Source organism: Eupeodes corollae, chromosome 1 (genome assembly GCF_945859685.1).
Source record: "Eupeodes corollae chromosome 1, idEupCoro1.1, whole genome shotgun sequence".
Taxonomy (NCBI): domain Eukaryota; kingdom Metazoa; phylum Arthropoda; class Insecta; order Diptera; family Syrphidae; genus Eupeodes; species Eupeodes corollae.
In genome coordinates, this window is record NC_079147.1 from 26094872 (window position 1) to 26156675 (window position 61804).

Sequence of the window (61804 nt, forward strand, 5' to 3'; positions counted from 1 at the left end):
GATAGCCAAGCTGCGTTAAAGTCCCTAGAATCTGTCTCCACTAAATCACTAACAGCCCTAAATTGTCGATCATCTCTTACAAAGATGGCTATACAGTTCAACATTCATCTTTTCTGGGTACCGGGCTATAGAGACATTCCAGGAAATTGCAAAGCTTACGAACTTGCAAAAAGCGGAACAACTTTGCCTCTGCTGGCTCACAATGCTAGCATAGGTATCCCCTTAGCTACATGTAAACTCATGCTAAAGCAAGATGCCATAGAGAAAACAAACTTCAGGTGGAATAACACCACCACCTGTTTAGCGACTAAACAAATTTGGCCTAATCTTAGCGCAAGGCGCTCAAAACAATTAATCTCTCAGAGTAGATTGCACATTAGCTACAATATTGGTGTCCTGACTGGGCACTGTTTGATAGGAAGGCATGCTATTCGACTTGGAACCCCTGCAAATGATTTTTGTAGGAGTTGCATGGACGAGGAGGAGACAATCTCTCATCTTCTGTGCACATGCCCTGCCTTGGAGACTACTACTTCAACGATACCAGCGATCTAAAAAATTCTGACATAATTTTTCTCCTACGCTTCATTCGGAGCCTCAATTAGTTTGACGAGCTAAGCTGATTGATCCATGTGGTATCACAACGGACCATACTTTGGTCTAAGTGTGTTGGACCTCCCAACCAACAGCCACTTTAACCTAACCTAACCTAACCAGGCTGGAGATTTATGTGTGTGTATTTTACATTTATTGATCAGTTCCGGGACATCAAGTTTCTTTGAGTTGTGTTTTACTTGGTCTCTGTTTTATTAATTTAACTCTGGGTTTGTTTGTATAATAAAATTGTAAGTGCATGTGGCAATGGCACCTACACAAAAAGCGCTTTGGTTTTTGTCTATAAGAGATAAGTGTCAAAATTTACATGATTTACATGGTCAACGGGTCAACAACTACGGGAATAAAATTTTATTCCAAAAAGCTACTGGACTATTGCAAATAAACTAAATCAGGACCAGGTAAGAGAAAGACGCTTAGAAAATCAAACCATAGTCAAGGTTGGGTACACATATTAAGGCAAAGGCATGATGTTCGAACATTACAAATATGCAACAATACGAGAAATGTCTCTTACTCCACAACAAATTTATTATGCGAATGAAACCGGCTTATCCTGGAAGATTCTTTCTAGTAAAGCTCTCGTTTTGTCTACTGAATATAGAGCACCGGGAAGAAAAACTAGCAAAGAAACGATAACGTTTTTGGCCTGTACGAAAGCAACTGGAACACATAAGCTTACTCCATTAGTTACCAGGAAGTCCAAATGACCCATAGCGTTTTCCGGTTTCAAGGCTCCGTTGATTTATAGATCCAACAAAAATGCTTTGATGACCAATGAAATCTTTCAAAATTGGTTTAACGACAATTTTGTCCAACATGTAAGCACTTTATTTAAATTTAATCTTTGTCTTAAGCAAATCATTTCTATGTTCACTTTTCACCTACAATTTTTTTGTTTTTTTTTTAACGCTTTCCAGGTTAAACTCTATCTGAGAAAAAATAATTTGCCAAAAAGGGAACTGTTGCTCCTTGACTATGCAACTTATCACTCCAAAAGAAAAGGTACCTAGTTCTGATGGAGACATAACAGTTATGTTTCTTCCCCCAAACGTTACCGGTTTGATTCAATCTATGACCGAAATGTTGTGCTTAGTGAAAGTGAACTCATTACTGCTGTGGTACAAGAAAATTATCCTTGACACATGCTGTAATATACCTGAAATTGTGTCGCTAAGTGCTTTAAATGTATTCTTCCACGTGAAGAAAAATGAGAGGAAGAAGATTTAATTCCACTTTTACAATTACGAAGGACACTGCCCGAAACTCTGCTTCAAAGAAAGTTGCAGGAAATTAATTATCTTCTTGCAATTACAGATAGAGAACAAAATATTTCGATACAAGAAGTTAGAGACTGGGTAGTCGTAGAAGAAACTGCACCTGAACCAACTCAGGATATTTCGCAGAGTTAAACCGACGAAGTCACTACAGCTCCTAAAATAACAAGCTCCCAAGGAATACAATGCACAAATACGCTGCTTGAGAGTACTCAGATCAAAATGAACTGGACGCAGACACAATTTTCAGTTTGCTGAAACTAAAAACAGTGGTAATGGAAAGGTCAAGCCAAGTTGTTCGACAATCAAAAATTGCAGGTTTTTTTTATGAAGAATTGATTTAACCGATTCTAATTATTTATTTTTAGTTTTTTAAATGAAATGTGCTCGCAGTTACTTGTATTTTTTTATTCAATAAATGTTAAAACTGTGAATTGAAAAAGTTCCAATAATGTGAATCCCTCTAAAATCCTTGTTTTAATTAGTTCACAATATCGAGGAACTACTGTATTTGGGGGAGGGGGCTCAATTTCTTGGGGAATTATTTTACAGACCCGTTTTTAACTCCTGGGGAAGTCCCCCTAGTTTTATTTGGCGTTTTATAGAAACGAATATCTAAGAAACAAGGCAGTGAAGGCGAAAGCAAGGCCTTCTGCTTTCTTTGCTTTTCACGTAGTAAAAATTATTTTATTGAAACTATCGCCTCCAGTGCCTGTGCCATGTTGCTTTTCGATCTGCTTATTAAACCTCCAAATATTGTAATAAGGGTACATTTGTTTCATTATTAAATGTGTTTTTCAATATTACTTAAAATTTGATTTTTGTATATTTTATGAGATCAAAGTTCTAGAAATTGTGACTACCACCAAATTTAAAGGTTGTTACAAGTTTAGGTTATGGTTACGGTCTTGTAGACTTCATTTTGTCTCTAATTCAGACAAACAAAAATATATTTATTGTTTACTTTTAAAGTTAACGTATTGAATCCGTAGAAATGACGACTCTTTAAGAATTTAAAATAATTGACAGAGATTATACTATAATATTATTTAATTCATAATTTTTACCATTGTTTTGTATTTTGCTTTCAAAATAAAGTTCTTGTTGTGGTCTTCCTTTGTCCTTTCTTTGTTCCTTGAACAACAAAAAATCTAGGAATTCGAACAAAAACTGCCGTTGTGGATTCAACAATTGAATCCTCCATCAATTGACAATAACAAAAAACTTGGCATAAAGTTGCTAATATTATTTTATACGAACTAAAAGATCTTTTATAAAACTTAGATTACAAACTAAATATTTAAATTGGGTGCACTTTAATTTGTATTTAGTTAATTATGTCTTTTTTATTTAAAATAAAACTAAAAACTGGAAAACTGAAAATTTAATACAAAATAAAATTAAAAAGAACTGCAATATTTTATCCGCCTCTATGCTTTTTTTGGCGACATAGATTTTCGTTCTCTTGTCATATTTTTATCGTAATTCTTTGGTGGGGTATGTGGGGATGAGCTGTTAGCCGAAAAGTTTTAGCGATGAGGTGAAAAATGGAAGTCATATGGCAGAACGGGTGAATCAAATGGGAACAAAAAGGCGGTTGACAGATGACCCCATTTGCAATTTGCACTAATTTGTCAGGTTGCACTCATGAAAACAGTGCTGCCTAAAAGTATTCTGACTTTTCTTTTTGGCTCAACTCTCCATTGAACCAGCAAGAATTTCCTCAAATGGTTTTTTGTATTTGATATATTTGTAAATGGAATTAAAAAAAAATAATTTATCGCATTTTAAAGCGAATCAATTTTAAAAGTTAACTTGTTCTCATAAATCACAATCCAAAATCAATTTAAAAAAAAAACTTGTCCGGTTAAAACTATCATTAAAATGCATCAGTAAAACCTTTTTTTAGTTTTCGAACATGTTACTGATTAATGTATAGCAAAAGATTGATGCAATAAGATGAATCCTATGTTGAAGTAGGGTAAAGTCAGGAGGATTTGACAGGTTAACAGTATTTTTTAAATATTTTGAGATGCAAGTATAATTTCAAATTTAAATGTTTTGCATAAGTTTAACTGTTATTTAAGCCAGAAAGAACCATCATTAATTTGTCTTTATAAATAAAGTTGCAATCTTTTATCTAATGCCAGTTTGACAGCTTCGCAAGGAGGTTTTGTCATTATTTAAAAAAAAAAAAAACAAAACAACAAAATATTAGGTAGTAATAATACGAAGAATTAATTTTTTTTATTTAAAAGGCAAGAAATTCAGTCTTAATTTTTGCTTTTTTTAATCTACTTTGATTCAAATAAAAGTCTTATATCTAAAAAAGCTTAGCAGCAAAACAAATTAATTATTAAAAATAAAATAGACTTTGTAAACATTTACATAATTAAAATAACGCAGTAACAAGGTGATGAAATAAATAAACAAAACACAAATATTATTATAAAATTAATATGAACGTAACGTTTTAGCGAACATCAAATTGCTCAAAGTTAACGTTAAAAAATATTTTTGGTCTTGATCTAGAGCTACTTGGAAGATAAATTGGCATCGGCAGTTTCGCTGAAATGTCAGCCCTCAAGGCCATGCCTATATCCTCTACAACTGGGTCATAAAAAAAGTTTTGGAACATTTGGCGACGATAATATTTAACTGTGTAGGGCAAGGATCTTGTCTTGTCCACACTTTTAATGATACCTACATAATAAAAAATAAATTTTGTATACATACATATGTTCATAAAACCAGCAAGCCAAACCCGTCCAGCTTGCTCATTTGTGTTCAAACTATTTGGGTATGGGATTTTGTTTATTTTGACATATTGAAAAACAAACTGTTTTGTTAGCTTATAAACGGTGATTTTTTAAAGGCTTGAGAACTTTTTTTTAAAAAAAAACCCATAAAATTTGCAAAATCTCATCGATTCTTTATTTGAAACGTTAGTTTGGTCATTTAAATGTTGACCGCGGCTGCGTCTTAGGTGGTCCATTCGGAAAGTCCAATTTTGGGTAACTTTTTCGAGCATTTCGGCCGGAATAGCCCGAATTTCTTCGGAAATGTTGTCTTCCAAAGCTGGAATAGTTGCTGGCTTATTTGTGTAGACTTTAGACTTGACGTAGCCCCACAAAAAATAGTCTAAAGGCGTCATATCGCATGATCTTGGTGGCCAACTTACCGGTCCATTCCTTGAGATGAATTGTTCTCCGAAGTTTTCCCTCAAAATGGCCATAGAATCGCGAGCTGTGTGGCATGTAGCGCCATCTTGTTGAAACCACATGTCAACCAAGTTCAGTTCTTCCATTTTTGGCAACAAAAAGTTTGTTAGCATTGAACGATAGCGATAGCCATTCACCGTAACGTTGCGTCCAACAGCATCTTTGAAAAAATACGGTCCAATGATTCCACCAGCCTACAAACCACACCAAACAGTGCATTTTTCGGGATGCATGGGCAGTTCTTGAACGGCTTCTGGTTGCTCTTTACTCCAAATGCGGCAATTTTGCTTATTTACGTAGCCATTCAACCAGAAATGAGCCTCATCGCTGAACAAAATTTGTCGATAAAAAAGCGGATTTTCTGCCAACTTTTCTAGGGCCCATTCACTAAAAATTCGACGTTGTTGCAGATCGTTCGGCTTCAGTTCTTGCACGAGCTGTATTTTATACGGTTTTACACCAAGATCTTTTGCGTAAAATCTTCCATGTGGTCGAATAACACAAACCCAATTGCTGCGAACGGCGACGAATCGATATTTCACGGTCTTCAGCAACACTCTCAGAAACAGACGCAATATTCTCTTCTGTACGCACTGTACGCATTCGTGTGGTTGGTTTAATGTCCAATAAAGTAAACTGAGTGCGAAACTTGGTCACAATCGCATTAATTGTTTGCTCACTTGGTCGATTATGTAGACCATAAATCGGACGTAAAGCGCGAAACACATTTCGAAACGAACACTGATTTTGGTAATAAAATTCAATGATTTGCAAGCGTTGCTCGTTAGTAAGTCTATATTTATGATGAAATGTCAAAGCATACTGAGCATCTTTCTCTTTGACACCATGTCTGAAATCCCGCGTGATCTGTCAAATACTAATGCATGAAAATCCTAACCTCAAAAAAATCACCCTTTATTTAACTGTGTAGGGCAAGGAACTTGTCTTGTCCACACTTTGTATGATACCTACATAATAAAAAAAATGTTTATATATGTTCATAAAACCAGCAAGCCAAGCCCTTCCAGCTTGCTCATTTGTGTTCAAACTTCAAACTATTTGGGTATGGGATTTTGTTTATTTTAACATATTGTAAAACAAACTGTTTTGCTAGCTCATATGTTAAACCGAAATGAAGCTTCGAACATTTTTTAAAATAATCGCAAAGCTCCTTTTCTTGAACTGTTGTAAGAATTTGTTTGTTGGAATATTTCGTGCTGTTTTCTGTATTGATTGACTGTCCTTCACGTCTTTTCTTTAGTCGGAAAATTAAAGTGGTACGATTTATACCATATTTTTTAGCAGCACTGCTAATGGATTTTTGTTTCTTCAATATTTTCAATTGCCTCTTGGATGTTGGTTTCGTTAACATTGCGAGATGGATGTTTTTTTTATATATAGGTATTGGGCATTTTAACATTCTAATAAAGGATACAAAAAGTTTATTGTAAACTCCTTTTTTGAACTGATAAAGGAGGATTTGATACTGTCAATTGTTCATTCAACATTGGTGTCAAAACCTCCTTTCAGTTGACTTTTGGAAAATAATTTAAAAAAAAAAAAGAGTTGTTGCTCATTAAAATTTATAGTATAATATGATTTAAAAACAGATTTTACTTACTTACTTACTTACTTAAGGTGGCGCTACAGTCCTGTGTGAACTTGGGCCTCACCCAACAAACTTCTCCATATAGCTCGGGCCCTAGCTAGATGTCTCCAGTTTCGCGCTCCAAGTTGGGTGAGGTCACCTTCCACTCGTGCGCCCCACCTGATCCGCGGTCTTCCTTTACTGCGCTGTCCTGTGGGTGCGGATTCGAAGACTTTCCGGGCCGGAGCATTGGTTTCCATGCGCTCTACGTGACCCAGCCATCTTAGTCGTTGGACTTTTACTCTTCTGGCTAAGTCAACGTCGCTGTACAGTCCGTACAGTTCGTCGTTCCATCTTCTCCTCCACTCCCCTTCGATGCATACGGGACCGTAGATCACACGAAGAACTTTTCTCTCGAAGCGACCCAAGGTGCTTTCATCCGCTTTTGTCATGGTCCATGCTTCTGCACCGTAGAGCAGGACGAGGATGATAAGGGTCTTATATAGCAACACTTTGGTCCCTCGAGAGAGGACTTTACCACTCAATTGCTTTCTTAGTCCAAAAAAACAGCGGTTAGCAAAGAGTTATTCTGCGTTTGATCTCAGCGCTGGTGTTCTTTTCTGCGTTTACAGCGGAGTCTAGGTAGACGAAGTCCTTGACTACCTCAAAGTAACGTCTGTCGATTGTGACGTTTTGACCAAAACGTTGGTGTTGTATGTCCTTTCTAGACGACAGCATGTACTTTGTTTTGCCCTCATTAACCGTTAAACCCATTTTTGCCACCTCTGCCTCAATACTCACAAAAGCCCCATTGACATCACGCTGAGTTCTTCCGATTATGTCAATGTCATCAGCATATGCCAGTAATTGGACAGACTTTTGAAAGATAGTGCCTCTAGTGTTGACGTGTGAGCTCTGCACTATTCTTTCAAGCACGATGTTAAAAAAATCGCATGACAGCGCATCACCTTGTCTAAAACCTTTTTTGACATCAAAAGGTTCTGTTAAGTTGTTTCCAACCTTTATGGAGCAGCGTGAATTCTCCATGGTCATCCTGCATAAACGGACGAGTTTGGCAGGGATGCCAAAACTAGACATGGCTCTATACAGCTCGTCCCTGTAGATGGTGTCATATGCGGCCTTGAAATCGATGAAAAGATGGTGGGTCTCGATTTGGTGTTCTTGAGTTTTTCCAGGATCTGCCGTAATGTGAATATTTGATCAACTGTGGACTTTCCTGGTCTAAAACCACACTGATAAAGACCTATCAGGTTGTTGACGATGGGCCTTAGACGTGCACATATTACGGCAGAGAAGATTTTATAGGCTGTGTTAAGTAGACTGATTCCTCTATAGTTGGTGCAGTTTAGAGGGTCTCCTTTTTTCAGGATCGGGCAAACAATACTGAGGTTCCATTCATCGGGCATGCTTTCTTCCAACCATATCTTACAGATAAGTTCGTGCATGCTCCTTACCAACTTATCTCCAGCTGCTTTAAAGAGCTCGGCATTCAAGCCATTCGGTCCAGCGGCTTTATTAGACTTCAGCTTAGATATGGCAATCTTTAATCCGTCTAAGTCGGGAGGACGGGGTTGTTGGCTTTCGTCGTCTATGTTGAATGGATTATCCTGCCTTCCAGCGGAATTCAGTTCGTCGTCGCCGTTATACAGTCTGCAGAAGTGGTCCTTCCATATCCCCATCATTGACTGCGGTTTCTCCATGATGTTTCCACTTTCGTCCTTGCAGCCTTCGGTTCTAGGTTTATGTACCTGTGAATTTCGTTTCACCTGTTCATAAAACTTTCGAACTTCATTCCTGCTTTAAAACCTCTCAACATCTTCGACCGCACGCTTCTCATGCCCTCATAGAGCTCATGAGCAGCTCTCGTCTTTTTATGCAGCGCCGCTTTGCGTGCCTGTTGTTTGACTGCATTTGCCTGCCGACATTCCTCATCAAACCAGGGGTTCCTTGTTGGTGGCTGTTTGAAACCCAGCACATCAGAGGCGGCTTCTCTGATTGCATCTTGGCAATGTTGCCACTGGTTTTCGATACATTGTGTTGGCGGCAGAGAACTTCGAGAGAGCTTACTTGTAACTCGGTCTGAAAAGGATTTTGCGATCTCTGGCGGTTGTAGCCGTTCGACGTTGTACCTTCTCCCAGCACCTCCCTGTTTGGCCTTGGGTCTGGAAATCCGAACTGCTACAACGAGGTAGTGGTCCGAATCGATGTTAGCTCCTCGAAAAGTTCGTACATCCATAATGCTGGAAGCGTGTCTGACGTCGATCGCAATATGATCAATCTGGTTGACGGTAGATTGATCTGGAGAAGTCCAAGTTCCTTTGTGAATGTTGAGGTGTGGAAAACGCGTACTGGCTACCATGATGTTTCACCCCTCAGCAAAATCTATGAGCCTGAATCCATTGTCTGAAGTGTTGTCGTGTAGGCTGTTTTCCCGATTATTCCACCAAAGATGTCATATGTTTTGTCTAGGAGCTCGAAGAACATCATCCTCTTTTTGCCCGACCCATCCCATCGTATTTCCTGGATGGCGGTGATATCTACTTTATATCGGTCTAGGGCCTCCGCTAATTCTTCGGCCGCATGTGGTCTGTTAAGGGACCAACATTCTACGTGCATATCCGAAGTTCGTTGTCCTTTATTCGTTTGCGTTGGTTGTCAACAGTAAATCCGTCCGTATCCGAGGCTTGTTGGTGCTTCGCAACTATGAAAATTTTTACGCATGACCAATAAGTCACCCCGACGCACAGCCCCCAACCTGAAGGGCCAGATCCTAAGTATAACTCCAAGGATGGGGAGCCGGATAAAACCGCTCCTTATAGACCTGGGATCCGAATAAGTCGAAGAAGCCTTATAACTGTAGACGCCACCGTTTATTCCATCTCGGGAATTCCTCCGCTGCTGTCTGGATAAGGAGAGGTGCCTTAGTGGAAACACCTCTCCCCACCTCTCTCGTTTGCTGCCCCCAACAACTTTCCACTGGGGTAGGAACCCAATCTCCAGTTGAGGTACTAGGCACCCGATGTTCACCACGGGGAGGTGAGAGTAGGAGTTGATAGACAGAGATTGGTTTTGAGAAAAACTTTTAGACGCTTGTGTCCTCTTGAATGCACATGTCTACCATTTGAACATCAAAAAAAATCTACGTGTTGTATATTTCACCTTAAATAACTAAAACTGCTTACTACCGAAACTGCAATTAGTTTAGTTATCTCAAATATTACATCAACTGGACTCAAAAACAATTATTTTTTCTATTTCACACAACGGTCAGATCACAGTTATAATTTGTTGGTAGCTCAAATCAATCGTAACTATCTTCGTTTTTTTCATAGCTAAAGTGCTGCCAATGTCTACACTTTTTTAGAAAAGTCCTGATGTCAATTCCTCCCACATGTCAAATCCTCCTGACTTTTTTTTTTAAACAATGCATTTCAAGTTTTATTTAATTTATAAATCTGTTTTAATTTTTTTAATTTTGAAATTTCATATTACTGAACAGCTGACTGCCAAAAGCCAAACAAAATTCCGTTTCGTTTTACTGTTGGTGTTCCAACTTTTTACTTTTTCGATTACATCATTAAAAATTTTACTGATGAAACCAACAGCGCGAAGCTCGATGTTATGATCGAAAGAAAACAACATTTAATGACGTAAATTTACTGATTACTATAAACGCCCATCAATAAAACATTTCAGATTCCTCCTGTTTCAAATTTTGCTAATAGCTATAACTGTCCCCTAATGCTTAAGAGACATAATACAAAAATGTAGGGTTAAATCCGAAAAAGAAAATATTTTTGTATGTCTTAACGGTGTTTCTTCACCTTAATATTTAAAACATGTTCTATTGAGACTCCTACCTAACTGTAAACAAAATCAGAAGGAAGTTCGTACTGCTGTTATGGAAAGTCGACCCCATTTTTACCCTTTTTTCTTGTTGATTTTTTTTTTAGTTTTCATATAGGTTTTATTTTTTATAAAATACAACACTTTGCATAAGGAGGAACGCACTTTTTTGGACGAGTCCAAATTCAATTTTAAGGGTTGCGATGTTTTCCGTCGTGTTCTCACTTTCGCAGACCAGCAAAAGAGACACTAAATCCATGTTACACCAAAGAGATGTTTTTCACAGCATGGACTGGGACAGATTCACCAATGAATCGTTTTAAGTACCGTGACATTTAGCAAAATGTAATGTTTGTCACACGCTGGGGATCAGTTTCTGCAGAAATTGATATTTCAGCATAACAACGGAACAAAGCACACGTCCAATACGGTAAACCCTTAAATGCATGATTTTTTTATTTTCTAAAAAAAAAACTTTTGAAATGTTTCAAAAATCCTGTATGTGAAATAACGGGTTTATTTGGAAAAATATGGCTGTATAATTTTTGATACAATATGTATATAAGGATTCGTTGAGACCTATTTTAGAAGAAATTGCAAAAATGTGTGCTATTTTATTTATTAATTAAATTGATAATTTATATGAAATGAATTTATTAAAACAATCAACATTTTTTTTGGTAACATAAGTAAACCTTACATTTTTTACACATAATGCAACTCAAAAGCTTTAATCCTGGCATCATACATCGCATGCGGTTGCTCTGTCGTGTTTGCTTGTGACCAGTTTCATCATGTATCACATCCATTGACGGAACAACCTGCAACACATTCCTTCGCTTTGGGGCTAGTTCCTCCGAAAAACTACTGCTGGGCCGACACCTTGTTGGCTGATAGTGTGCCTTATATCTAAAATCGACAAGATTCAAAATTTCTTTCGGTCCTTTACCTTAATTGGACAAAACTTGCTTGTATAACACCCATGAGTTTATCGCAGCAAAGTCCAGGAGGTGATAGAAAAGTGTCAAGTACCATTTTCAACTTTTCATGTACGAATCCATCAAATCCAGCACGCCCATATGGGCCTTATATTCTATCACTATTTTTGGACATGGTATATTTTTTTTTCTCTTTTTAGTCTTGTTGTACCTTTCTATGCTTGAAACAGGATATGCACCAACATACGTTGACAAAAAGTTACTTGTTTGTTATCCTTCCAGCTCACGGTAGACATCTCGATACCTTCGTAACTTGTGACGTATTCTTTGTACGATCCTCTTGACACCGATTTTGCCATAACTCCTTGCTTCGTCGGGAGCTTACCTACAATTTTTTTCGAGGCGGTTTCTTTGCTCAGTCCCCAGACATAAAATTCCTTCGTTGGCCATGTAATGCATAAGTGGCAGGGAGCTGTAGAAATTGTCAAAATAAACAATGTGATTGACTTTTCTTTCTTTTGCCCGTGAAAGTTGTATCACAACATTTCCAACCGCTACAACGTCCATCTCATTTTCCAACATAGGATCATTGTCTTTTCCGGAATAAATGATGAACTTATAGGCATATCCCGTCAATGAACACAGCATATACAGTTTGAAACCCCATTTATGCGGTTTAAAGGGTAAATATTGTTTCACGAAATGACCCATTTTTGTTGCACACATTTTCTCATCAATAGAGAGTTGCTGATCCATGAGTACACTTCTATACCTTTCGTTGAGGTGGTCTACCACAGGACGAAGCTTATGGAGCCTGTCATGATTGGAGTCGTTTACTGGCCTGTCTTTGTCGTTGTGGTCGAAATGCAGAATTCGATTCACCGTCATAGTTTCTTTTATGCCCTGAAATCCATGTTTATTACTGCAATATGAACGAACACTTAAATAATGATAGACTGACATGAAAATCAAAATCCCCATGTACTTGCGCAATTCACAAGCTGTCACGCAATCAGGACGATCAGTTTGCTTCTGAACCAAAGATCTATTTGTTTCTCTGGCTATTTCATCGAACGGAGGTTCGAGTTCCATTATCTGTGATGGGAAGTCGTTGCAACAGTTAATTTTTATTTTTTCTTCATCAAGAAACACGAAGAGATAAAGTTTTGTCCAAATTGATAGACGCTGTTCAAAGTGGTACATTGTCGACCTTAACAGGTGATTAATTTATTCCGTATAAAAATAAGGGTAATGAATTATCGGTCGAATCCAATTGTTTATTATGGGGTTACCGTAGCATTATCCCTAACAAGTTAAAAAAACAAATTTTGTTGGATTTACATAAATCCCATTTAGGTATAGTCAAAACCAAGGCATTAGCCCGTTCATTCATTTGGTGGCCCAAGATCGATAGAGACATTGAAAATGCGTGGTCAAGAATTCACATTGATTATGCAGGACCAATTCACGGATATTATTTGTTAATAATTGTTGATTCTTTTTCAAAATGGATTGAGGTGTTTAAAACAAAAACGATTACATCGGCATGTACTATCAATTTTCTGAGAGAAACATTTTGTAGATACGGTTTACCCGATATAATTGTCAGTGACAACGGAAGGCAATTTACGTCAAATGAATTCGCGGAATTTATTAAAACAAATCATATCAAACATATTTTTACTGCACCTGGCCATCCGGCTACAAATGGCCAAGCAGAAAATTCCGTAAAAACAGTAAAAAAGTCACTCTTAGCCAACTTGGAAGACAAAAAACCAATCGATTTCGATTATTTTTTGATTACCGCATTAGTGTGCATTACACCACGGGAGTTTCTAAATCACAAGTCACAAGTCATGTTAAACCGAACATTAAAATCACGTTTTACATTGTTTAAACCACCTTTGGTAGGGAAAGCATTGTTGAAGCCCAAAAGAAAAATATATCGAATTTTCGAGGTAAAAGAGAAGTAGCATTTGAGATTGGTGATAAAGTATACATTCGTGACTATACCAATCCCAATAAGCCAAGCTGGACACCAGCGAAAATAAAAGAAAAAATTGGTCCTCGAAGTTATAGTTGCGTAATTACTCAAAACGGGAGAGAAATAAAAAGGTATTTGAATCAAATTCGTGAAATAAGCACAAGTCAAGATGTTACACCTGAATTGAGTACAGCGGCCATCAAACAGGAGACTCAGCAAACACGAGAACATACGAATTTAAGGAGAAGTACTTCCGATACAATAGATGTTCAGGCAGTGCCATCGAAAGGGGAAGAGGTAGTTAAACCAGTCAACGATGCACTTGATTCGAACGACGACGATTTAAACGAAAAAGTTATTGAAAAAACTCGCAACGTTCCATCATCAAGTCGACCAAAGTGAACGCACCCAACCTTATGTAGTTAACAAATAGCTGCCACTTATTAGTAAGTAAGAGAGAACAATGAATAAAGAATAGTATTATACCAGCAACCAAACAACGCACATCTCTTTTAATACACTTCATACACAAACGATTTTTTTTTTCCAAATAAGCCGTTAAATGTCAATGGGCTTAGGCACAGATCGACGAGAGCTACTTGGACCTGACCAACGGAACAATATGCTCTTGGTTTTCAGGGGCAGCCTCTTCATTTGCACATTCAAGTTCATGGTCACTTCATTCACGAGTCAACAACTCTCCAAGATCATCTTTATCTACGTCATCGTCATGCTCTGACAAATACCCATTTTCTAATTTCCTCAAATAATTGACGATATCCCAATCACTATCCGAAAGTATTTTTCGTGCCATTCTATAAAAAAGAAAACATTCATAACTTTGCCTAAAACATCTATGTAGTTCAAAACAAGTCCTTACTGCATGAAGTATCATTTTTGATACAGACACTAAAACACTTGTTTTTCATTTGAAAAATCAAAATCAATATAAAACTACCATGAATTTATATTATCAAAATAGGTACTAACCTTTATTGATTTTTTTTGGATAAATTCTTTCCACAAAATTAATTTATATAAAAAAAAGAAAGTTTTTAATTTCACTCTTTTGCCAAATTGCTGCCTACGAGTCAATGATAACGTATAAACTACTGATAACGGATCGATCATTGTTTTTTATATTCTAGTATCCCAAACAGCATAATAAGCAATTTATGTAATTGACTTTATGCCAGAGAGAAAAAACTAATTTAGTTTTTTTCTCTCTGCTTTTTGCCTCAAAGACGTACTAAAGTGATTAAAACCCAAGGGTTTGCTGACAAATAACAGCAATATTTTAGTAAGTAAGTCTAAAAATAATTAATATATGTTTTGAAAGTTTCTTTTGTTTCGACCAGTCTAATGTTGAACTAATTGTAATAATTGTGCTATATATTTTAATAAACCACTTAAGTTTGTAAAACATTAAATGTCTTGAACAAAAGTAAATATTTTTCAGAATAATTGCACTTCGAAGTCTAAGGAGGTTTTTGTATGAAATTTTATACTCGCAGTTTAAGGCAGCTGCTTGCCGAATTTACAATTGAAAATTTAGAATGAAACAACAACAACTAGTGTGTGCTACCACCAAGTTCATAGGCTGGAGTTATAGCTATTTCACGGGGACCAACCCGATCATCAGACTCCTTTAGTGGTGCTTAATCGCTTTTATGTTCAGTTTAGTTTTTGAAGAACTATCTCGTGTGAAATCTGTAAATCATCACTGCAAAAATTTAAAAATCTAACTCTAAAGTTGTTAAATGAATTAAAAACTTATAAGTGTAACAACTACTGCACTTTTGATCTATCTAATTGCAAAAACCTGATGAATTTTGTGATCATTTCTGTCACAGATTAAGTTATAAAGGGTGATTTTTTTGAGGTTAGGATTTTCATGCATTAGTATTTGACAGATCACGCGGGATTTCAGACATGGTGTCAAAGAGAAAGATGCTCAGTATGCTTTGACATTTCATCATAAATATAGACTTACTAACGAGCAACGCTTGCAAATCATTGAATTTTATTACCAAAATCAGTGTTCGGTTCGAAATGTGTTTCGCGCTTTACGTCCGATTTATGGTCTACATAATCGACCAAGTGAGCAAACAATTAATGCGATTGTGACCAAGTTTCGCACTCAGTTTACTTTATTGGACATTAAACCAACCACACGAATGCGTACAGTGCGTACAGAAGAGAATATTGCGTCTGTTTCTGAGAGTGTTGCTGAAGACCGTGAAATGTCGATTCGTCGCCGTTCGCAGCAATTGGGTTTGTGTTATTCGACCACATGGAAGATTTTACGCAAAGATCTTGGTGTAAAACCGTATAAAATACAGCTCGTGCAAGAACTGAAGCCGAACGATCTGCCACAACGTCGAATTTTCAGTGAATGGGCCCTAGAAAAGTTGGCAGAAAATCCGCTTTTTTATCGACAAATTTTGTTCAGCGATGAGGCTCATTTCTGGTTGAATGGCTACGTAAATAAGCAAAATTGCCGCATTTGGAGTGAAGAGCAACCAGAAGCCGTTCAAGAACTGCCCATGCATCCCGAAAAATGCACTGTTTGGTGTGGTTTGTACGCTGGTGGAATCATTGGACCGTATTTTTTCAAAGATGCTGCTGGACGCAACGTTACGGTGAATGGCGATCGCTATCGTTCAATGCTAACAAACTTTTTTTTGCCAAAAATGGAAGAACTGAACTTGGTTGACATGTGGTTTCAACAAGATGGCGCTACATGCCACACAGCTCGCGATTCTATGGCCATTTTGAGTTAAAACTTCGGAGAACAATTCATCTCAAGGAAGGGACCGGTAAGTTGGCCACCAAGATCATGCGATTTGACGCCTTTAGACTATTTTTTGTGGGGCTACGTCAAGTCTAAAGACTACACAAATAAGCCAGCAACCATTTCAGCTTTGGAAGACAACATTTCCGAAGAAATTCGGGCTATTCCGGCCGAAATGCTCGAAAAAGTTACCCAAAATTGGACTTTCCGAATGGACCACCTAAGACGCAGCCCCGGTCAACATTTAATTGAAATTATCTTCAAAAAGTAAATGTCATGGACCAAACGTTTCAAATAAAGAATCGATGAGATTTTGCAAATTTTATGCGTTTTTTTTTTTAAAAAGTTCCCAAGCTCTTAAAAATCACCGTTTATTAAAAAGAACTACACATCCAAATAAATAACAATTCTTTATCGAGTGATCTGGGTAGATCTGGGTTACGCGACGCAAATAAATAAAAAATAATGGTAAGTTGAATGAACCCTTATCTAGCGTAACCAAAAGCGCAATCCAGCATTGCTTAAGGCTAAGGCGACCTCAAGTTTCAAAACCTTCCACCCTCCCGCCGCACAGTGGGGAAACAGCGGAAAAAACCTATGTTTATCAAATTTGGATTTTAAGAAATTCAAAAACATTTTCGCAAAGCAAAAAGAATGGAGAATCCGAAAATAGATTTAAAAAAAAAAAAAAAAAAAATTGTAGCGGATATTTCCGATTAAAGTTGAAAAACAAGGAAATTTGGCAAAAATTAGAGTAGTTTTGAATTGCTTATTTTCTGAAAGTTTTGTACCTTTTAAAATGTTTTTTTTTTTGTAAATATGTTTGAAATAGAACAGGCAAATAAAATCAGAGGTTTTTTTTGAAATTTGAAATTGGATAGAATTTTTTTTTTACGAAAAACTGTTTTTTTAAAGGTTTTTTAAATTCAAATAATGTTTTGACTGTTAGCGCTGTTTGGCGCTGTAAGCAAATTAATTGCGTTTGAAAGTCTTGGGCCTCAGCTATTTTTTCCAAAAAAAATCACACCCGAAGACGTCCGAATTCGGATTTTATAGTCATTTGAATATAAAAAGTCAGCTTAATATAATGAGAGTTTCGCTGGTAGATAAAAAGAGTGCGTTTGATGATACAACGGTTTTTAAATATTTTTTGGAACGTTGAATCAGAATTCGAATTCTGATTCGAAACTTCTTTTCACTACCTACCCCAGACAAAAAAAATGTTCCAATTTTATGGTAAATGTGAAGGAATTTTAAACTTTTTTTTTGACAGGTGGAGAGCAAAGTGGGTTCGAGTCCCAGATAAGTAGGCAGTGTTGTATACATACATTATAAATGAACATACATATGTACATACATACATAAGTACAAAGATTGACCTTGAATTTACATCATTACTAATTTCAAAGTCAAGGTTTTGTTTTTGAGGAACCCCGTGTTAATTTTGGTGGAAGACCAATGAAAGACTTCGAAGAATGCTGCCATCGGAGCAAAAGAAGCAAGATAAGAAAACTTCAAGACAATGTGCCTCAAGCATTAATTGATGCAGCAGCATCATCATCACCGTCAACGTCATCTTCCCTTCGTACAAGAAGGTTACAGAAGCGAAAAAAAAATGCTACCCAAATAACTCCACAGCAAATGAAACATCTGCCTGTGTCCCACTGCATGATCTTTTAGATCACACCTGCAGTAGAATTTTAAAAACTTTGGATGAAAAATTAACCGTCAATCGACACCGACATCTTGTTCTCCAGACCAAATGGGGATGTGATGGAGCAAGTGGGCAAAGCAGATATATGCAAAATTATGGAGTTTCCGAGGAAGGTGTTTCTGATGAACACATATTTTTGACATCCCTTGTGCCTCTTAAGCTCGTCGAAGAAGAAAAGGAAGACATTTTATGGAAAAATCCGCGACCATCTTCAACCCGTTACTGCCGCGCGATTAGATTTTCATTTTCAAACGAGACTCCTGAAGAAGTCAGGAAGGAAAGAGATCGTGTTGAGAATGAAATTAAAAATCTTCGAGCCACAGAAATAGAGCATAATGGTTTTCGAACTAAAATAACACACGTATTATATTTTACAATGATAGACGGAAAAACTGTGCAAATTGTTACAAATACTTCTGCAAGTAGCAATTGTACAATTTGTGGTGCAAGGCCATCGGAAATGAACAACATTTCAAGTTTGCAGTTGAAGCAATGAAAAAAAACACAAAATACTTTTTCCAAAAAAAAGTATGTTTTTAAAATAAATTAAAATAATCTTTATATTTTTTTCAATGTTGGATTTTAGAAAAAACATGTTTTGGTCAAAAGCCATTTCCTCTTCTTGTGGGCGTGGCAGTGGGCGGTTATTTTTAGAGTTGATTTTACTTGCTTTAATCAATCTTCTCTGAAAATTTCATGAAAATCAATTCAGTGGTTCAGATTTTATGGAGTTTTTTCCGGTTCCCCATACAAGGTGCCCCACTGTGCGCCGCTCCTCTGGTAGGAGATTATCTGAAAGTGCATTTCTTTTAAAAACTAGTTTTGCAAAAAGTTTTCTTATGGACCATCCGCCTGCGCCTCCCGCTGTTGTTAACACACTTGTAAAGTCTGTTAGTGCAGATAATATCATGAGCAAAATTAACAAACCGGTTTTGGATGTCGCTGCTGACCTAACTCTAGATGTTGTTGACGTTGACAGCATTAACGATGTTGTACGAAATGATGATGTTTTTAATGAGAAAGCAAATAATAGCCTATGCTCTCAATCAGCTGTCATGGTGAACGTAGAAGAGGATGAAGGGGATAAACCATAAAGATGCTGATGTTATTTTTGGTTCTATGAAGAACATCACAAATGTAAGAAATTTTGAAAGTGGTATGCAAAATCACGATATTGCCGACACTTCTTCAATGGGAGACAGCTCCAATATGAATTTCAAAAAATTTAACTATTTTTTTTTTTTTAAATTCATTTTTATTAGTTCAATCTTAAACCTATCTTAAAGCTAGACAAAAATTCATAAAACTAGCCTAATTATCCATAACTTACAACTAACTTAATGGTCCCATACGGACACTCTAAGCTAAACTATAACACTAATTACTAATGCCTTTCGGCCTTAAGATCTATTTTACTTCAATTTAAACTTTATTTGTTTTGTTTTTATTAGAAAATTTTGAAAAAACTAATATCAATAACCTTTTTTTTTATTTATTTTTACTTACAAACTACTTAAAATAAGGTCCTTAAATAAAACTTAAAAACTAACTTAAACTACCTATTCTACCTATAAACTACTTAAAACTAGAACAACCACAGCAGCAAATCTAACTATCTAACATTTTTGTTTTTCATATTTCGTTTCCTTTTTTTTTTTTTTATATTTTTATTTTTTTTTTTAATGTTTTTTAATGTTTTTTTTTTTTTTTTTTTATTTTCTGTTTTTTTTTTTTTTTTTTAATTTTTTTTTTCGTGCCACCATGCCTATTCTACTTAAAACTAAACCCTAAAACTATAAAACAAGTATGTAAGCCGGCCAAGGCTTAAACCCCATCCCGACTACCCATTATCAAGTGCCGATTGAAGCCACCAAAACTGGTTCCCCTGCTTCACCCTATCAGTTCGGTCCCGTTCGGACACAGCCCTAGTGAACCGAAGGAGCTCTGCTCCGCCTTGTGCCATGACGTCCCGATTGTACAGGAGTCGCCTATCCACGGTTCTTCGTCTGACGTGGTAGATTAACGGAACTGCCAATCTATCCTGTATCAGACCGCATCTATCTAAAAAGAGGAATGCCTCTGGGGGAATGAAGCCGCTCAAGCGTGTACTCTCAAAATACTCGTCGTTCGGATAGAACGCCCCGAAAATTAAATTGTTGGTCGAAGACATAGCTCTTGCAATGTGACCTCGAACGAGTTTTATCACGAAATTGTCAATTCTGTTGATTCGAGCCCCGTTGTACAGGACCTCGTTGGAATAATAATGCACATAAGAAGATTCGGCTGTTCGATATAAGCCGGTACAGCGTCGTAAACACTGCCGCTCGAACACCCGAAACTTCTCCATCTGGGAAGGGGCAACGTTGAACCACACAGGACAACCATAAACGATCATTGGCCGTATGAGGGCCATGTAGCAAATTACCTTCACTCTGGGGTCAAGCCGACTGCTAAAAAACAGTCGTTTCGTCAGAGCGAAGGCTCCTCTGGCCCTGGTCAGAGCAGCATTTATATGTCTGTCGAAATATAAATACTGATCTAACCAGATAAAATTTAACTATAATTCAAGTTCAATTATCTCCAAACCATTGATTACTAGCAACATCATAAAAAAAACAATGTGAACGATGGAATAAGGAGAATAAAAAAAAATGACGAGATAATGGAAAGTGGAAAAAGTGAATTAAATACGGTGACTCCCACTGTGTGGCTCTAAGTTTAAAGTGGACACTGAACCAAATCAACTCATAAACCATATCTTGTCTGAGACTAAGATCCCATATCTCTTAATATTGGTTCAATGATATTACAGAATTCAGAACTTATGACAGCCCTGCTTGACTTAGATACAACCAAAAAAGAAGGTCCTGATGGGGTTCCACCAATTTTATTATTTAAACTTTTGCAGTTTGGTTAAAATCTTATTTAACTGGAAGGGTTCAAATTGATGATCGTTTTTCAGAACGGATCTTAGTGCCATCTGGGGTCCCTCAGGGCAGCCATTTAGGATCACTATTATTCCTATTATTTATCAATTATATTTCTGACATATTCAAAAATATATCATGTCTACTATTTGCGGATGATCTTAAACCGTATTGCACCACTAAATCCATTGAAGATTGTAATTTGTTGAATGATGATTTAAATAGATTAACTGATTGGTGTGACCGTATCAGTTCAACTTTATACTTCAATTACACTATTAACGATTAAGAACTAGAACGGGTGGTTCAGAAAAAATATCTAGGAGTTTTACTTGATACAAAACTTTCGTTCTTACTGCACAGATATTACATAATCAATAAATCCAATCAAATGTTTTAATTCGTTGGATAGATCAGTGCTTGAGTACTGCAGTACGGTTTGGAATCCAACTTATAAAAACTCGTGTGAGCGAATCGAAAAAGTACAAAGGAAATTTACAAGATATGATTTTTTAAATAAAATTGGGGAATGAACTGCACCTTATAAAAACAGGTGCCAGTTATTTGGAATACAATGTCTGGAAAGTCGCCCTACATACTCTGGAATAATGTTTATCAAGGACATAGTCTCATACCATATTAAATGTCCTCCATTACTTTCTTCAATATGTACATATACGCATTCCTAGAAGTAATTCTCGTGATTTCATTTTGTTTTATGGGCTTTTTCATATAACGAACTATGGTCGTAATGAACCAATCTGTCGTTGCATCAGGGAAGCTTATTTGGTTTGCAACAGATTAGACTCTTTTGGTAGTTGCAATAGAGATATTTTTAAGCTATATGTATCTAAAATATTAAATCTGCTTTAATTTAAATAATGAAATTTTATAAATATTTATATGTAATTTAAAATGATAATTTTATTTTATTTCTAGTTTAATTGTTAAGAACAAATGTATTAGTCTGTAAGGGAAGATGTTCTCTGTTGATGAAATAAATAAATAAATATATAAATAAAAAAAGTGTGGTCAACTTAATGTTTAACCTCTAATAGCTATTCACAAAAACTATATCAACCCTTTGGCTTAAGTATGAGATTTTTTACGAAATGTCTTTCTTACCTAAATGTTTTAAATTCTGGTTTCTTTGATCTTAACGAAAAGAAATAATTTTATAAATAAAAATCATTGTTTATTAAAATTTAATTCTGTTTTTATTTTTCTAATTTTTTTTCTTTTCTAATAATAATAATCATTTATATTTTATCATATTTTGTTTTATTTCTACATCTATTAAAGTATAGTAATTTTTAATTGTATCACAATGCAAATGCTAATTAGTTTCACATTTGTACATTAAACATTAATCTTACTTATTTTAATACAATAATAATTGTTTTATCCATGTTGCTCATGATGGTTTCATTGTGCTTATGTCAAATATTACATTACATTATTTTTATTTTATATATTTACACTGCAGGCATGAAAAAAAATAACACTAAGTTATTTTATAAATTATATTTAAACTATATAAAAAAAATAAAATTAATAATATTCATGGATTTGTTTTTTTTTTGTTTTTGTTTTGTTTATTCATTCAATGACAAGTACTGATGCGCAATACGAATCCAAAATATTGTTTTTTTTTTAGTTTTGAAGATGTTTCATGTTAATTTTGTGTTGTTTTGTACTTTTACGCATGTCACCTCATACAGCAATGAGTATTGGTGTGTTTAGAGTTTCCAGGCGTGGATTAAGTGTGATGAATCACGCACTTTTTGAATATATTTGTTTTTGTTTTGTTCTCGAAACGTTTAGAGGTGTATTATCACTTGAGAGTGTTCAAGATTCAAAGAGAATTGTCATCATTGCCATTAACGCAATGCCAAAAATCAAGGCAAGAATTTGTTTGATTGATTCCTTAATATCTTCTTCTTTGACCAGGTCAGGTAATACTGTGACTAAAGCAATGTGCAGAAAACCACCTGCCGTGAATGGCATGATCCAAGACGTTCTCGCCTCTGAAAATAGAAACAAACAAACGCACTTTAATAAAATAAATATAATACTGAATCATTGCTGTTTGAAACAATCGAAAAAGACTGATAATTTGGTTATCATGTCCTAAATAGTGATTTCATTTGAAATTCTTGAAATTGAACACAAAAGATTATAAAAACTATACCACAACTCACCCATTGCCGATGTAACACCCGATCCTCCAATTGCTACTAACGCTCCCATCAAACCAGCACCAGCTGTCAATAATTGAGCTCTTGCAGCATCCCACCGATTAAAGCCTGATTTCAACAGAATAGCAAAATCTCCTACCTCATGAGGAATTTCATGTACTGCAAAGCAAAAGAAAATTAAACTGACTCTAGAATTCAAATAAATTATTATCTTACATAGAATGGCAAAAGTGGCCAGCACTCCATGTCTAAACGAAACCAAAAACGATCCAGCCACAGCCAAGCCATGAGTAAAATTATCAATCGAATTTGCCAATAAATTCAAATAACCAGCAACTTTTTTCGTTGGTTCTTTATTTTTCTGCTCTCGCTGACGAAGAAAACATCCATTTGGCACATCTTCGATATCACACGATCCTGTGCAATCACCAGATGTTTGTCCTTCTATAAATTTACCACCGTTCTTGCGTAGCAAACAATTTGCAATTTCAACACATTTCGGTTGTGGATTTGAGTCATCAGCATTCGCATAGCCAGAAAATATTTTCTCGACTATGGTGAAGATTAAGATACCCGAGAGCACCCAGAGGCCACTACGCATTGATGGATGACCAGATTCTGAAAATTAGAAGTTTTGTTTGTTTTAAACTTTTTGTGCCTTGTTTATGTTTGGAAATGAGAACTTACGTGAAGAAGTATCGCTTTCCCAAGCTTCAGGCAGTAGGTGAAGGAATACATCACCCAATAAACCACCTACAGCAAAACTCAGCAGTACTTTAAGAAACTTTGATTCAGCAGCTGTTGAGATAAAATTAAGAGAAACGTTGAAAGATTAACACATTTTTTAGTAGATAAGTTAAAAGGATAACTAAATAAGTCTACAGAAAGTCTAATTTTCACTAACACACTCGTTGTTAAGACCTGTAGCAGAATTTTTATAAGTGTCACTATAATGCGTATATTGACGTACGAATGTTTCGTACAGTGGCCAAAAAGTTAAAAGAATGACATCTACATGTACATTAAGCACCATAAGGACTATATTAACCGTATAGAAATATGTATTCCCCTCGGTTAGCCCCTAATACAGTGTAATAGCTGAAAATCCCTAATAAGGAAGAATGAAAGGAAAACAGGGTACTTAAAACAAATTATGTATCGGTGTTTACGGACGGGTCCTAAACGGAGGAGGGGTCATGGTATTTTTTCATATAATCCTCCCCTAGAAAGATCAATAAAGCTGCCAGACTACTGCAGTATCTTTCAAGCAGAAGTACTCGCAGTCTCTGAAGCGGCTGAAAACCGTTCTTCCCACAATTTGGTAAATGAAAACTTAGCTCAGTTATCCTTTTTGGTAGGTATCCTAAGGGGTCACAACTCATTGGATACCTAAATGAGCAGAATGGGTATAACATTATCTAATTTATGTAGAGGATGCGAAGACGAGGAGATGGAGGAGGACATCTTCCACTTTCTCGGCGAATGTCAAAGCGTAACAAACGAAGAATTATGATTCTAGGAAAACACTTTTTCGACGACATGTTCGACGTCTCATTCTAGCGATATAAAACATTTTGATATTCACATTTTCAAGGAGGCGCCCTTTACTTAAATCCTATGGTCCACAATGATCCGAGTGAGATGTTGCATCATCCCGTCAAACATAGCCTAGTGCAGTAATGAGCAGATATCAAGGGAATTGTAATAAATGAAAAAGTAGGCACTGCCTTATCCAAGACAAACGGTAGATATTATTTTTATTTTCTAAAGAAAATAAATGGGAACATTAACTAAATCTTTTGCGGAACCGTAAGCAGGGAGATATTCAGATCTTGAAGATCCCTGGATTTCGGGAATGCTAAAATAACAACTTAATACGCTTCAATTTTTTCTATTGATTGGTATCACAACACATGAATACAATTTGTATAAACTAATCTGATTATGTAGAAGGTGTGGAGACCAAAAGACGAGGTTTAGGAAAAAGAATTGGAAGGCTCCTTAGTAAAAATCCACAATTGAACTACATGCGCAGATCTTCTAGGGGTATTGATACCAGTCCCCCAACAAGTTCAGATATAAGTAATGCGATCATCTTCTAAAGAAAACCAAACCAGCTAGACTTGATGATATTCACGCAGAATTCCTAAAAGCAGACCCTGAGGCAGCTTCCCGTATTTTGCTTAAACTCGTGCAGACTGTCTGGGAGAGTGAAACTTATCCAAGGGACTGGAAGGATGGAGTTATTGTAAAGTTACCAAAGAAAGAAGACCTCAAAAACTGTAATAACTGGCGTGTATCACAGTTCTGTCCGTTTTTCCGAAGTTAATGGCAACTTTTATTTTCGAAAGGATTAAGTCCAGGATCGAGGCTACCCTCAATATTCAGCAAGAGGGGTTTCGCAGTGGCCGATCGTGCGTCGACCACATTAACACCTTGCGAATCATACTCGAACAATCATCTGAGTACCAGTCACTACTGTACCTAAAGTTTGTAGGTTTTGAGAAGGCGTTTGATCGGGCCAATCGTGAATGCATCTGGAGATCGCTTATTGCGCGAGGAATCCCTGAGAAAATTGTCGCTGTTATTAAAGAATCGTACAACAAAGCAAAGTTTTGTGTTGCACAATGGACAGCTTTCTGACTCCTTCGATGTACGTCAAGGAGTGAGACAAGGATATGTCCTGTCACCAATTCTGTTTTTGCTGGCGATTGACGATGTGATGACTGCCACGGTGGGTACAAATGAAAGACACGGTATCCAATGGAGTCTGTTTGACAAGCTTAGCCACATAGATTATGCTGACGATATATGTCTCATGGCTAACAACACGGCAGGCTTAAATCAGATGTGTCATTCACTGCATTAAATGGAGAAGTGGCTGACTTAAGGTTTAACACAAATAAGGCCAAAGTAATGACCACGAGCCAAAGCACACAAGTTATTCTAAGGCAGGGGACCATAGAGAAAGTTGAGCAGTTTAATTATCTGGGAAGTTTTATAGCTCTCGATGGCGGAACGGAACTGGATGTTAATAGTAGAATAAAGAAAGCCTGTAGTGCATTTGGAATCCTTTGTCCTGTGTGGAACTCTAGCAAAATATCGCTACGCACCAAGTTGAAACTCTTCGAATCCAACGTCAAATCAGTGCTGCTATATGCATCTGAAACATGGAAATGCTCTGCCAACATCTCGAGCAGACTACAAGCCTTCGTTAACCGTTGTCTGCGCTCTATTCTGAAGATCTGGTGGCCGAAAACCATTTCTAACGTTGAGCTGTGGAATAAGAACGGACAGAAAAAATTGGACGTAGACATCATGCAACGGAAATGGCGTCCAATGGAATCCCCAGGGAAATAGATGCGTTGGAAGACCAAAGACAACTTGGAGGTCATCAGTTTTGAAGGAGGCTCGGTCTCAAGGTATTCAATCGTGGCCACAGCTGAGGTCAGTTGCGGTGAATCGGGATAGGTGATAGCCTGCCCTATGCTCCAGGAGGAGTTAGAGCGCTGCTGTACTTGCAGCCGGACAACATATATATATTAGTAAAAATAGGTGCAAAAACTCTCCTGATAGACTCCGAACACTATCGTGGAAAAGTGACTACCAAAAAATCAAAAATTATGAGGTGAAAAAGGATTAAAATATGAAATACTCTAAAAAGCTAGACATGTAAGATCATAACATGGGATTTATAACCAAAAGCGTCTCAAGGACTACAAAGACAACCTTAGAATAGTCATAATCCTACTCAATGGCTACGTTAAACTGAATCGACACCTTAACATTATTGGCGTATGAATGAATAAATAGATTAATATTGTTCTACAAATTTGTTCTTTTAAGCCTAAGCATTTGTAGTGTTTTAAGAGAGGATACTTCTATTTGTTCTTTTAGGTTGGTGTAGACCAAGACGCTTGTAGCTTTGGGTGCGAAACTCTATGGCTTAAGATGCTAAGAGGAGACCTCTTATTAATTTTAGACCGTTACAACTAAGAGTAGTCGTTTTAGTTGTTGTTCCCAATTAGCCGGGGTTAAACTATACAAAGACGTCTCATATAAATTGACTAAACTATGTAGGATGAAAGAAGGAAACATTTTTAAGTGGTACCCCATATAACTTTGTTTCTAAAAGAGGTAAACAAAGATAAAGTACTATAAAATTAAAGGAAGAATCTAGTTCTAGAAGAGAGCATAATAAATCACTAGGTCACAGATCACTTAAATCTTTCATTCATAAGTCGAAATATCGGTCACCTGTAATCTCGCTTTATGATTTAGTAAGATATGCTAAGCCACGACTAAATAAACAAAACTATCGAGCCGTTTCCGCCCAACAATTATTAGCGGAAACTTTTGAGACAGAGTCGCTAACGATTAAATCTGTTTACATTTTTTCCTGATCACAATCATGTATGTATTATTTTTAACTAAGTTCCTAAATCAAAAATCTATAGATATGAAGGTGATAAAGAATGTAGTTCTAATATTTATGTATGCTCTCATAATAAAAAGCTATCATGAAACCTATAAAATCTCAGTTTCAATAATTACGTGTGCAAATTATGATAACAACACGGCCATTAACATAGAACTTGGTGCCATATTTGAACTGGTAGACATCTTTCCCTGCTGATGTTTTTTTTTTTGATTGTTTTTGTCGTGTGACTAACAAGAAAATAATTAATAATAGAAATTTTAATCTATATACGAGTAGTTAACAATGATATCAGTCCACATAAAACGATAATAATTCAGGGGTATGTACGATGGTAAGGAACTTGATGATGATGAAAACTCAGAAAACAAGGAATTTGTATATAATTATTTACATTTATCATTATCAAGAAAAATATACTTACGGTCTTTGTAGTCGCCTTTCTTTTCTTTTGATTCATCCTGTGATGGTATAATGATCAATGGTAATATTCCAGCTAAGCCAATTACAACAGATCCCAGCAATGAGAAGACCCATGGTGTATATTCGAATGACTTAACAAAGTCTGGCATATATGAGTTTACCAATTGTGTGTATAAATACACAATTTGGTCATCGAGGAAACTTGTTGAGTTATTCATTTTTTTTGTTAGATTAAATTGTAAATTGTTTATTAATGCACCTCGATTTAGATTTATTACTATCACAATAAAATAAATATTTGTAATTAAAAGAAATGGAAGTTTTAAAACAGAGTTTTTATGATATCCTTGTCATGATATATCTCATAAAATCTCGCTTTGCAGAACCTATGAAGTATTTGGTGTTTGATGAAGCTTAACTTTCTTCAGCGGTCTGTAAAGAAAAGAAAAGTAAAAATAAATTAGTTACATATATTCAAAAATAAAATTCTAGAAAAGAGTTAAAGTGGTATCGATTCATATACAGACAAATTCAGCCTGGAACAAGTACTTGATCTATGAGCGAGGTCTACGACCTGGTGCGGAAGTTCAAATAATCCTTCCGTAACTTGACACCGCATACACCAAGCTCAACAAATTGTAGGAAAAAGGGAAATCTTATTACCGGCATACTGGACTTATGAGAAGTGTACTTTAATGACTTAATAAAAATAGGCGCCACCACTTCAAGAGAAGTAGATTTTTTATGAAGACGGGGTTTTCTATAACATATTTTTTTTTTGGTTAGTCACGGTTTTTCTTTTTTACTTTATAAGATTCATAACCATTTAAGTATGTTATCTTAAATAAAACCCCCTTTTCGATAAAATTATTTTCTTGGTTCATATAATATCCTTCCTCTTATGACGAGAATACATTTATTATTATTTCTTAAAAAATATATATCAAGAAAAAAAGTTCCAAATGAAAAACAATCAAATATTTTTACAATTATATAATTTATCATTATTTCCAACAATGTATTCTTATCTAATTTTTCTCTGCCTCACTCAATAGCTCAAACGTCTGAAGTTAATGCACTTCAAAAAAAAGGTAGATATTTATTACTTTGTATTTATCATACATTAATAATATTTTTAAATTAATATGTGATGATTCTGACCCAATTCGAAGGTTACTTATCATTCCAGAAGTTGTGTCTTTCGATCATAAGGAATCTTGGTTATGGCTTCGAAAACTTAGTCTTCTTCAACAAGTCCTTCTGTCTACCCAAATTGCAAGTCGAAGTCATCCAGTCGCAAATCCTAATGCGTTGGGTTTCCCATTCAATACACCCTGAGCACTGCCATAAGAGCTAAGAGATCAAACAAATAAATTATCCAGCTCAACAGTTCATTGAGGGCCTAGTGACTTACAACTGTCAACCATTCCTATGTGCGAGTAATGTCAGGGATGCAGCGACGTAAATCCGAACAGCTTATTTGAGAAAGCACTTTGCACGACAAGAATTACTCTTTGATGATTTGTCAATTCCTCGCAAGAGGCACTGGCAGGGATGGTAAGACCTCTAGCATGACAGTTCTACGTCCTTTCCACGATTATATGAACAGAATATGTACTTTTTCATAAGATTAAAAGCCTAAAAGATATCTCTTCATACTTTGCCATGATATTTAAGATAAGAACTGAAGTACGCCAAGTTCATGTGAAATTCACTCACTCAAAGTTATCATATTTAGATATCACTATCACTCTTATCTCACATAAAACTTCAATCTGAATCTTTTATCCAAGCCGTACAACAAAACAAAACAGAAAAGGAATTCTGAACTGTGTGCATTATTATTATTATTATAATTGCTATTTGTAGAAGAATTAAAATTCTAAAGTGATCAATATTAATAACGTCAAAACGTGACCAATAAAACGTTGAAGATAATAATTATATTATATTGTTTCACACTCTGGGCAGGCATAATCTATGCGTTCTCGAATTACTTCTTTTTTTTATTGACGTTTTGAGTAAAAATCAAATAAATTAGCGGCACTCACGTACATTAGATAAACAATGCATTTCAAGTGGTAGATTTAATAATATATACTAGAACATTATTAGTAATTAATTATAAAATTATATTGCACATACTAATATTTACAATACAAGTAATTTTCGTTTGCTTTCTTGAACCCACACGCATTTCCACTTCAATGTCAATTTTGTTTTATTTTGTATTATAAAGTCTCCGTCATAATCAGGAGCTAAAGATTTGATTTTCACTTTGCGATAATGAAAGCAGCCTAATATACCTGCTGGGTACCAAGCCACAGTGACGTGCCTGGGAACGAAAGAGCTGATGAGCTGGCGAAAATAGGTTAAACACTGGAGCAATCCTGTATAGTCTCGAGTATAAACACAACATCCTGTGAACTAAAACAAGTCATTGGTAACAAGGTACATTCAGGCACCAAGTAGAGATGGGAAAGCATTGAAGCCAGTGCACCGGCCTGGAAATTATGACCAAAAGAAGACAAAACTATAACCCGTTCGATTATGTACCTAGGCAAGAAATAATCTTTATGACTACTTGTGAGCACAATAACAGGTCGCAAACTTTTGGAGTACCATAAGAACAAAATGCGGCTTCCACCGATGATATGTAAAAAGGCTGCAGTGATCAAGAAGAGCAAAACGATACAGGCCACATCGTTTGCAACTGTCCAGCAGACACTTTTTCGATAATCTTGAAGAACTCGAAGAAATTCCAGGAAACAACCTATTAGGCTCTATCAAATACTCTAAATAGCTGGAGCACTACAATCCAAAGATGCCATAGGTTTATATTTCATTTTTAGGGAAGTTCAATACTTGAGGATAACATAATGTCTCTACACTGATCTAAGTGAGTCGAGAACTTCATCAATCACCTGCCCATTTATCTAAATTAGGCTTAAGGGAACAACGATATGCAAAACAGAGCCGTGCTTCACCACGATCATCACCTTCGGAACGGTATAAAATAAAGACACTCAAAGAATCCCGGATTCATCGGGTTCAATAAAGAACACTTGATAAACGCCATTATAGCCGAATGTAAGAATCCAAGTAAATGTGTTAAGATAAAAGAAGTCGATGGTGCATCCAACAATGTATTACGACATTTATCTCAATCCCCTCTCGAAAAATGGGAGAGGGCGAATCCAATTCCTTAAATCTTCTGGTCTTCTTAGTATCAGTGAAGTATTTGAAAAGGTTGTCCAAATGGGCAACGGGTGCTTGTCTGATTTTCTTGTAGAAAACCTTCGACACCGTAAGCAAGTAAGTTTATCACATTTTTATACATATGCTCGATTTTAGAAAGTTTCTGGTGAAAAGTGTCAATGTAATTTTTACCACAATATTATTAACTTACTATTCTCATAAGAAAATATAAGCTTCTATGGTGATCGATAAATTATGAACTTATGAACTATTCGGAACTTTTAAAGCTTTTTTTGAAAGTTTTACAATATTTTTGATTTTAGAGAATACTTGATGAACTTTTTTTTAATAAAACCGTAAATAACCGATACAATTAAAAAAAAAAAATATTATTACTAAAAGTCTTAGACTGTCTAAGCCTTAAAAATTATTTTGGAAATATATTAATTTTGAAAAGCTTAGGATACAAAAGTGGGAGAGCTAATTTTGCCCTCACTGACGTTTGCATAGCAACTGATTTCTTGTAATAAAATTGTCCCTGATTAGAGCGCCACCTACCTAACTGGAGACTGAAACATTTCTTATAAAAATTCTACATTACGTAATGTGCCAGTTTTTATGATTGTTTAAAAACTGTATCGAAGTTTATCAAATCTAATCACAGCTTATTTATAAAATGTTGATATATAGTTGCTATGTATGAAGTTAGATTGTTGTTGTTTTCATAAGAGCTTTACAGCTTTTTGAAATTGAACATTTGTGATTCTGTACTTTGTTTTTGATGGTTTTTTTAATTTAATTTGTTTGTATATTTATTACATATTTTATTTTGTTTTATCTATAAGGCTAAGGTATTTTAAGCAATGACTTAAAAATCACTTTTAAAATAAAGCTTTCAAAAGTTAATTTGCCAAAATCACAATCATCAATAGGTATTTTTTGACAGTATTAGAACTTTCATAATCAGAATTGTATATTAATGTCCGTTTAGTTGTTATTTTATCACTAAGGCTTAGTTATGTATACGTTACGTAAATTTGCCGAAAGCTTTTCAAAAATTATATCATTAACAAACAACAGTAATTTTTGGTTACTATGGCAACACTTCAAAAAGCTTTCACTGACTCTTTCAGGTAAATTTTTAGAATTTTTGTATTTCATAAAAATGTAAAATTGATTAAAATTTGATCAAAATCAAAAGAAAACCAAACTTTGCACCTTATACGAAAAAAATTAGAAGTAGATTTAAGGTAACTATTCTAAAATTTAAATATTTTTAAAAAAATAAAAACAAGCTTTTTTTATTTTTAAAATATTTTTTAAAGACCGAAATTGACGATTTCAGAATGTTTAAAATTTAATATCACATTTTTTTAATATTTTGAAACTGGTTTAAAAAAAGATAAATTAAATATAAAAAGCTTGCATCAAACACAAAGCTTTTGCGGCACTATTTAAGAGATCGCATATGATATTTCAATATTTTATCTAAAATACATTTCCAACGTCTTTTCTTATAGTTTAACATGACGTTTAAGTCAATTTGGAATCACAGGCAAATTTAATAAACTTGAACTGCACTTTGAAACACCGGCCGTAACTGCAGCAGGAAATGAGAGTGAAAAACAATGTAGATTTCTCTTTGATTATACCTTTTTCGTTTTCCAGCAACAACTTGCAACAAATTGTTGCATAAAACAAAAGAAATGCAAAATATAAAAATTAAGAAAGAAAAGAAGAAAAACACATAAGTAATTTTACTTGGAACAACTTCCTCAATGGATGGCTAAACACTGACTGTGAAAGTCAAACCTTTTCAATCCGATACCAGCTGGTGGTGTTTTTGTTTTTATTTTTATTTTGTGTGTTCCCAACGACTGATGCCTTTTTGACGTACCTTATCAAAAACGTATGCTTATGTTTTTGAATGATAAGATTAATAATAGTGTCTCCCACAATAATTTTATATAGACAGACGAAAAAAACCACAAATTTCGGTAATCTTTTGCTATACTTTGGAGAATGATGTTTACTTAAAATTCTTTTCTATTCTTAGACACATTCAATCCTTTTTTGACTGTTTAAATTATGATGAATATGATTTTAAGCCGGTTGTCCTTCTTCTTGGGGCATGGCATTGAACCCCTAGTAACTAGATAGATAGACTGTCTATCTGACAGTGCAAATTAAATTATATAATAAAACAACAAAACAAAACCAGTGATAGATAATAGCTGAGGGCTTGAAATGGTTGCACACGTTACAAGTGGCCACTCAAAAGTCATTAAGATTTAAGACTAAATTCAATTGATTTATGATAAGCTTGTTTAATAGTTAGTTGTTTTGAATATTTAAAGTAGATATCATCTTAGTATGTGAATTGCAAGAGCATATGAGATCATTAACCCTTTGTTGATAATGTTTTGCATAAATATATTAAGTTTAAAAAAAATAAAAGTGAACCGGTTCGTAAACTAGATTATACAGAAACTTTAAATAAAGCGGAGTCATTCTTAATACATTTTGAACTTATGCTCCACAGATTTAAAAAAATAAATGATTTAATATAGTATTGATTTAACATATATGTAAAAACCATTTTTTAAAGAATAATTCAGAACGTTTACGTTTGACAGTGCCAAACTCTTTAAAAAATATCAAATTCAAATTATGACATTCGACTTGGTGTTTGTTGATTCTCGAGAGGAATTGAAAAATACTTTAAAATACATATCTAGTTCTTTTCATGACAATGTGCTTCTAAAATAGGTTTGATTTTAGGGACCCTCCGAAAATACTTTTAATCCCAAACAGCAATGGTGTGATTTTGAAAACTACAAGACCGTGTTGCTTTACGAACTGATCCATAAACATTTTCGAGAGCTGAGTTTAACATTTACGGTCTGTTCCTTATTACAAACTGTGGGGACCACTTTTAAAAAAATTTCTTATGTAAAATCACAAATTAAGCAACGATGGGCAAAGGCAAATAAATACCAAGATATTTTCCTGAAAATAAACCAATCATGGTTAGAGGGAACATTCGAGATTCCCATTAAATCAGTCTTTTGGAGAACTAAGTGAGCGTAGTAAAAGAAAAACGGAAGAAATAAGGGCCTCCGTACCGTAGGTGATGAAGTTAAACTACATCTGTGTTGCAGACAACAGGACATAGGACCGCCTCGAAAATGCTTAAAGATATTACGATCTCACCAACAAGGGCTAGAAAATATAGAAAAGCCTACAGTAGAGTTACCAACAACGATGAAGTACCTTAATTGACTCCTCTGCAAGCACTTAAAATGTTTGTTGAAGCTCGTCTTACGAGACGACAGTATGAGATAGTAAGAGCAACAACTCCAAAATATTTCCCTTGCTCTGATCTTGTTTTGAAAGCCAAACAAGAGTGCTATCCACCGAAAGAATTCCTAAGTAATCTACAGTGCCTAATCGATCTAACCGTAACACGATTATCAAAATACCTAGAAGATGTGATAATCCGGCTTAACGAGCAGGAAAGGAAGTAGTTAATGATAATCTGCAAATCGGGTTGTGACGGTTCTCAGCAATACAAATTTAAACAAAGTTACGATAATGAGACTGATTCCGATTCCAACATTTGTATGAGTTCCTTTGTGCCTTTGCGCATTGTTTGTGGAAAAGAAGGCAGTAAAATCGTTTGGCAGAGTCCAACTCCTTCTTCGTCAAGGTTTTGTCGTCCTATTTGTAAAAGAAAGAACGGTCCATTAAGTCCATTAAGCAACTAAACAAAACAGTAGTTACGTTGAATGAAGAGAAGTTTTCGTTCGGGCACCAATTCAAAATGAGTATAATTGACGGAAAGGTGTGCAACGCAGCCACAGACACAAAGTCAACATCCCAGTGCCACATCTGTGGAGCTTCTTCGAAAACCTTAAATGACCTATCGAAGAAAAATAGTGTAAACCCTCAAGCTTTGGAATTCGGCTTGTCAGTACTACACCCCCGGAAATTTTCGAAAGCTTTATACACCTTTCGTATAAACTGCCAGTAAAAAAATACAGGGAACGAAAAACGAACGAACGAAGCCCAAAAGAAGTTGGAAATTCAGGAGAGGTTTCGAAATGAAACCGGTTTGCTCATTGACATGCCAAAGGCCAAATTTGGCAGCACTAATGATGGCAACACAAGCCGTAGGTTTTTTGAAAACCCCGAATTGGCTTCAGACATCACAGGTATTAACTTTGAATTGATTTACAGATTCAAGATTATTTTAAAAACTATAAAATTGATGATGAAAAATGTGATAAGTATGCATGTTGGGATATGATATATCCCCGCTGGTTGCTTAATGATTACGATGAAATAAAAGAATCGTTGTGGTAGTTTTAACAATTTTTATTTCTTAGGTAGGTCTTACTCTGTTGAAGGTTGAATCAAGAAGAAGGATACAGAAAAAGAAATATAGAGATGTGGCTTCCGATTTAAACAAATTAATTTGGTATAATGAAAGAGACATCTACACTTCAAAATATAATCATGTACAAGAGTTTTCTTAAGCTCTGTTTAGATTATTATTCTGATCTGAACATTACCGGCCGCCTTGCAGCAACGGCTGTAAGATATATACAATTCATCAAAAGTTTAAACAAAATTCAAAATAAAAATTAAATAAAGAGAAAAAAAATGTTCGGAAGTACCCCTTACTAATTATAATAAATGATTATCTAAAATTACAATTATTATAAGTTTTGAATAGTACACAATTTTTTGTAATATAATTAAATATAACATAAAGACAATATAAGGAGGCTAGCGATATTCAAAATCAGTGCAATATACAAATTCTCCAATTATAATATGTTACGCGAAATTGATTGAAGTCTTTTAAGATGGTAGTAATACACAAAGTTTCACTATTGGACGGGTTATAACTCCATTCTGAGTTCTTATATCCACGACACGTACTCGACTATCTGATCCCTGATGGACCTTAACTACTCGACCTAAACGCCATTCATTTGGGGGAAGATTTTCATCTCTTATGACAACTAGATCATCGATTGTTATATTTCTGTTGGGAAATTTCCACTTATATCTTTTGTTCATTTCCTTTAAATATTCGTTTTTCCATCGTTGACAGAATTGTTGATGCAAAACTTGAACCTTTTCCCATCGTTTAACACAGCTTAGGGAGCTTTCATCTGAAGCAGGTTCTAGAGGAGTTAATAGAGGTCCTCCTCTGAGGAAATGACCTGGAGTTAATGGAGGAATGTCGGTTGCATTTTCTGATATGGAGGAGATGGGCCTGGAGTTTAAGCAAGCTTCAATTCTGGTAAGAAGAGTCGAAAACTCTTCAAAAGTAAGCTTATTAGTACCTGCAACTTTCCTAAAGTGAAGCTTGAAGCTTTTTACCCCAGCCTCCCATAAACCCCCCATATGAGGTGCACCGGGGGGAATGAATTTCCATTCAAGATTTCTATTTTTATATTGCCGTGAAACTTCTGGAGAAAGAGAAGTAATGAATTTCTTAAAATCGTTTGCCAGAATTTTACTGGCTCCCACTAAGTTTGTTCCATTATCTGAATATATCGTCTTAGGGATACCTCGTCGCGCAATGAATCTATTCAAGGCCGCTAAAAATGCTTGGGACGTCAAGTCACTTGTAGCTTCCAGATGTATTGCTTTGGTAGCAAAGCATACGAAGAGACAGACATACCCTTTCGTGGTTCGATAGTTTCGTCCAGCGAAACTTTTTATTAAAAAGGGGCCTGCAAAATCCAAGCCCGTGACAGTAAAAGGTGATGAGATTTGGGTTCTTTCAAGGGGTAGTGCAGCCATAATCTGACTTTGCGTTTGTTTTTTGTGGATAATGCATTCTTTACAGGACTTAATATGTTTTTTCACCAGATTTTTAATTTTTGGTATCCAAAACTCACATCTTATCAAGCGCACCACTAGTTGATTTCCACCGTGAAGTGATATATCATGCACAAATTCAACAAGAAGCAGTGATATTTTTGCTTGATAAGGTAAGATAATTGGATACTTCTCGTTAAAAGAAAGAGTGGATGATGTTAGTCTGCTATTGGAACGCATTATTTGGTTTTGATCTATCATGGGATTAAGAGAAGCTAAGGAACTTTTCCGTGGGATAAGTTCACCTTTTGAAAGAGCTTGATATTCTTCGTGAAAATAAATCGATTGAGTTAAGCGAATAAGTCGATTTCTAGCATTAGTTATTTCATCTTGGTTTATTATTAGAGATGAGTACGAAAAGTTTTTTCTCAGAGGGCCATGGGTTCTTTGAAAAAATCTAAGTATGTAACAAACTACACGTAAGGTCTTTGGCCAAGACGAAAATCTTTCTACGATGTTATCGACATTCGGTTTTAAGGATGTTTGGTATGATTTCAAAGGTCTTTCTTCAAGATTAATGTTTTCAATGTGGTTTAGTTCAGATTTAGGCCACTCATATGAAGATTGACAGAGCCATGATGGTCCATGCCACCATAAGTTACTCGACTGAAGTTCCTTGGGAGATAAGCCGCGTGTTGGTAGGTCAGCTGGATTATCCACTGATCGAACGTGGTTCCATTTTGCGTTGGGAGTATTTGTTTGAATTTGTGAAACTCTATTGCCAACAAAGGTTTTCCATGTATATGGTGGTTTGTTTAGCCATGACAATACAATAGAGCTATCTGTCCATAAAAATAATTCATGTTGTGAACAGGCAAGTTCAGTTATAGCCTTTTTATAAAGGTTAGATAATAAGACGGCCCCACATAGTTCAAGCCTTGGCAGAGCCAACTGTTTTACTGGAGCAACTTTGCTTTTGCAGCATAAAAGATGACAAGACCAACTGTTTTCGCTATGCTGGACTCGTATGTAAAAGGCTGCTGAATAAGCTTGCTCGGAGGCGTCAGAAAATCCATGAATTTGGATTGGAATTGCTGGTTTGTAATCTATCCATCGAGGTACTTGAATATTGCTTATCTCAGGAAGATTAGCGAAGAAGACCTTCCAGCGGTGACACGTTAGGGGCACAAGGGGTGTGTCCCAGGACGTCCCATCACGCCAAATTTGCTGCATTATGATTTTCGCAGTGATGATTATGGGAGCTAAACATCCTGCGGGATCAAAAAGTCTCGAAATTATCGAGAGAACTGCTCTTTTGGTTAAAAGATAATCTTCCTTCAATGCTTGGAAGGAGAAATGAAAAGAATCGGACTTCGCATTCCACTTGATTCCAAGTGTTTTAGAAATGCTTCTATCTTCTAATTTAAGAAAATCTTGATCATAACGATCTGAAGCAGGAATACGCTTAATCAAATCTGCGCAGTTTGATGTCCATTTCCGTAAAGAAAATCCAGCTGAACTTAAAGCTTCAGAGAGTTGACGTTGTGCCTCTAAAGCAGTTGCAATGTCATGGGCTCCGGACAGAGCATCGTCAACATAAAATTCATTTTTAAGGATAGCAGAAGCGAGAGGAAAAGTTTGTTGCACGTCATCTGCCAATTGTAAGAGTGTACGAATAGCTAAATAAGGCGCGCAGTTAACACCAAAGGTAACGGTCTTAAGCTCACAGTCTTCAATATTGCTATCCCCCGATCTACGGAATAAAATTCTTTGGTATGTAGTGTCTTCGGGATGGACAAGTATTTGGCGGTACATCTTTTCGATGTCCGCGTTGAAAACAAATTGGTAAAACCGCCATTTTAAAATAAGAGTCATGAGGTTACTTTGTAAGGATGGCCCTGTATATAATATGTCGTTGAGACTAGTTCCATTAGTTGATACGCTAGAAGCATTAAAAACGACTCTGATCTTGGTTGTGGTACTATCAGCCTTTATTATAGAATGGTGTGGTAGATAATAAGAACAGATTTGGTTGTTTTTTATAAGTTCCTCAGATGGAACAAACTTCATATGCCCTAATGTGGCATATTCTTCAAGGACCTCATTATATTTTCCATGAAACTCTGGATTTTTTTTTAACGAATTTTCCATGCGAATAAATTGCTTTAGAGCAATGTTTCTTGAATGTCCGAGGGTTGAAATTGAGTTTTTAAATGGAAGGCGTACAATATAACGACCTTTAGCGTTTCTGGTTGTTGTCTCAGAATACAAACGTTCGCAAATTTCATCTTCATGAGAAGGAATTGGTTTGTCAGGAATCTCTTCGATCTCCCAAAATTTTGAGATTTGTTCATCGATTGAAGTTTCATAAAAATGAGATAGAATAGTTGTATTGCATTTGAGTCTTTCGTGCCTAAGTGGACCGGAAAGTACCCAGCCAGATATGGTATTCTGAGCAATAAGTGATCCGAAAATGTCACGTTTGACACCTTCGCTAATAATTGAAGGGTATAAGTCAGAACCTATGACTATATCTATCTTAGAGCTCTCATAAAAATATGGATCTGCAAGATTGAAATCGAGAGGATCTGTAACTTCTTCAGGAAGTATTAAACACGAGGGCAAATCATCGGTTAGTTTTTCCAATACAATTGCGTTTGCACTTAATGTAAAAGATGGTATATACTTAGACCCGATGCAGAGGGTGCACAGTTTTGTAGAATGTGCAGTAACAACGGTACTCATACCTGTAATCTGTGCTTGAATTGGTTTTATTGGCAATCTTAATTTTCGTTGAGTCTCTTCAGATAATAATGTTACTTCTGAGCCACTATCAATAAGCGCTCGTAAAGTGTGCGTATTTCCTAAATGAAAGATATTAATCAAGGCTGTGGCCAAAAGGATTCGTTGATTGTTTTGAGCAAAACTAGAATTAACTTGATGAGAACTGATAGGTGCAGTAGACTGTATTGGTTGTGGTTTAAATTCGGGGGTAGAAGTTGATAAAACGGACTGAGTTTGAACATGTGAGTTGTGTAAGAGTGAATGATGCCTCTTTTTACACACTGTGCAATGATAATTGCTTTTACAAGTTTTAACTTCGTGAGAAGGCGATAAACAATTTTGGCAAAATTTTAAAGCGACAACTTTAGAAATCCTTTCATCTACATTCATTTCTAAAAACTTAGGACACAGTCGAAGAGGGTGAGAATCTTGGCACAATTTGCAGCTAAAGTTATAAATTTTTGTATGAAAAGCCTTATGCCTTTGTTTTTGATTAAGCTGAGAAGATTGCGGTTTGTAAGTTTGGGCTTTAGGTTTTGAAGAAAACTTAAGATCGGATACGGTTTCTAGTGCCCTGTACCTATTAGTAAGGAAAGTATCCATCTCATCCCACTTGGGAATATCACGTGGACTTTTAATTACCTGCTCCCATAAAGAAAGTGTACTTTCAGGAAGTCGATTTGAGCAGAGGTAAACCAGAATAGGGTCCCAAGAGTCTATCGACAGATGATGGGCCTTTAAAATCGACAAGCAGTCATTAATATTCCTTTGTAAATCTCTTATATCTTTGCCAGATTCAGCTGTTAAAACAGGAAGGTTAAAAAGAGTTTTTATTTGATTGTTTACTAAGATTCTGCGATTTTCATATTGATCAGAAAGTGCCTTCCAGGCCAATTCAAAATTTTCTTCTGTAAGGGGAAATTTCGAAACTATACTATAAGCTTCGCCTTTTGTCTTCGCACGGAGATGAAAGAGTTTTTGAACCGCGCAAAGTTTCGGATGGTTTATATATACCGCAGTGAACATGTCACGAAACGAGGGCCAAGTCAGATAATCTCCAAAGAAAATCTCTGTGTCACAAGGCGGAACTTTTATACACGGATTATTGTTGTTTGAAATCGCATTCAACCTTAGTTTTTCCTCGTCTTCTTTGATCAGTTTCAATTTGTTGCATTCGTCTATAATTTCACTTAGAATAGTTATATATGTATTTGACGAAGTCCTATATTTAGCTTTAATAGATTCTATGTTTTCCTGATCATCTTCTGCTACACAAGCACTATAGCATGATTTAATATTTGACCAAATTATCTTTAATTCCTCCTTAGAGGTTTCTAAGTAGGTAATGGATTTGTCCACAATAGGAAGTTCCTGATAGGAAGATTGAAATTGAACCAATTGGTCAGCAACAACAATAAAATTAGCTAGCATAGTCATACTTTTCAGAAAACTTCTAACCTCAAAGTTATGGGCGCGAAAACGTACAAAATTTATCTAACTTAAAGGAAACGATGTTGTCAAACTTTATGCAGAACCAGCACTTAAACTTTCGGATCAAAACACTATCAAATATGTGTAAAAATCAATTACTTTTTAAAGCGCAAAGGGCTTTTATAAAATAAAAATGCTTTTTAAATATAGATTTAATATAAATGCACTGAATTTAAATAAAGCACGCACCTGTTTATGAAGTTTTTATGATGATTCTCGCAATTTACTAATCTCCCTTGAGCTGTTCGATGATAAAAGTGGTGTTGATTTTTTTTTTCTTTTATTTTCTTTTAAAGCTGTCTTCATAAAAGAAATAACTCTGATAATGATCGCAGGTTAAGATCGGTTGTTGTTGAGTAGCTGATAATGACTGATAATGGTGAACGGTGTGCGATGAAAGTGAGAGGCGTTGTGATTATGCTGATTCTGCAATTGTGATCTTTTCAATTGTGTGGTCAGCTTGTGAAGCAAGGTGCGAGGCGATGATCGTAGAGCAGATTAAATTGATTGCGGCGGTGGTGGAGCAAGATGATGACAGATTTGATGCACTGATCAGGGCTTGGGTGAATGACGATTGTGAGCAATTAAGGGAATTGCTTGTAGATTTCAACACTGATGATGGTTCATAGAGTAGAGTTTGCTTTTTCTCGTTAACAAAATTTGGAGATCTTTGCACAATGATCTTCAGATGCTTATTAAGACAAATTGATGAACGAATTGAGTTTTTATCAGGTTGATGGTTGATGGAGAGCTGGTGTTCCACTTCGAAGCAAGTTGTTTTCTGTTTGATGGTTTTGTTCGAAGAAGCATGTGGGTTAATGTGTGATTCCAAGAACTCGATAGTTGATTTAGAGATGATTTTTCTTGTCTTGTTGAATGTAATGGTTGATAAATTTATAAGCAAGAATTTTGATATCTCGTTGATGGATGAATAAATATACGAATATATTATACGGTTCGTAGGACCAAATGTTGGGATATGATATATCCCCGCTGGTTGCTTAATGATTACGATGAAATAAAAGAATCGTTGTGGTAGTTTTAACAATTTTTATTTCTTAGGTAGGTCTTACTCTGTTGAAGGTTGAATCAAGAAGAAGGATACAGAAAAAGAAATATAGAGATGTGGCTTCCGATTTAAACAAATTAATTTGGTATAATGAAAGAGACATCTACACTTCAAAATATAATCATGTACAAGAGTTTTCTTAAGCTCTGTTTAGATTATTATTCTGATCTGAACAATGCATTCAACACAGCAAAATTGTATGTACGAGTAGAACAGTATTGTTGGCACCGATTGACGGCGACTATGCACAAGATATTAGTACATGGAAGCCAAATCATAAAAAGTTCACTGCTTCCAATTGGACAGCTATCGAAAGAAGCTGCACCGGCTAAACTTTGCCAGAAAGTTTTCCAGGGAAGAATGTAACTCATTTCTACCTGAAACGGTTAAACTTTTATTACCTGCTGACCCAAACACAGAGTCAGTAAACCAATCTGAACATGAAGATGCCGATTTTTAATGTAATTTTATATTTAAAGAAAACTTGTAAATTCTGTTTCCATTCATTTGTATTTTTTAGTGAATATAGCGTTATATATTGCTGTTCTTTATAACCTGACAAATATATGTATATTTTTATAAATATATACCTCTTTTTTATTAAACTTAGAACTAAAATAACCCCAAAAATAATTTGGCCGCCTAAATCATTAAAATCTATGTATGTGCAACTCACATCTTTTGAGTTTTCCCATGCAACAAATTCCCGAATACGCACCGTACCAGTCAGTAAACGAGAGATTTGTACCGCGACCAAAGCACTCAAAAACAACAAAGTGGTAAGGCTTGACGGCATTCCAGTAGAACAGTTGCAAGCAGCGTCAAGTTCGTTGAGCAAATTGCTGCGAATCAGCTCATAGAAACAGCATGGGTGTCTCTGAACTTTTCCATGAAAAGTGGAAAAAAAGAAATGATTGTCAAGCTCCCAAAAAAAGGAAACCTGATGAAATGCCAAAACCAGGGAGGTGTTTGTGTTTTTCCTACAGTCACTGAAGAAGAAGGATTCCACACTGGATCAGATGTACTTTGAAAAAATACCTAAAAAATCTTGATTATGCAGATGGGATAATTGGTATCCATCAAACGGCAACAAGGGTTTATAGAGAAGCAGAAACCATAAGACTGAAAATCAACACGGAAAAAACTAAGATGCTCAGCCAGGGAACCTCCCACTCTTCATCTGGTAAACATAGCACAGAAACCATTAGACAAATTAGAGTGTCAAGTACCATGGAAGTATGGTCTCTACCGAAGGCGGAACCGTACGTATTGCTACCCGTATTGGGAAATCTAGAATGCTTTTGTGATGTTGTCCAATTTTTGGAGTAACAACTCTCGCACAGCTCGAAGACAAAGCTACAATTGTTCCACTTAAACGTCGAATCAGTACTATTATACGGTTGCAACTACTGGAAAATAACATCAACGATTACCAGGAAATTGCAGACCTTCGATAATTAGTGCCCGCGTAACATCCTACGGGTTTTCTGAATTGTATATCCAATGAAGAACTACATATATAGGATAACGGGTCGGAAACCCATCGACACTTTATAAAAAGGTGTAAGTGGCAGTGCACACGCTTCGAAAACGTAATGATTGCATTGCAGGACAGACAATGCTGTGGAAGAGACAGTAGACCGGGAAGCATATATAGAAGAACAGTCGAGAAGGAATCGCAGAGGTTGGAGAAGAACTGTAGGGAGCTCAAACACATCAACGTATGTCCCACTAGAGATCAAAGACGAATTTTATAAGCCTAAGGACGTAAGTAACATCGCAACAATGAGAATCTTAATGAAATGAATAACATCTCGGACAAAACAAATAAAGGCTTTTTTATTTCTCGGTTGCAAAAATGGAGCTAAATAAAAATGTCTTCTAATTGGAATCTTTGAAGAAATACGGACCAATGACAAATTGCGACAGTTCATAACTTTGTCAAATATGCAAAATCAGTAATGCAAAATACGCCATAATCAGACATGGGACACGTTCAAATGCTACGAACTCCGAAAAAGCGATAAATACGGATCTTTAGAAACACTTCCACTTACAGCAGCAAAATCAAGTGGACGTGCGTTAAATGATTCATCGGCTTTACAACATCAGCAATGCTTCTGCGTTTTCGATTGTTAAGCAATCCATTATCGTAAACGGCAAACATTTGATGGATGTTTTGACACTTAACGGCTACGTTCAATCTCAGATATATAGGGTATCCTGTTAGTGTTTTACGTGTCAAATAACAGCTGATCAAACACAGCTAAGATGTCAAAAAAGGAATCCAAATGTGTCCAAGAGTTTCTGGGGTATTTAGGTATCTAACAGAATAGCTGATTCAACACATGGTTGAATTTCAAGAAACTTGAAAACTGATTTCAGCTTTTGTATTTGTTGGTAAACAAAAAGATACAAAATGTTGGTTGAAGTTGTATTTGAGCATTTTCTGTACATAATAGATGATGAAGAAGCTATTTGCCTCCGAATTTTAGAAGGCAATTATGATCTTTTTTTTAAACTTCAAAATTGACCAATTGCTAGGTCTTACCTCAAGTCTAGTGTCCAGCATTCTGAAGTTGAAGAATCTCAACCTGTTCTAGAGGTTGTTTTTATTTATAAGAGCAGACAGATGCGGACAGCTTATTGAACTACAAGCAAATAAGGTCCCTGAAAGGAAAGGTAAGTTATTCATTTAGATAATTCAAAACCCCCAAAGAAGAACCACTCTATTCCCTTTTTTTAAGGTTGGGAACATTAATCCATTCTGCTCTTTTTCGAGGAGGGCATAAAGAGAAATGACCAGCTCCGAGATCCAAAGAACAATTTTTCAAGTAATTGCAAAAGTTCCTGAAGAACACGGGTCAATTTTTGATGAGAAGGAATAAGAAATAAAATTAAAATATGAAAATATGAATTATCATAAAATGTTTTATCTTACTACAATTTTGACTTCGAAGCTAAAATGTTTCTCTGCTTTTGTGAACAACTGAAAGTTGTTTTTATTTTTTGACAGCTATCTCAATACAGCTATCCAACTCGTTCAACAAGGTATCTAAAAATCCATCTTGGATAGATACCCTATCCAACACGAGATTGAACGCAGCCAATATTAACATTAAGTTTGACAGCTAATAATTAAGCTAAGTACTAACAGCGCAATCCACGAAATGAATGGCCCGATACTGAAAGTCAAACATCTTTTCATTTGATTTCTTAGGAATTCAATAATTGAAAATAGAATTATTTTTGAGAGGTTATCTTTTTTAAAAGTATGGATATGCTTAAAATCTATCCAAAAAATGCTTTGTCATTGTTAAAGGTATTATTCAAGATAAAGAGATAACAACTCTGATCATTGATAGTTTTTAAATATTTTTAATTACTGTCATATTCATATGCAAGTTGAGGGTTTACTAAATGCTAATTAAAAATTCACTTTATTGCACCTATACGTCAAAGTTCAATTAGAAGATGAGTGCAAAACGAAATTATAGATAATTTATTTTTATTTTGTTTTGTAAATCAAACGCGAAACGGTTTCGGCGTACATTTGTATGTAAATACATATATAGGTGTAGTAAAATGAGAATATTAAAATTAATGAAGCAATAAACCATTTTATTAATTTTATAATATATACACATATGTGAAACAAATATAAATAAAAAGCTTTAATGATCGTCTATATTATTGAAACTATAGGTTAATAGAGTGAAAGTTGGCTAATTATTTACTATTTAGATGTTACTTTCTGAGAGGTATTTATGAGTTAAAAATTTTTACATCTTGCTGTAACTGTAGAAGCTGTAAAAGAAGTATATAATAAATGAGTTTACAAGTCATTCGCTTTGAAGTTAGGTTGTCGGCATTATTTTCACATTGTTTTGCTAAAATACGGAGGCTCTTTTCCACCTTTCTTACAACAACATACATTTTCACGAAGAGATTTTGTACTACTTTCAATGTGGATTATCAAGGTGAAGCAAGCTTAAATCGAAATTTGTATATTTTAACATTGGCTCAAAAAATACCAGTGTCATGTCGGTTCGTGAAAGCAAAAGCACAAGTAATTCAAAAAGTTCAAAACCGAGTGAAATATCGCCGTACAAAGGTGTTGATTTTATTTAAAACGACCCTAACATTAGCAGTAGTCAGCTGCATGGATGTTTCAAGACGAAACAAATTCAATAAAGTTGTTACTCTTTTAAGCATTAAAGACGTTAATCGTTTTTTTGCCATAATCGAACCATAATATCACTTTAAAAGAAGCAATCGTCTAAAATTTAAACTTGAAAGCGCAAACTTCAAAGCGCAAGATTCAAAGCATTGAATTGATTTCCGAAGGAGCTAACATCGACTCGGACTACTACCTGCAGGTATCAGTTCGGGTTTCCAAACCTAAGGCAAAACAGGGATACAGGGAACAGGGTCAAACGGTTGCAATCGAAAGAGATCGCAAAATTCTTCTCCAAACTCTTCTTCTGCAAACATGCAATCCAAAGAAGCCGTATCTAACGTGGAGAGCCGCAATCAAACCTAAGCGTATGGAAGAACCACTTCTGAAGACTGTATTACGGCTACCACGACCCGAACTCCGCTGTCAGCCAGAATGATCAATTTAATATAGACGACAAAGCCAACAGTTCCGTCTTCCCGCCTAAGACAAAGTAAAGATTGCCATATCTTAGCTGAAGTCTAACAAAGCCGCTGGAGCAGATGGCTTAAAGGCTTAGTATTGTTTGCCCAATACTAAAAAAAGAGATCCTTAACATCGCTTAAAAAATCTTCTCTGTCGTAATATGTGAACATCTAAAGCCCGTCGTCAACAATCTGATAGGTCCTTATCAGTGTGGTTTTAAACCAGGAAAGTCCATATTCGATTACGGCAGATCCTGGAAAAAACCCAAGAACATCAAATCGACACCCATCATCTCTTCATCGATTTCAGTCTCGCATTTGACAGCAACTAAAGGGACCAACTGTATAGAGCCCTGTCATCCGTTTGTGCAGGATGACCATGAAGTTTTTGCGCTTCTCCAATAACTTAAACAACAGTTACTCGCATATCCTCAAATCAAATATCATGCGTCTCCAGCCAGCTCGGTCCCTAGCTAGCTGTCTCCAGTTTCGCACGCCAAGTTGGTTGAGGTCTTAACCCACCTGCGTCACCTGAGTCGCGGTCTTCCTCTACTGCGCCGCGCCGTCCCTCGGGATTGAATTCAAAGGCCTTCCTGGCTGGAGCGTTGATATCTATTTGCTCTACATGACCTAGCCATCTGAGTCGTTGGACTTTAATTCTGCTAACTACTTCAGTGTCGCTGTACAGTCCATGCAGTTCGTCGTTATATCTTTTCCTTCATTCTCCATCTATGCATACGGGACCAAAAATCGCTCGAAGAATTTTTCTCTCGAAGCATCCTAAGACGCTCTCATCTTTTTTTGACAAGGTCCAGGCCTCAGCGCCATAAATGAGAACCGGGATGATGAGTGTCTTATAGATGGTGATTTTAGACGCTCGAGAGAGGACTTTATGGCTGAATCACAAACACGCTTCAACTTCAGCTTCGACTGCGTTACGGTGGGCCTACTTGAAGGTTGCTTTGAATGACATTTCTATTACATCCCTTCAAAGTGCAGATATTTAGCTTGTTGACATTTTTGTACAGCTGTTGAGCTGTCAGGCAAAGCAAATCTTCAGATAATTGAACTAGAGCTTCCGTTTGAAGTCACATTACGTTACATTACGTTCTTTTCCTTACGATTGCCAAACGAAACGTGAGGTCGAAGCTCCATTGTGATAGCAGCATTGAATTCCTATGGCTGAACTCGTAAACGTCAGGTGAAGCCAAAGCTGAAGCGTGTTTGTGATTCAGCCATTACATCTCCATTGCCTTCTAAGTCCAAAGAAGCAGCGATTTGCAAGATTTATTTTTCGTTTGATTTCAGCGCTAGTTTAGTTGTCTGTGTTTATAGCGGTGCCTAGGTAGACAAAGTCCTTTACTACCTCAAAGTTATATCTGTTCGCTCAATGTCCTTTTTTGATGACAGCATATACTTGGTCTTGTCGTCATTGACCATTGAACCCATCTTCTTCGCTTCCGTTGCAATACTCAAAAACGCTTCTCTGACATCACGCTTTGATATTCCAATTATCTTAATATCATCTGTGTATCCGAGTAATTGGATGGACATTTCGGAAGATTGTGCCTCTAGTGTTGACGGTTGAGTTTTGCACAATTCTTTCCAGAACGATATTGAAGAAGTCGAATGACAAGTGCATCGCCTTGTCTAAAACCTTTTTTGACATCAAATGCATCGGTGAGATCTTTTCCGAACTTGATAAAGCAGCGTGCTTTCTCTATCGTCATTTTGCGGCTTAAGAGGTGTATACTGGAGAAGTGTAGTGCGTCGATCGCAATGTGGTCAATCTGGTAGACGGTTGATTGAGCAGGAGATTTCCATGTCCCCTTGTGGGTAATATCTGCCTTGCAGCAGTTAAGGGCTTCCTCTAATTGTTCGCCTGCACGGGGTCTGTAAAGGGACCTAACATTCCACGTACAGAACCGAAGTTCATTTTCTTGGGTTGTCAACAGTAAATCTATACGTATCCGAGACTTGTTGGTGCTTCGCAACTATGATGTTTTTATGTAGTCACGAAGTCACTCCGACGGCACAACCCCCAACCTGGAGGTCCAGATCCTTAGTATAACTCCAAGAACGGGGAGCCGGATAAAACCGCTTCTTATATTCCTGTGCTCCGAATAAGTCGTAGAAGCCCTATAAGGTGTTCACTAAGTAGTTCAACCTTACTGGAACTGTAGACGCCACCGTTGATTCCATCTCGAGAATTCGTCCGCTGCCGTCTGTAATTTAAGTATCTAACTCGTTTAAAAAATTCACCGATCCGGGATAGCCTATCCAACAAGGAGAAAATGAAAAACATCTGTTTAAAAATTTAAAAAATCCCCCAAAACACATCCTCCCTCTATTATCATTTCATTCCGAACTTTTGAGAAAGCCTTTAACTCTATAAATTTTAAAACGAAGTCTTTAACATTAAATTTTTTATAGAAAACAAATTGTATTGGCCTTTCTCCCGAAAGTAAAGCACGTGTATTCAAAGCTTTTAATTTCGCCACGTTATTTAAAGAGTTGACTCCAACTTTGAAATAAATTATCACTAACCTTTATAACATAAGTGCCAAAAATAAAGGAAAAATGACAAATCGTATTACTTATCTAATTATTGAACATTTATCTTCTTTGTAATATGTACAAAAAAAAAACAAACCGTGATATAATTGTTCTCACTTGTCAAAAATATAAGTCACCTTAATAAGATTAATTAATAATTCTAAACATTATTTGTTCGCAACTGACAATGCATTAACAAAAATAAAACAATAGATATAAAAATAAATTAATTATTCCCCTTTAAAGATAAAAAATACAAAATTTGTATTTGTATACTGTACATTTATGATAAATTTAGTTATCTATGTCAAAAATGGTTCTTTATTCACTTTAAAATCACAACAAACAAAAAGTATGCCACTATATCTAACCGCAGACACTAATTTAAAATCTTTAAACCCTCAAGAAACTGAATCCTTATCGAAATCAATATTTTCAACCGCAATTATTATTTTGTATAAATTTTATCAAGCGCCGCCTCTTACCGGCTTAAAATATCATACAGAATAAAACACTTGTGCAATTATTTGAATTACTCTAAAGTTTAAACGAACAACAATAAATAAAAGTAGTATTTGCCGAAAACCTTACGATATCACCCGTTTTTTTTTGTCAAAGAAGAAAAGATACAAATTTCGTACGTCTTATCACTAACCTTGCCCGACCGGCGACTACGAACTGAATTAACTCAGGCAGCCAACGAACGTTTTTCAAATTCCACATGAACTCACAAATCATAGCACCACAAGCGGCTTTAGTGTGGCGGCACCTTTTTTATTGTAACATTGCCAATAAACTAGATGAAAAGAATACAAAAAATGCGAGAGCATCTTAGTATCTACGATTAAGTAGATACAAATCTTTTTTTTTAATTCATTCTTGGAAGAGAGAAGTTGTATCTTTTTTTCTTTTTAAATTTCTATAGCACAATCTAGACCAACAAAAGCCAATGACTTTTTTATACATACAAAAATAAAATTTTGTTGTCATTCAATCAGAATTTTTTGCATTTAGTTATAAACGTGATTCGACAAAGAAAAGTTAATGACCAACAAAGATGAATTTTATTTATTTACGTAGCAAGTTTATACATTCTTCGATTTAAATTAAATGAGATTTAAAAATTGAAAATAGAATTTTTGCGGAAATAATGCAAAAGTTAAGAATAGATTGGTACATGAATAAACAATAGAACAATTCTACGAATTTGTTGAATTCAATTGATATATTTTTAAATTTTTAATCAATCAATACAGATGGAATAAGAATTAATCAATTTGTATTTACTATTAAATGAAATGCTTTTGCATGAATTCTGAAAGAAACTTGATCAAAGTTAAAAGTCATTGTCTTGAGAAATTATAAATTATTGGTTTATGTTTGTATTTATTTTATTAAACCACGCTTTCTAAAAATATCGACTTCCGTGATTATTATGAAACAAAGTGCACACTTTTAGGATAATTGCGTCATAACATTTCACGATGAAAGTTGTATCTCAAAAGCATACAATAATACGATTAAGCGTTAAAAATTGATTGAATGTGAGCCTTGAATTGGCTTTATTTTAAATGCAAACACTTTTCACTAATAATTTGTTTTCTTTTAATATAAATATTTTATGCAAGTCACTTTATGGGGTCCCAAAAGGTAGTTATATAGGTCCCTTTTTGTTTATTTGTACCTTAATCAATCTGAAACGTTATTAGAGCTTTTAAGCTGCTGCTGTACAATAACATGTTCCCGTTAGTATTCACATAAAAACAAACTTGGGTTCTTAGCAACCTTTTAGCCGCGTTCGAGAGAAAATTCTTATGGAGAATTGTTGTTGTTGTATGTAATGAAGGGCGATTTTAGAGTAAATGCTTCCATGAACTCTTGTACTGTACGCAATCTATCTCAAAACTGTTGTTGTGCCACTTGCCCTGCACTTGCGGTTTTCAAATATAATAAGACGTCTTGGTGGCCGCAAACAGGGTTGTAAACTAATGAAATCTTTTGGCAATGCAATCTTTTATGAGTATTGGATTCACTAAAAGATTGGACTTCAAATTTTGAAATCACCAATCATTTGCATTTACTGACCTCAAAAATCGATGTCTAATACCGAAAATTGGGGTGCGAGGTGTAAAGATCACTTTAAAATATTTTGTGTAATGAAATTTTACTTACGAATGCCAGAGAATGCAAAAACTTTAAGAGAATGGAAAGACTTCAAAAGAATGCAAAGACTTAAAGGATACATGAAATCTCAAATGATTGCAATCAATTGATTGAAAATAATGAGTGCAATTTTTAAGTGGAATTCAATAATAATTTGATTTAAAATGATTGCTTTCAAAAAAAATTGCATTCTTTATACAAGCTTGGCTGCAAACGTGTTTTTTTTGCTGTTCTCTTGACTACCTGACTGTAAATATGTAGACATCTAGACAGCCGCAAATTCCTAATAGACGCAATTAAAATCTTGAGCATAGACAAACCATATATATATATGGTTTGTCTATGATCTTGAGTCTTAAATAAAAAATTCGGATAAAAGATGTAACCCACCAAATTATATCACAATTCAAAGCTGTTGGTTATGAATATAAAAAAATAAACTAGTTTTGAATCCCAACGAACAGCTGGAGATCTCTAAAAAACATCGAATTGTTTTATTTTAAATTTTAGTAAACCGATTTTTTATCATTTCTCGATAGCTTAAACTTACAAGTTATTTATGCTTACAAACAAAATGCTCTTTTTTGTGAATATAAACAAAATGGGGTTACAATTACAAAGTTCGTTAACTGTAAGAAATTCATTAAAGTTCTCTTAATCTCAGAGAGCTATATCTTGTCTTGCCTTTAAATATATAATTCCTTGTACGCAAATTACTAGTGTTATTTAAACTAACTCACTAAGCCGAACTTACGAGATAAATTCAAGCGCTCTAATTCTAACTGTAAAGGCAAACAATTCGGGTCTCTTTGGTCACAGAAATAGAAAGACCACTATTAACATAGATATTAGCGCTCAGGCAGGCTATTAAAAGCCGTACATAGATTTTAACCCAGTAGCACAAACAGAAATTTCCACAAGGAAGAACTGAATGGAAAACAGGGTCATACAAATAAATCATGAATCTGTGAGGTGGGACATCTTTACATGAAATCCTCCTCTAGAAAGATAAAGTTTTCAAAATGTTCAACCTTCTCATAGCATCCCCAAAATTGTTCAAACATAGTCTCGCAATTTTGTTTCCTTAGAAGGATTTCCTTATTTAGCTGGATGTGTTAACGGTACTATGATAGATATTTTGATTCACCAATTTTTTCAAAGCATATTTAGTTTTAATAAACACCACCTAATATTTACTTTGCGACTTTTCAAAATACGCATTAATTGCAAAGTTGTTTTAAAATTGGTAAAACACTTTTACTTTTCAAATAAAGACTGAAAAAACTGCAAATTTTGTGAAACACTGCACTTTTACTTTACATGATATTAATTTTTTACAATGTGAAAAATGTTTGGTGAAATAGGTCTCAGGTCTTAAAGTTGGACTACATTCCGTGTAATTTTGGATTTAGGTGCTTCTCCACTCTAGATGCATGCTTCCAGATAAACCAACTGATCTCGAATTCAGACTCAATGAGATTTGCTGTAAAATGTTTGGATCATTTTAGTTATACGAAGTGAGGAAAAATCTTTTAGGGAAATAAACGGGATAATGAGCAAATCTCCCAAGTTGATTGCAAAAGCAATTTGACCAATTGAACCAAAAAACAGCTGGGAAAACCGAACAAAACAACCCCAAGAGAAGACTGAAAGATCATTTGCGCCTAAAAAAAACGATCCTTACAAGTCTTAAAGGAAATAAAAACAAACTACAACTTCCAATAACTTCCAGAACTGTTCGTAGAAGACTTGTTGAAGCTAACTTGTTTAGAAGGATCGCGAGAATGGTGCTCTTTCTAAGAAAAAAAAATATAACAACGCGTCCAATCATTTTGATTGGAAAGGGCCAAAAGGAGGCATATGTTTTGTGGATGGACGAAACAAAGATAAATTTGTTCGGAAGTGATGGCAGACAAAACGTTAGAAGGCTTAATTTCAAATAACTAAATCCCAAATACTGTAGAAAACGGTTAAAAGCGGTGTTGGCAGTATCATACTTGGGGGTTAATTTTCTTGATATGGCGTTGGACCAATACATTTGATTGAAGTTAAAATGGATCAAAATATGGAGGTGAATATCATGAAGGATAAAATGCTGCCTCATGCGGACCAGAACATGCCTCTCAAAGTTGTCTACAGCAGGACAACGACCCTTAGCACACATCCAAATCTGCTCAAAAGTATTTTAAATACAAAAAAATCAGCGTATTGCAGTGGACATCCGAATCGCCTGACTTAAATCTCATAGAACATTTTGCGGGAGATTAAAAATACGTGGTTGGAAAACACTTAACAAAAAACAAAGGCAAACTGTGGAGGATGGTTCAACAGGAGTGGTACAATATTTCATTTGACAGATCCAGCCGATTATTTGACTCAATGTCCAACAGATATCACACTGTAATTAAAACTAAGGACCAGGGTACCACATATTAAAATAATTTTCAAATGCAGAATAGCTTTGCATTTAATTTTTTTTTGTATTTGTATATCTATTTTAATGTCCACGAAATGTTTTCCTTTTTTACATTATTGAATTTAGAATATTTTAAGTTTTAATTTTATTATAAATAATGGATAATTTTAGTTTGAAAGAAAGAAAATAAGAAAATTATGACCAAACTTGAATAAAAAAATGTTTAAGTCAATTAAACATTTAATTTTTAAAACTCTGTTTGGTGTTTCTATTTTTATGTCCATATCTGTACATAATATAGGTATTGGAGATCTCAAATTACTAATCAACACAAAAATTTGTAGTTTACGCTCTTCGCTATGGCTGCCCATATTCTGTTTTGACATTTGACAGATCCGAAGTTCTTGTCATTTTTTTATTGCAGAATATTTTCTTTTAATAAACCTCAATGACTTCATTTTTGAACTATGTATGTACAGTTGTGTTCATAAAAATAGCAGTGCACATTTTATTAGATTGTCAATCATTTTAATTATGGAAATTCTTACAAAAAAAGTTACCATGTAACTTGCATCTAACGGCTTTCGTATTCATATTAGAGACTTTTAGCTTGAAGTTATACCCCACTTTTCCCGGTGAACACCAATTATTTCAAACTCTCTGGATATAGAGTGTTTATACAAATAGCAGTGCTTTTGATTTTATAATTAAAAAGGTTAAAAATTCATTTTTTTTTATTTTTTGGTAAGTAAATATTTTACTATTTAAAGTTTTAAGTATTTGTAACATACTAGTATATAATAAATTAGTAATTATTTGTTCAAAAATAAAAAATAGGACGGTCAAGACACTGCACCAAAGAAATTCGAAAACTTATTTGAAAACTGCGTTTGGAGGGAAAAACCTATCAAAATATTCAAGACATCCTAGGCTGCTCAGCAGAAATGGTCAGTAACGCCATAAAATGGCAAAATAAACTGAAAACGCGAGGCCCAAACAGGATGAATGCTGAGAGAACTAAAAGAAAAATTGTTCAGTTAGCAAAACAGAACTCTTCCATAGGCTCTAGGAAAATTAGAAATGGACTTCAACTGTCTGTTAGCGCTGTCACAACACGAAGATGTCTTTTATAAGCGAACGTCTTTTATAAGCGAAGTTACCAGCCCGAATTCCATGCAAGGTACCATTCTTTACAAAAAGGCATGTGGCAAAGAGAATGGAGTTTGTTAAAGCGCATAGAGATTGGGCAAAAAAGAAATGGAGGAATGTTCTGTGGAGCGTTGAAAGCAAAGTCGTCCTTTTTGGGTTCAACGGTCGTCGAGAATATGTGAGAAGACCGCAAAATGCAGCATACGATCCACGGTACACTATACAAACAGTGAAGCATGGTGGAGGAATAATTATGATATGGGCTTGCTTGGGCCTATTAATCCAATCGAGGGTATAAGGGATGTAACCGAGTATGTGAAAATTCTCGAGGAGGTTATGTTACCCTATGCTAAAGAGGAAATGCCGTTGGTTTGGGTATACCAACAAGATTATGACCCAAAGCATACGTCATAAAAGCCAAAATTATGGTTTGCCCAGAAGAAGTTAACCCTTATGGAGTGGCCCGCTCAATCCCCCGACCTTAACCTCATCGAAAATTTGTGGTGGGATTTCATAAAACAAAACCATAGAATTTGAAAAATTTGTGGGAAGCAGTGCGTGATTCGTGGAACGCAATACCAGTCGAGAGGTGTCAGGTTTTAGTGAACTCGATACCTTGTAGATGCGAAGTTTCGCGCTCCAAGTTGCGTGAGGTCACTTTTAACTTGTGCGCGCCACCTGATCCGCGGTCTTCCTCTACTGCGCTGACTTTCTGGGCCGAAGCACTTGCTTCCATGCGCTCTACGTAACCCAGCCATCTCAGACGTTGGATTTTTACCCTTTTGGATAAGTCATCGTTCCATCTTCTCCTCCACTCCTCTTCAATGCATACAGGACCGTAGATCACACGAAGAATTTTTCTCTCGAAACGACCCAAAGTGCTTTCATCCGCGTTTGTCATAGTCCATGCTTCTGTACCGCATAGCAGAACGGGGATGATAAGGGTCTTATATAGTAACACTTTGGTCCCTCGAGAGAGGACTTTACCACTCAATTGCTTTCTTAGTCCAAAGAAACAGCGGTTAGCAAGAGTTATTCTGCGTTTGATCTCAGCGCTGGTGTTGTTTTCGAAGTCCTTGACTACCTCAAAGTTACACCTGTCGATGGTGACGTTTTGACCAAAACGTCAGTTTTTTAGGTCCTTTCTTGACGACAGCATGCACTTTGTTTTGCCCCCATTAACCGTTAAACCCAACAGGGTCTATCTCATACAAATTTTTGAGTGTTAGTAATGTCTGCATTGCTGCAGACTTCGGTCTCCGCTGAGGCTGCACATATTCTGTTAAGAGAACTAACATCTACGTACAAATCGTCATGTTTTGACTACAGAACATTTTTTTTCAATCATCCTAAATTATTTGATTTATAGAACTACATAATACAAGAGCATGGCCACCAACAATTTAAAATTGAATTGATAGGATAAAGTCTCTAATTATATACAAACTACGTTCTAAGGCTTGTTATAAACCTATATTTGCATATTATCACCCAAACACCTACTTTTATTGATACGCAGATAAGTCTATTTCGACTTAGGTGTCTTTATGAATATTTATGAACCCAAGTACTTTTCTCGTTTGACATTTGCAAAAAAAATTAAAATAACGGTATATATGCACGATACGAAAAGTAAATAAACAAAACTTTACTCACTCTAGGTCGTGGCCTCCAAAATCTATTTTAATCCAAACAAAAATTAACACTTCTATGAAAAATCGTTCGTTATTTTTTAAAAACAACTTCAAAACGTGTTTTTCTTGTATAAATATATTATCAGGTACAAATAGATAGAAAATCTTATTGAAAGCCCCCGCAGAAGAGAAAAACAAAAACTTAGACAATTAAAATCGAGACCGAGACGTGTTGAAGGAATAAAAATAAACAAAAAGAAATATAATTGAGAAACAGAACAACCGATCAATTGCAAATGGAAATGCAAACTCAACTGTGATGTAGTTTACTAAATTTGTTTGCCATTACAATGAGACAGCAAATGAAAATAAGTCGTTCAAGTCGACAATCAGATATCGGAATTCTGTTTTTCTGGCCGCCATTTAACTCCACCATTGTGACAACAATGACGAATGACGATGTTGGGTCATACATTACACGCTCCCATAGCTAAGTTCCGTGCGAATCCGAATGAATGGATGAATGATATGTCGTAGTCGTCGTCCATTATAGAAGTGGTTTTGCACTCTGCACTAAATAAAGCAATCTTCAAGACCTATAGAGGTGTATATGACTTTGCCAATCGCTTACATTGTTTTGTTGTTTATCACAAAATGAATGTAGATACTTTATGGTGTAATTTCATTATCAAGGGGGGAAATATGTGGTGACTGACTCGGAGAGAGAGATCAGTCTGTTTCCGCATGTTTTCTTTTTTGTCATTAAATTCCGATGCACTTGAAGCAATATGGTCCCAAGTTTAAGATAAAAACATTGTTAGTCACAACAAACAAAACACTTTTAAGGTTTTACGTTTTATTTTTAAGAAATGTATGTTTTCTTTTAATACAATTACCTGATTTTAGAAGTGAAATGTTAGGATTTTGTTTTTCTTTGTTGAAATTATTATTGACTAATCTTCACTGAGATTGAGTGCAAAAAAAGTCCGAAAATAAACTAAACGAAATGTACAAGTTGATAGGTATCCGATAAGAAAGATTTCTTAGAAACTCAAAAAAAAAAAACTTACATCAGACGAAGTTTAATTAATTAATGATTTAAGTTGAAAAAGAAGGTTTTCTTTGTTTTAAAAAAAGGAGTTATTTTGATTTTTATTTTGTAATTTCCACTATAAAACTTTTACACACGTTCTTTTCTGATTAAAGAAAGAAGAAAAACAAAAAGTATTTTTAAAAAATACGACGGAATAATTTCACATTCGATGAGAATTAGAGCGACGGAGACAAGTATAATGGATAAGTAGTCAGCTGACTTTTGTTTAGTTGAATTATGTGGAGACTTTTTGACAAGTGAAAGAGTTCAGCACTTATGCAGAACAACGATAGTAATTTTCGAGAGTTTTATATAATTCTTTTTAAATGGTGATATTAAAAATATGCATTTAAAACTTAATTACATCGCTATATAGTAAAATAGAGTTGTTTGTTAAGTAAAAACTACACCATTATTGAAAATAGAAGAATACACCCCTCAAAAAATCATTGAAATTACTACAATCCGTACTATGGCATGATGGTTTGTGCGTAAAACTGTCATACTAGAGGTCTATATTAAATGCCTGTTTGTGGCAAATGTAATTCTTGTTATTTATTCTTAAGGGCTTATTTCTTAAATAAACCTTTAAGATTTCGCATAAAAACTGTAGGTCCAATTCATTCCTGGTTAACGTGGTCCATCTTTAGATCAACGTTTGAGTTCGGTTCAACTCTTTTTCAGTTGTGTGTTTCAATGTTATCTCATTATCTGCTGTTAAAAGTCCTCCATCGAACTTGGGGGATTAAAAAAGGTTCAGCCATGGTTCAGGTGTTTTTTCTCTTTAATTTGATTTTTATTTTAAAATTCAGCAAAAACAACTTTACAGAACCTTTCTTTAAAATCGTCCCTGACAAAATAAGACAAAGCTCCCACGTCAACACTTAAGCCACTATCTCTCGAAAGTCTGTCCAATTACTATCATGTGTTGTTGACATTGACATAATCGGAGGAACTCAGCGTGATGTCAATGGGGGTTATGCGAGAATTAAGGCACGGGCGGCAACAATTTACCGGTTAATGGGCTAAGATAGGAAAGCTCTCTATCGACCAAAGTGTCACTACATACGACCCTCATCATCCCCGTCCTACTATACGGAGCAGAATCATGGACTATGACAAAAGCGGATGAAAGCACCTTGGGTAATTTGAAGGGAAAAGTTCTTCACGTGATCTACCGTTCCCTATGCATAGAAGGTAAGTGGAGAAGAAGATGGAACGACGAGCTGTACGGGCTGTACAGCGACGTAGACTTAGCCAGAAGGTAAAAGTCCAACAACTAAGATGGCTGGGTCACGTAGAGCGTATGGAAACCAATGCTCCTGACCGGAAAGTCTTCGAATCCAAAGTGACCTCACCAAACTTGTAGTACGCAACTGGCGATATCTAGCTAGGGACCGATAAGTTTGTTGGGTGAGGCCCTTGCAGCTCCACCTTAAGTAAGTTCAGTTAAATGGTGGTTGGCACACAACTGAATGCATAAATGTTATTTCATTAACGTCTATATCATAATTTAAATTATGTCGGCAGTGAATGTAAAGAAAACAACATTTTTTTAATTGAATTGAAAGCTAATTGAAAAGAAAGAGTTATTGCTTAGAGTGTTAGAGAAAGATAAAAATGTGGTAAAATACAATTATGTGTGCACGCACTGGCTGACAGGTGTCGTGACTCCATGTGTCAATTGCAGAGTGGAAAAATGTGTAAAAAAGTAAAATCTGGAAATATAGATTCTCAACAACCACTGCCGTTACAGGAATCTGTTGAATTTTGGCAAAGTTTGAACCGGTTCAATAAAACCAGTTTTAAGTTAAAAATGGAAGCCAAAAATAAAACTACCTCATACCTAAGCTCAGAAACCAATAGTATTCTTGAGGGTTCCACACTTTAACCCACTTGGTATGGACTTTATGTATGTGTTATTTATTCCTTAACTCTGCTAGCTGTTAGATGTCATTAGTTTCTTTGACAAAAAAGCTTTTTAAAGCAAAGAAACAACAAATGGTTTTTGGGAATGAATTATAATTTTTCCACCCACCTATAAGACAGTAAGCGTAGCTAAGGAGGTGAAATTTTTCCGATTGTATTATTTAATCATGTTGAATCTTAATATATGAAGTGATACAAATACAAGATAATAATTTCAGAAGTGATAGAAGCCATGTTTCATTCATTTCATTGGTGTCACTTGTAAACAATAAGCAAAACGATGTTTTCTTGCTACACACATTTATTAGGGTTGACAGGTTTAAGGTATGGGTTATTCTTTAGATTTGTTTAAATAAATTCGATGCAATTAAGTTTTAAAACCTATGGTTTTTACTTAATTTGTTAATATTGCGCTACTAAGCCTTCTACTTCAATAAACATAACAATTTTAATATCTCAAGAAGTCCAACACCGCCACCAAAACAAGCCGGATATAAAAAACTGAAAATTAAATGGCATGTGGTTGTAGGCATCTTCAAAACAAGAAGAAAACCTTGTCCCCGAAGCACAAGGAATTAAAGATGTGTTTAAGAAGAACCATGATACTAGTCAATGAAGACCCAGCCGAAGCGCCCAGTATTGAAGAGATTAAGAAAGTAATCCACAAGCTTAAAACCAACACAACCAACCAACCACAAGTTTAAAACCAACAAATCCATCAGATTCGGAATTCTCCGAATATGAAGGTAATTTGCTGTTAGTGTGCATGCACCTGCTGATCAACCAAGTGTGGTAAGAAAACAATATGCCCGTTGACTGGTAAAATAGTTCAATATGCCCAATCTATAAATAAAGTGATCCTATGAAGATTACGGAGGCATATCCCTAGTTGATGTTACCTGCAAGATTCTATCCAATGCACTATGTAAGCGTCCTAAACCTTTCTGCAACACTTTTATCGGCACGTACCGGTGTGTTGTTAGGCCATGCAGATCACCGATAGACCAAATATTCGCATTCGAAACCAACTGTCTTTTTATCGAATTTAAAGCAGCATATGTTGGCATGGATGTTCAAATGGTAGACATGTGCATCCAAGAGGACACAAGCGTCCACGGATTTTTCTCAAAACCAACCTCTGTCTATCAACTCCTACTCTCACCTCCCCGTGGTGAACATCAACTGGAGATTGGGTTCCAAACCCAGTGGAAAGTTGTTGGGGGCAGTAAACGAGTGAGGTAAGGAGAGGTGTTTCCACTAAGGCACCTCTCCTTATCCAGACGGCAGTGGAGGAATTCCCGAGATGGAATCAACGGTGACGTCTATAGCAAGGTTGAACTACTTAGTGAACACGTTTTAGGGCTTCTTTGGAGCCCAGGCCTGTAAGGAGCGGTTTTATCCGGCTCCCCATCCTTGGATTTATACTTAGGATCTGGCCCTCCAGGTTGGGGGTTGTGCGTCGGGGTGACTTCCTGGCCACGTAAAAGCTTTCATAAATGCGAAGCACCAACAAGCCTCGGATACGGACGGATTTACTGTTGACAACCAACGCAAACGAATAAAGGACAACGAACTTCGGATATGCACGTGGAATGTTAGGTCCCTTAACAGACCACGTGCGGCGCAAGAATTAACGGAGGCCCTAGACCGATATAAAGCAGATATCACCGCCACCCAGGAAATACGATGCGATGGGCCAGGCAAAAAGAGGATAAAAAACTGCGATATTTACTATGGTGACTGCTACCACGAAAATCAACAGCGCTTATTTGGATGCGGCTTCGTCATTGGAGCCAGACTTAGGAAAGAAGTCTTGAGCTATAGGTGCATCAATGAGCGCCTCATGACCATACGCATCA

The 61804-nt window shown here is 35.6% G+C and overlaps 3 protein-coding genes across 4 annotated transcripts in view; all 3 read right to left on the reverse strand.

Moving 5' to 3' along the window:
• The window catches only part of LOC129954247 (M-phase inducer phosphatase-like), a 556280-nt gene extending 552944 nt beyond the window's left edge, over nt 1–3336 (reverse strand). Inside the window, exon 1 of the mRNA XM_056068027.1 lies at nt 2960–3336. The gene's annotated coding sequence lies outside the window, so the exon portion shown is untranslated. The remainder of the gene's footprint in view (nt 1–2959) is intronic.
• Nucleotides 3337–22497: 19161 nt separating this feature from the next.
• Nucleotides 22498–58142, reverse strand: LOC129939833 (zinc transporter ZIP13 homolog). 2 transcript variants are annotated; one of them, XM_056047998.1, is made up of 7 exons: nt 57994–58142; nt 57820–57920; nt 27986–28416; nt 23811–23921; nt 23340–23741; nt 23127–23282; nt 22498–22952 (listed from the first exon to the last, which is right to left on the reverse strand). In XM_056047998.1, exons 3-7 carry the CDS (start codon nt 28200–28202, stop codon nt 22774–22776), a joined length of 1065 nt encoding a protein of 354 aa, XP_055903973.1. In that variant the 5' UTR covers nt 28203–28416; nt 57820–57920; nt 57994–58142; the 3' UTR covers nt 22498–22773. The 2 variants fall into 2 exon arrangements, with proteins under 2 accessions (XP_055903973.1, XP_055903971.1); XM_056047996.1 differs by lacking the exon at nt 57994–58142 and having other exon boundaries at nt 57820–57982.
• On the reverse strand, nt 36049–41241 carry LOC129953635 (uncharacterized). The gene has a single exon (XM_056066879.1). The coding sequence runs from the start codon at nt 41239–41241 to the stop codon at nt 36049–36051; it is 5193 nt and encodes a 1730-aa protein (XP_055922854.1).
• Nucleotides 58143–61804: the final 3662 nt, after the last annotated feature.

What these genes read in the sequence shown, in the direction of transcription:
- LOC129953635 (XM_056066879.1), bottom strand. Translation starts at nt 41,241, where the DNA reads ATGACTATGCTAGCTAATTTTATTGTTGTTGCTGACCAATTGGTTCAA.
- LOC129939833 (XM_056047998.1), bottom strand. Translation starts at nt 28,202, where the DNA reads ATGAATAACTCAACAAGTTTCCTCGATGACCAAATTGTGTATTTATAC. An exon ending in GGAAAGCGATACTTCTTCAC is followed by an intron (nt 23,742 to 23,810) that starts GTAAGTTCTCAT and finishes TCTAATTTTCAG; the next exon opens with AATCTGGTCATCCATCAATG. An exon ending in GGCCACTTTTGCCATTCTAT is followed by an intron (nt 23,283 to 23,339) that starts GTAAGATAATAA and finishes TTTGCTTTGCAG; the next exon opens with TACATGAAATTCCTCATGAG.